Source organism: Schistocerca cancellata, chromosome 2, assembly GCF_023864275.1.
Source record: "Schistocerca cancellata isolate TAMUIC-IGC-003103 chromosome 2, iqSchCanc2.1, whole genome shotgun sequence".
NCBI lineage: Eukaryota > Metazoa > Arthropoda > Insecta > Orthoptera > Acrididae > Schistocerca > Schistocerca cancellata.
In genome coordinates, this window is record NC_064627.1 from 731,769,667 (window position 1) to 731,841,755 (window position 72,089).

Here is a 72,089-nt window from a genome sequence, read left to right on the forward strand (position 1 = left end):
TGTTTGGTGACGTGATAGATGAAGAAACAGCAGTTGACAAGAAAGAGATAGGGGATCCAGCATTAGAATCAGAATTTAAAAGACCTCTGGAAGCTTAAAATCGTAAAAGACAGAACGGATGGGTATCATTTGCCACGAGGAAGTGGTAACAAAATGACTACTCACGTTGGTGTGTAAAATGTATCAGGTTATCGATATACCATCAGACTTCTGGAATAAAACCATCCAAACAAAAAAATAAAGCACCAGAGAGGCAATTATGACGTTGCGGTTGATAGTGGAAGCAAGACTGAAGAAAAATTAAGGCCCTTAATAGATCATGCAGCCAAGTTGCTGATAAAAATAATATGCAGAAGAATGGAAAATGAAATCAAAGATCTAGAAGATGACGATCAGATTGGCATTAGGATAGGTAAAGGCAGCAGAGAGGCAGTTCTCACGTTGTGGTTGGTAATGGAAGCAAGACTGAAGAAAAATTAAGACGCTTTCATAGGATATATCGACCTGTAAAAAGCTCTCGACACTGCCAAATGACGCAAGACGTTCAGAATTCTGAGAAAAGTACGAATAAGCTGTAGGGAAAGACTGGTAATATATAATATGTACAAGAACCTAGAGGAAACCATTATTAAAAAGAGCGTAAGACTGGGGTGTAGTTTTTCGCTCCTAATGTTCAATCTGTATATCGAAGAAGCAATGACGGAAGTAAAAGATTCAAGTGCGAGATTCAGATTCAGGATGAGAAGATATCAGTGATAATATTCTTTGATGACACCGCTATCCCTGGTGAAAGTGAAGATGGCTTCCGTAGAATGGAATGAACAGTTTAATGGTACAGGATATGGACTGAGAGCAAGTCGAAGAAAAATGATAGTAATGACAAGCAGCAGATACGAGAACAGCGAGAAACTTAACATCGGAATTGCGGATCACGAAGTAGACAAAGGTAAGAAATTCTGCTCCACCTAGGCAGCAAAATAACACATGACGGACGGAACAAGGAGGACTTAAAAAGCAGACTAACATTGTCAAGAAGGATATCATATCGAAGAGGAGTAGGTCTTAAGTTGAAGAAGAAACTTCTGAGAATGTACATCTGGAGCACAGCATTGTCGGATAGTGAATCATGGACAGTCGTAAAACCGAAACAGAAATCATCGAATCATTTGAGATGTGGTGCTACAGAAGAATGTTGAAAATTAAGTGGAGTGATAAGGTAAGAAAAAATGAGGTTCTCCGCATAATCGGCGTGGAGAGGAATATATGGAGAACACTGTGAAGAAGAAGGGGCAGGATGATAGGACACATGTTAAGACATCAAGGAATAACGTCCACTGTACTAGATGGAGATCTGAACGGTAAAACCTGCAAGAGAAGGCAGACAGAAATATCTAGCAAACAATTGATGACGTAGGTTCAAGTTACACTCTGAGATGAAATGGTTGGCGCAGGAGAGGAATTCGTGGAGGAGTATATTAAACCAGCTAGAATGGCTCAAAAGACTGCAGTCCTAGAAGGAGCTTTCAGCACACTACAGTGGATGAAAGTTATCATAGTTTTGCTGGTTGTATTGCATGTTTTGCGTGAAATGCGAATTTAGTTGAACAGCGATTTAAAAAACTTAAACGAAGGATTGGGAAAGCAGATAAAATAAGATTAAGATGACAACTGGGACTTAGAAAGAAAACGCAACAGAGCAAATTTGAAAGTGGACCTGACATTCAGTTATAATAAGCCCAAGTTAATGTGTAAAAACAAGTTAGAAAGATGATGTTACATAATAAACAATGAGATCGTATGTCTCTTGGTCGATATTTCGACTAGACCAGACGAAAATAATGTGTTCATCGAGAGCAAAACTGACAAATTGGAGAGTATATGTTTCCTGTAGATGTTTCGGAACACAATATTTCTATACGGGGATTCAGGATGTTACCAACTTACGTCTGTGATACATGGCAATTAAAGTGGAAAACATGTCAACGTCTGGTTCGTTGATCACCACGATATGGAGAGATTCACGCTGTGAATGACTAGCAGAAGAAGGAAAACGAATTTCCAACGACCGGACTGAAGTGTAAATCGTAATTATCACAGAATGGAAAATGAAGTGGAGATTGGCGGCATGCGCAGGCGCAAAAGTGATTGTCAGATGGTCAAAGAAAGTTCTTTATTCGATTTTTTTTTATGTAAAAACAGACCGAAAGGCTTGTCTCATGGAATTAGCGCAAGTGACGTTTGTAGGTACATCAATGATGAGATGCATCTGAAGAGCTGAAGACAGTAATGCCCGAGGGAGTTAGGAGGAGGTTTTTATCCAGCAGTGGCTGTCAAAAGGGTTTTGGAGATGACAGTAAAGATGACCCATGCACAGCGAGAAGGACTATTTGCGTAGCACAACTTAATTAAAAGATAGTTTAGCGTATTAGGTTGCGTATTTCACGTCAAAATGCTGACAAAAGCGATCCTCACAAAAAATTATAATCTTGAAAGGCGTCCTGTGGTAAGAGGGGGTCGTGTTGCGTGAGGGACATGGGATGGGTTGGAATAATTTATGGTACCTTGACTTTCCGGTGTGTCAGGAGGAGATATGGAGGCTACATACGTATATTTTTATTGCAGAATCATAAATTAAACAGTGTCAGAAGATATATCAAATCTTTCGGCCGTATAAGAAAGAAACGCTAACATCAAGCAGATGAAATGCGCGTGAGGAAAGGTACACCAACATGGTTGGAACGGTGAAAATAGTTTCCCCTTTATAGAGTTTTATGAGAAAACTGTCGCAAGAAGTGTACCTTTCCGTTACTCAAACCCTGCAGAGTCAGTAATGCAAGTAATGAAGAAATATCTCCCGACTTTTCTCGCGGTACGAATAAAACGTCACAGCTTATTAGGACCGTCGCGCAATCTTGGTGCCTGCGGTTTCTGCACTGACAGACCACAGCACTAGCAGCCAATATTAACAAGCCGATTACCAGATGTTGACCGTTGGGTATCGATTACGTACTAATTGCGACACAGGGAATGTTTGCACTGTCTCAGATGGCATTAGCCCGTCGCGGCAGGAAATGGCACCGTTTGCATAGGCAGGACGTAACTGAAATTGACTTGAGCAGTCAGTGGCCAATTGCTAACTAATTTACTTTGGCCTCTTCAGAAACACTATTCAAATAATCTGAGACAGACGTTGAAAGGGACCTACAGTGAGATGCAATAGCGGAAGCTTCATTACTTTTTACTTTTGGTTTGTTATGACTAATGGTCGTGAAATTGTTTCAGATGTTTCAGAATAGCGAAAACTGAATGGACCTCCTTCTGCAATCATGTGAGTAACTAAACTAAATAAGAATCTGACAGAACTGGCCATGGAACTTTTCTGAGGACGGACGAAGCCGATTTCCAACTCCAAGGACATGTTAGCACACAGAATCGCAGAATATGGGCAACGGAAATTCCGCATATGCACATCAAGCGATACCACTTCATCCCTCAAAGGGAACTGTATGGTGTGGGCTGACGGCATCGTATTTTATCGAGGAGCTGAGTCCTGCGGGTTCTGTTTGATGTACCGTCAGAGGTAAACGCTATCAATATCTTTTGCGCACCTGCATCATTCCTACCCTTTAACAGCGTCGACTGGTGGGTAAGATAATTTTTATGCAGGCGGCCGCTCCTCCGCTCATTGCACGGGCAGTGAGGCGGCTGCTGCAGTGCCTTTTCAGATATGCCGGAATTATTAGCCGTCATTTACCTACAGAATGGCTGTCCAGACCACCTGACCTTAGTCCGGGTTACTTCTATCTGCGAAGCTACCTGAAAGATGTTGTGTTCAATGCTCCAGTTATGGGCGTAGCGGAACTGAAGACACGCTTTGCGCAACGTAATCTGAACGAGACCAGCGAGACACTCCAATCTGTTGCAAAATATGCTCTCTCTTGATTTCAGTTTATGGCTGCAAACTGTGAACAGCATATTGAAAATGTCTTGCGCCCGTCGCCCGACAATGAGAAACCGATGTCATTTTGCTTTTTGATCCGTTTTTGGCTCCAGGATAATTAAAAACCGATGTCACTTTGCCTTTTACGCAGTTTTTCCCCGGGCCATTAAAATCCGTTTTTCCCATCCGACGTGGTACTAAACTCTGCGTCAGCCATCATGTAGGAAGGCGGCGCTGTTTTAAGCCGTTCGGCGCATACCCTCCATTAACTACTGGCAGCCAATAAGATTCCGCGTGGCCAGCCGCGAGTTACAACTAGACGGCCATAGTCTCTCTCTCTCCTGCATGCTGCACTGTTGGCGTACTTCGCAACAGCCGTATTACTCATTCAACTGTCAGGGTATTTTTTTTTCCTTCTTGTAGCATATGGCTGTGAATATGAATCTGTAAATGTTTTAGTACGATTAGAAAAAGTCAGGTGACGTCTATAAACGTGAAGTGCTTCACAAGCTAGCGAGGGGATTATTTACCGCATTTATCACTTTTTCATAAGAGAATTTGGAGACAAGATTGCTACTGTTGACACCTGAAGACACAAGGACGGACTGCAGTATCATGTGATCTCTGCAAGGGAGTTGTAAACGAAAGTGTCAGAGTTGTAGGTATCTGTAATACAGAAAGATGGTTTTGACAACGTTTTAAACCACTCCGAGTCACAAAAGCTTGCTACAATTATGTATGAGAAAATCGGCTTGAAAAGTCTTCGTCAATGCAAAGAATTTTAAAAGACATTGGTTTCAAATATGTTAAGAAGAGAATTTTTTTATTGAAAAACGCGACATAGGTGCAGCACGAACCACATCCCTTACAAAAATGCACGATGAGAGAGAAGGAGGTGGATCAATAGAGTATTACCTTGATGAAATGTGAATGAATGAAAATCATTGCAGGAAGACCTGCTGGAAAACGAGTGATTGTACTGGCGGTTTTGAAGTTCCCATGGGAATAAGTTCTCAAATAATTATTCTGCATACTGGCTCTTCTGCTAGTTTTGTACCTGCGAGTAAACTTGTATTTAGCTGTAGCAGAAGCAGCAGTGACTGTAATTCGAAAATGAACCTTGTCAGTTTCATGAAGTGGTTCACTGAACAATTCTTGCAATACCTTGCTTTGAAGTCAGTAATTGTAATTACCAGTTATCATTCAGTTGTTACAGAGAAAACACCTTGTACAATCACCAGGAAAGCGTATATTTTGTCCTGTGTTAGAAATAAAAATACTTCGCACAGCATAAATCAAATCCGCCAAAACCGTGCCGAACTACTGCAGCTAGTTAATTTATACAATTCACTCGTCAGAACGTATCAACTTTTTTTGAGAAAGTGCCACACAGTTTTGCATTTACCCACGTATCACCGTCAGTACAATCCGATGGAATTAATTTGGGAAGTGGTCAAAGGCTATGTGGGCGAAAAAAAAAAGCAAATTATTCAAGGTAAAAGACACTGAATCGCTTGTGCATGAAGCAACAGACAACATCACCCTTCAGCGTGGACACAGTCTGTGCGACAGGCAGAGTAGCTTAAGAAAGAAGTTGATAGGGAGGTGAAGATGGATGTAAGCCTTGAAACTATCATCGTAAATTCACAGATAGTTCGGACACCAGCTGAGATAGCAGTGACGATGGTATTATGATGTAGACTTTGGAACTAAGTAAACTAATGATGTTACTTAGTTTTAAGGACTCATGATTTATAAAGTGCTTGTCAACATTTCAGTTGCATGTATACTATATGAGAAGTTCTTAGCCTTTTCTCATTAGGAATTTGTATCCTATGGAGCACACGTACTATGATGTTTCACATATTGCGCAAGGAGAAGCCAAGCATTCCCCATCGTGTTGTATGTTCTAATAACTCGCGAGAATGGGCTGGGATAAATTACACAAACCCTCCAATATTTCTCCAGATAAATCCCTGTCATTTTCAAGGCAGAAGTTGAAAAATGCATGAAAATGACAGAGACGATTACATGTCGAGATATAGGCGGTTTTCGATGTTACTGGTGAGCGAGGATACATGCATCCACTCTCCGTTGCACGGAATCACTGATGCGCTGATGCAGCCCTGGAGAATGGCGTATTGTATCACAGCCGTCCACAATACGAGTACGAAGAGTCTCTACATTTGGTATCGGGGTTGCGTAGACAAGAGCTTTCAAATGCCCCCATAAATTAAAGTCAAGAGGGTTGAGGTCAGGAGAGCGTGGGGGCCATGGAATTGGGCCGCCTCTACCAATCCATAGGTCACCGAATCTGTTGTTGAGAAGCGTACGAACAGTTCGACTGAAATGTGCAGGAGCTCCATCGTGCATGAACCACATTTTGTGTCGTACTTGAAAAGGCACATGTTCTAGCAGCACAGGTAGAGTATCCCGTATGAAATCATGATAACGTGCTCCATTGAGCGTAGGTGGAAGACACTAAAATGAGCTCTGACATGGAAATTAAGCGTTTCCGGACACTTGTCCACATAACATCTTTTCTTTATTTGTGTGTGAGGAATGTTTCCTGAAAGTTTTGCCGTACCTTTTTGTAACACCCTGCATATGTATATATTGACTTTTTATTATTATCAAGGTAAATACATTGTTTGTTCTCTATCAAAATCTTTCGTTTGCTATGCCTATCAGTAGTTAGTGTCTTCAGTAGTTATAATATTTCATTTAGCTGGCAGCATGGGCGCTCACTGTACTGCAGTACTTCGAGAAAAGAAGATTTTTGTGAGGTAAGTGATTCATGAAAGGTATAGGTTATTGTCAGTCAGGGCCATTCTTATGTAGGGATTATTGAAAGTCAGATTGCGTTACGCTAAAAATATTGTGTGTCAGTTTAGTGTTGATCAGAATAAGTAAAGAGCGAAATATCTGAGTACCTTCAGTTCTGCTCAGCTGTTTGAAAATCTAATAACGTAAGAGGTTTATCAGGACAGTAATTCATAAATTTTTGTAAGGGAATGTTTCATACTAGAAAGTCTAAAGAAAGAAAGGCAAAGGCTGAATCTAAATATGTCAGTGAAGTGAAGTGGAAAGAAGACAAGGATTTCTGGTCAGATCAGTATAGGGTATTATCAATAGCAGTAGAAGATCGTATAACGGGAGTAGTATTCGTTGTGAAGAGGACAGTAGTGGGGAGAGAGGTTTGTGTGATCATACGCCTTTCCGATGAATCAGCTGTTTGTATTGTAGTCGAGAGTCCAGCCTGGTGTAATCATTTGCTTAACACTATATTTCGACAGCGTACCCTGCCATTATCTTCAGGTGATACCTGTAGAATGAGTGTCTTCGTTATACCCTGCCTCCTTTATGCTCTTATCGCCCCCACCCCTTCTGTCACTACGGGTCGCACGCCGCAGCGGGTGCATCGGGTGGATTCCATGGAATATGAAGAAACAGAGGTGCTAAGAAAGATCTGGTCGTTTTTGTACTGTGTTGTGAAGGATTCTATTGAAATATGATTTTCTGACGGACTCATCAACAGAGACACTTGGTTTACTCTCAGCAAAGCTTGAGACCCAGCGCTCAGTCAAACAGAATCACAGCGTCGGCCGACAGCTACTTCGGCACCAGTTGGCGTCCAGCATTCAGCAGCACCGTGCCCTCGACTTAATGGTGGGAGGGATGGCGGGCCATAAGAGTATAAATGCGACATGAAGTAGCAGAGACTCTCATTCAACACTCTGCAGATGTCACTTGGCTATGACGGTGAAGTTCACTGTCGAAATATGGTGTTACGAGAACGGCGGCACACGGCTGGAAATCTGAGATGAGAAGAAGCCGAGAGTGAGTAACTGTGAATATATCAGTGATAGGATTTTCCTCATAAGAATCGATAACAAACCAGAAGCGACAACAGTTCAGTTTGCAATGTAACCTTCCAGTACTGGTGGTGGTATAAGTCCACCTAAGTAGGTAGACTACCGTCGCTTTGACATGTCCTACCGCTCCTGCAAGCTACCGTCTGTAGTAAATGGTTTCTTAAATTCGTGTGGTCCACGAAATTATTGGCCCCTGCGAGTTATTGCTGGGTACTGATAATTTCTAGCGGAAGGTTTTAATAAACCGGTAGAAATTTGAACGCAAATGATAACGCATTTTTTAACCACTACAGAAGGCACCTACACAGGGCTTAATAGGCATTATATAGCTTTTATTTGCTTTCATGACCCAGAGTTCGACTGTGGTACCGACTGCCACCTATTCTTTATGATGGAAGGAGTAAATAATCAGTCGAGGGTAGTGATTAATTGATATTTATTCACTACCTATGGTATTTCAACAACTAGTCGTGTTTCTCTTGCAATGTACGTCATCAAAACCGGTCTCTAGTTAAAATGGTTCAGTTTCGCCACGTAATTATGGAATGGGACAGAGGAGCGCAGACCTGGCTTCGATGTAATTCTATACAACCGCACAATTATACCTAAACACTCGGTTATTACATTCAGCTACTATAGATTACTCAGAACAAGTTCCGCAAAGACAATACAAGCAAAACTAGGTCAGGGTGGAAGAGTATTTCGCAAATCTTTATCAAAACAGTGGGCACAAAAATGCGATACTTTTCCTAGTGGCACGAGTATTTTACTTAACGAACAACATCGCCAACAAATCAACTCGTTATGGGGGTGCACAAGAAACATCACTTCAATGCTGTTCAACCCACATGGCCAAGTTTCAGCAGCCAACAGAAACCCAGAAAAATATGGACACACATGATTATTCTTTCCCTATTTTACACTCGCTCACTATCGTATGGTTATTCATCGTGTACAATATATTTTCAGACCGAAATTACAATTTATCAATACGGCGGTTGTTCCAACCGACCACATGGCGCAAAAGCAAGTTCACAAAGAAAACATATGGAAAATAAATAAAAAAAACCAAAATATTACTGTAAATGGAAGAGCAGATAAAATACATTGAATGAGTGAATTCCCGATAAGCACAGAGCAATAACGTGACCGTGAGCTTAAGGCACATGGTGCGTTGCCTGAACAAGGCACTAACGCAAGGTCTACTGAAATTCGAGTAAATTAAGAAAATCAATTCCCTTATAGGTTTCAGTGGTAATTTCGCGCCTGATTTCAACATCTGGACTTCATTACAGAGCAGATTTGAGACAATCATAAAAGAAGGTTGTATACCTGGAAGAATCCTGGAGATACTAAAAGGTATCAGATAGATTATATAATGGTAAGACAGAGATTTAGGAACCAGGTTTTAAATTGTAAGACATTTCCTGGGGCAGATGTGGATTCTGACCACAATCTATTGGTTATGAACTGCAGATTGAAACTGAAGAAACTGCAAAAAGGTGGGAATTTAAGGAGATGGGACCTGGATAAACTTAAAGAACCAGAGGTTGTAGAGAGTTTCAGGGAGAGCATAAGGGAACAATTGACAGGAATGGGGGAAAGAAATACAATAGAAGAAGAATGGGTAGCTCTGAGGGATGAAGTAGTGAAGGCAGCAGAGGATCAAGTAGGTAAAAAGACGAGGGCTAATAGAAATCCTTGGGTAACAGAAGAAATATTGAATTTAATTGATGAAAGGAGAAAATATAAAAATGCAGTAAATGAAGCAGGCAAAAAGGAATACAAACGTCTCAAAAATGATATCGACAGGAAGTGCAAAATGGCTAAGCAGGGATGGCTAGAAGACAAATGTAAGGATGTAGAGGCTTGTCTCACTAGGGGTAAGATAGATACTGCCTACAGGAAAATTAAAGAAACCTTTGGAGAGAAGAGAACCACTTGTATGAATATCAAGAGCTCAGACGGCAACCCAGTTCTAAGCAAAGAAGGGAAGGCAGAAAGGTGGAAGGAGTATATAGAGGATCTATACAAGGGCGATGCACTTGAGGACAATATTATGGAAATGGAAGAGGATGTAGATGAAGACAAAATGGGAGATAAGATACTGCGTGAAGAGTTTGACAGAGCACTGAAAGACCTGAGTCGAAACAAGGCCCCGGGAGTAGACAACATTCCATTTGAACTACTGATGGCCTCGGGAGTGCCAGTCATGACAAAACTCTACCATCTGGTGAGCACGATGTATGAGACAGGCGAAATACCCTCAGACTTCAGGAAGAATATAATAATTCCAATCCCAAAGAAAGCGGGTGTTGACAGATGTGAAAATTACCGAACTATCAGTTTAATAAGTCACAACTGCAAAATACTAATGCGAATTCTTTACAGACGAATGGAAAAATTGGTAGAAGCCGACCTCGGGGAAGATCAGTTTGGATTTCGTAGAAATGTTGGAACACGTGAGGCGATACTGACCTTACGACTTATCTTAGAAGAAAGATTAAGAAAAGGCAAACCTACGTTTCTAGCATTTGTAGACTTAGAGAAAGCTTTTGACAATGTTAACTGGAATACTCTCTTTCAAATTCTGAAGGTGGCAGGAGTAAAGTACAGGGAGCGAAAGGCTATTTACAGTTTGTACAGAAACCAGATGGCAGTTATAAGAGTCGAGGGGCATGAAAGGGAAGCAGTGGTTGGGAAAGGAGTAAGACAGGGTTGTAGCCTCTCCCCGATGTTATTCAATCTGTATATTGAGCAAGCAGTAAAGGAAACAAAAGAAAAATTCGGAGTAGGTATTAAAATTCATGGAGAAGAAGTAAAAACTTTGAGGTTCGCCGATGACATTGTAATTCTGTCAGAGACAGCAAAGGACTTGGAAGAGCAGTTGAACGGAATGGACAGTGTCTTGAAAGGAGGATATAAGATGAACATAAGCAAAACGAGGATAATGGAATGTAGTCAAATTAGGTCGGGTGATGCTGAGGGAATTAGATTAGGAAATGAGACACTTAAAGTAGTAAAGGAGTTTTGCTATTTAGGGAGTAAAATAACCGATGATGGTCGAAGTAGAGAGGATATAAAATGTAGACTGGCAATGGCAAGGAAAGCGTTTCTCAAGAAGAGGAATTTGTTAACATCGAGTATAGATTTAAGTGTCAGGAAGTTGTTTCTGAAAGTATTTGTGTGGAGTGTAGCCATGTATGGAAGTGAAACATGCACGATAACTAGTTTGGACAAGAAGAGAATAGATGCTTTCGAAATGTGGTGAATGCTGAAGATAAGTTGGGTAGATCACGTAACTAATGAGGTGGTATTGAATAGGATTGGGGAGAAGAGAAGTTTGTGGCACAACTTGACTAGAAGAAGGGATCGGTTGGTAGGACATGTTTTGAGGCATCAAGGGATCACAAATTTAGCATTGGAGGCCAGTGTGGAGGGTAAAAATCGTAGAGGGAGACCAAGAGATGAATACACTAAGCAGATTCAGAAGGATGTAGGTTGCAGTAGATACTGGGAGATGAAGAAGCTTGCACAGGATAGAGTAGCATGGAGAGCTGCATCAAACCAGTCTCAGAACTGAAGACCACAACAACAATACCTATGTTAACATTACCAAAACGAGAGCTGAGTCTCCTTGTCTGTCCAGCACCACGACCCAGGAACAAGTGCTCTTCCAAGGGAATTCGCCTAACCGTTCCGCTTACAAACGTGGTGGGGGTGGCGCGCCAACCTGACAGAGCCAGTACGCGCGCCTTCGTGTCATCTTTGCCCTGACCTGCAAACTTGGTCTCTGCTAAACTTGTTCACGCTTGGGGGGTTGGTACTACCCTACCCCAGAACGACCATTCATGCAGTGTTACAATCTGTGCCTAAAGCTTTCTGCTAGTTCACACACTCACTCATTTATACCGTCCAGGCAGCACAAAGGAAAGGAAAATGGGAAACGTGGTACACAACAGAAAAAAATACAATAAATAACACTGTTTAGTCCATTCTCTCCTTTTGGACACCATCTGAGGTATTACCTGCAGGGGAAGAAACTCTTGCTAATAATTTCTGCGTGCTAGCAACTTAATAAAATATTGGAAGGTACAAGTTCCGTTTCAAGGTATACATGCCGACGTCACAAGCAGAAGATGAAGAGATAGAAGAAGTATATGAGAATATTGATAGGGTAATTAAGTATGCAAAGGGAGTTGAAAATCTAATAGCCGTGGGTGGAGGTTTGGTTTGCGGCTGTAAGGGAAGGACTAGAAGAAAAGTTTTAAGATGAAATATCGGGCTTGTAATAAGAATCAGAGAGTTGAAAGAGTAACTGAATTCTGCAGTAAATATCAGCTAGTAATAACGGATAATCTTCTCAAAAATCAAAGTAGGAAGATTATCTTTGGAAAAGACTGGGATATGGGAAGAATATAGATTACATCATGGTCAGACAGAGATTCCGTAATCACACACTGGACTGTACGGCATATACAGAAGCAGATATAGTCTCAGATCACAATTTAATAACAAGGAAGATCAGGCTGATGTGTAAGAGACCAGTCACGAAGAATCAATGGGTAAAGACGTACGGTAGGGAAATACTAAGAAATGAACAAACAAGCTTAAAGGTCTCTAAGGCTGCAACAAGGAACAGCTCAAGAGGCACTACAGCTGAAGAATAATGAACATCTCTAAAAAGAGCCATCATGGAAATTAGAGAGACAAACATAGGTACAAAGAAGGTAGCTGCGAAGAAATTGTGGGTAACAGAAGAAATGCTTCAGTAGACGGATGACAGAAGGAAGTATAAATACGTTCAGGGAAATTCAGGATACAGAAATACAAGTCGCTGAGGAATGAAATAAATGGGAAGTACGGGGAAGCTAAGGCAAAATGGCTGCATGAAAAATGTGAATAATTGAAAAAGAAATCATTATCTGAAGAACTGACCCAATATACAGGAAAGTCCATGTGAAATTAAAAGCAAGGGTGATAACTTAAAGATAGCAATGGGAAATGCACAGTTAAATGCAGAAGAGAGAGCGGATGGGTGGAAAGAACGCATTGAATGCTTCTGTGAGGGGGAAGACTTGTTTGGTGACGTGATAGATGAAGAAACAGCAGTTGACAAGAAAGAGATAGGGGATCCAGCATTAGAATCAGAATTTAAAAGACCTCTGGAAGCTTAAAATCGTAAAAGACAGAACGGATGGGTATCATTTGCCACGAGGAAGTGGTAACAAAATGACTACTCACGTTGGTGTGTAAAATGTATCAGGTTATCGATATACCATCAGACTTCTGGAATAAAACCATCAAAACAAAAAAATATAGCACCAGAGAGGCAATTATGACGTTGCGGTTGATAGTGGAAGCAAGACTGAAGAAAAATTAAGGCCCTTAATAGATCATGCAGCCAAGTTGCTGATAAAAATAATATGCAGAAGAATGGAAAATGAAATCAAAGATCTAGAAGATGACGATCAGATTGGCATTAGGATAGGTAAAGGCAGCAGAGAGGCAGTTCTCACGTTGTGGTTGGTAATGGAAGCAAGACTGAAGAAAAATTAAGACGCTTTCATAGGATATATCGACCTGTAAAAAGCTCTCGACACTGCCAAATGACGCAAGATGTTCAGAATTCTGAGAAAAGTACGAATAAGCTGTAGGGAAAGACTGGTAATATATAATATGTACAAGAACCTAGAGGAAACCATTATTAAAAAGAGCGTAAGACTGGGGTGTAGTTTTTCGCTCCTAATGTTCAATCTGTATATCGAAGAAGCAATGACGGAAGTAAAAGATTCAAGTGCGAGATTCAGATTCAGGATGAGAAGATATCAGTGATAATATTCTTTGATGACACCGCTATCCCTGGTGAAAGTGAAGATGGCTTCCGTAGAATGGAATGAACAGTTTAATGGTACAGGATATGGACTGAGAGCAAGTCGAAGAAAAATGATAGTAATGACAAGCAGCAGATACGAGAACAGCGAGAAACTTAACATCGGAATTGCGGATCACGAAGTAGACAAAGGTAAGAAATTCTGCTCCACCTAGGCAGCAAAATAACACATGACGGACGGAACAAGGAGGACTTAAAAAGCAGACTAACATTGTCAAGAAGGATATCATATCGAAGAGGAGTAGGTCTTAAGTTGAAGAAGAAACTTCTGAGAATGTACATCTGGAGCACAGCATTGTCGGATAGTGAATCATGGACAGTCGTAAAATCGAAACAGAAATCATCGAATCATTTGAGATGTGGTGCTACAGAAGAATGTTGAAAATTAAGTGGAGTGATAAGGTAAGAAAAAATGAGGTTCTCCGCATAATCGGCGTGGAGAGGAATATATGGAGAACACTGTGAAGAAGAAGGGGCAGGATGATAGGACACATGTTAAGACATCAAGGAATAACGTCCACTGTACTAGATGGAGATCTGAACGGTAAAACCTGCAAGAGAAGGCAGACAGAAATATCTAGCAAACAATTGATGACGTAGGTTCAAGTTACACTCTGAGATGAAATGGTTGGCGCAGGAGAGGAATTCGTGGAGGAGTATATTAAACCAGCTAGAATGGCTCAAAAGACTGCAGTCCTAGAAGGAGCTTTCAGCACACTACAGTGGATGAAAGTTATCATAGTTTTGCTGGTTGTATTGCATGTTTTGCGTGAAATGCGAATTTAGTTGAACAGCGATTTAAAAAACTTAAACGAAGGATTGGGAAAGCAGATAAAATAAGATTAAGATGACAACTGGGACTTAGAAAGAAAACGCAACAGAGCAAATTTGAAAGTGGACCTGACATTCAGTTATAATAAGCCCAAGTTAATGTGTAAAAACAAGTTAGAAAGATGATGTTACATAATAAACAATGAGATCGTATGTCTCTTGGTCGATATTTCGACTAGACCAGACGAAAATAATGTGTTCATCGAGAGCAAAACTGACAAATTGGAGAGTATATGTTTCCTGTAGATGTTTCGGAACACAATATTTCTATACGGGGATTCAGGATGTTACCAACTTACGTCTGTGATACATGGCAATTAAAGTGGAAAACATGTCAACGTCTGGTTCGTTGATCACCACGATATGGAGAGATTCACGCTGTGAATGACTAGCAGAAGAAGGAAAACGAATTTCCAACGACCGGACTGAAGTGTAAATCGTAATTATCACAGAATGGAAAATGAAGTGGAGATTGGCGGCATGCGCAGGCGCAAAAGTGATTGTCAGATGGTCAAAGAAAGTTCTTTATTCGATTTTTTTTTATGTAAAAACAGACCGAAAGGCTTGTCTCATGGAATTAGCGCAAGTGACGTTTGTAGGTACATCAATGATGAGATGCATCTGAAGAGCTGAAGACAGTAATGCCCGAGGGAGTTAGGAGGAGGTTTTTATCCAGCAGTGGCTGTCAAAAGGGTTTTGGAGATGACAGTAAAGATGACCCATGCACAGCGAGAAGGACTATTTGCGTAGCACAACTTAATTAAAAGATAGTTTAGCGTATTAGGTTGCGTATTTCACGTCAAAATGCTGACAAAAGCGATCCTCACAAAAAATTATAATCTTGAAAGGCGTCCTGTGGTAAGAGGGGGTCGTGTTGCGTGAGGGACATGGGATGGGTTGGAATAATTTATGGTACCTTGACTTTCCGGTGTGTCAGGAGGAGATATGGAGGCTACATACGTATATTTTTATTGCAGAATCATAAATTAAACAGTGTCAGAAGATATATCAAATCTTTCGGCCGTATAAGAAAGAAACGCTAACATCAAGCAGATGAAATGCGCGTGAGGAAAGGTACACCAACATGGTTGGAACGGTGAAAATAGTTTCCCCTTTATAGAGTTTTATGAGAAAACTGTCGCAAGAAGTGTACCTTTCCGTTACTCAAACCCTGCAGAGTCAGTAATGCAAGTAATGAAGAAATATCTCCCGACTTTTCTCGCGGTACGAATAAAACGTCACAGCTTATTAGGACCGTCGCGCAATCTTGGTGCCTGCGGTTTCTGCACTGACAGACCACAGCACTAGCAGCCAATATTAACAAGCCGATTACCAGATGTTGACCGTTGGGTATCGATTACGTACTAATTGCGACACAGGGAATGTTTGCACTGTCTCAGATGGCATTAGCCCGTCGCGGCAGGAAATGGCACCGTTTGCATAGGCAGGACGTAACTGAAATTGACTTGAGCAGTCAGTGGCCAATTGCTAACTAATTTACTTTGGCCTCTTCAGAAACACTATTCAAATAATCTGAGACAGACGTTGAAAGGGACCTACAGTGAGATGCAATAGCGGAAGCTTCATTACTTTTTACTTTTGGTTTGTTATGACTAATGGTCGTGAAATTGTTTCAGATGTTTCAGAATAGCGAAAACTGAATGGACCTCCTTCTGCAATCATGTGAGTAACTAAACTAAATAAGAATCTGACAGAACTGGCCATGGAACTTTTCTGAGGACGGACGAAGCCGATTTCCAACTCCAAGGACATGTTAGCACACAGAATCGCAGAATATGGGCAACGGAAATTCCGCATATGCACATCAAGCGATACCACTTCATCCCTCAAAGGGAACTGTATGGTGTGGGCTGACGGCATCGTATTTTATCGAGGAGCTGAGTCCTGCGGGTTCTGTTTGATGTACCGTCAGAGGTAAACGCTATCAATATCTTTTGCGCACCTGCATCATTCCTACCCTTTAACAGCGTCGACTGGTGGGTAAGATAATTTTTATGCAGGCGGCCGCTCCTCCGCTCATTGCACGGGCAGTGAGGCGGCTGCTGCAGTGCCTTTTCAGATATGCCGGAATTATTAGCCGTCATTTACCTACAGAATGGCTGTCCAGACCACCTGACCTTAGTCCGGGTTACTTCTATCTGCGAAGCTACCTGAAAGATGTTGTGTTCAATGCTCCAGTTATGGGCGTAGCGGAACTGAAGACACGCTTTGCGCAACGTAATCTGAACGAGACCAGCGAGACACTCCAATCTGTTGCAAAATATGCTCTCTCTTGATTTCAGTTTATGGCTGCAAACTGTGAACAGCATATTGAAAATGTCTTGCGCCCGTCGCCCGACAATGAGAAACCGATGTCATTTTGCTTTTTGATCCGTTTTTGGCTCCAGGATAATTAAAAACCGATGTCACTTTGCCTTTTACGCAGTTTTTCCCCGGGCCATTAAAATCCGTTTTTCCCATCCGACGTGGTACTAAACTCTGCGTCAGCCATCATGTAGGAAGGCGGCGCTGTTTTAAGCCGTTCGGCGCATACCCTCCATTAACTACTGGCAGCCAATAAGATTCCGCGTGGCCAGCCGCGAGTTACAACTAGACGGCCATAGTCTCTCTCTCTCCTGCATGCTGCACTGTTGGCGTACTTCGCAACAGCCGTATTACTCATTCAACTGTCAGGGTATTTTTTTTTCCTTCTTGTAGCATATGGCTGTGAATATGAATCTGTAAATGTTTTAGTACGATTAGAAAAAGTCAGGTGACGTCTATAAACGTGAAGTGCTTCACAAGCTAGCGAGGGGATTATTTACCGCATTTATCACTTTTTCATAAGAGAATTTGGAGACAAGATTGCTACTGTTGACACCTGAAGACACAAGGACGGACTGCAGTATCATGTGATCTCTGCAAGGGAGTTGTAAACGAAAGTGTCAGAGTTGTAGGTATCTGTAATACAGAAAGATGGTTTTGACAACGTTTTAAACCACTCCGAGTCACAAAAGCTTGCTACAATTATGTATGAGAAAATCGGCTTGAAAAGTCTTCGTCAATGCAAAGAATTTTAAAAGACATTGGTTTCAAATATGTTAAGAAGAGAATTTTTTTATTGAAAAACGCGACATAGGTGCAGCACGAACCACATCCCTTACAAAAATGCACGATGAGAGAGAAGGAGGTGGATCAATAGAGTATTACCTTGATGAAATGTGAATGAATGAAAATCATTGCAGGAAGACCTGCTGGAAAACGAGTGATTGTACTGGCGGTTTTGAAGTTCCCATGGGAATAAGTTCTCAAATAATTATTCTGCATACTGGCTCTTCTGCTAGTTTTGTACCTGCGAGTAAACTTGTATTTAGCTGTAGCAGAAGCAGCAGTGACTGTAATTCGAAAATGAACCTTGTCAGTTTCATGAAGTGGTTCACTGAACAATTCTTGCAATACCTTGCTTTGAAGTCAGTAATTGTAATTACCAGTTATCATTCAGTTGTTACAGAGAAAACACCTTGTACAATCACCAGGAAAGCGTATATTTTGTCCTGTGTTAGAAATAAAAATACTTCGCACAGCATAAATCAAATCCGCCAAAACCGTGCCGAACTACTGCAGCTAGTTAATTTATACAATTCACTCGTCAGAACGTATCAACTTTTTTTGAGAAAGTGCCACACAGTTTTGCATTTACCCACGTATCACCGTCAGTACAATCCGATGGAATTAATTTGGGAAGTGGTCAAAGGCTATGTGGGCGAAAAAAAAAAGCAAATTATTCAAGGTAAAAGACACTGAATCGCTTGTGCATGAAGCAACAGACAACATCACCCTTCAGCGTGGACACAGTCTGTGCGACAGGCAGAGTAGCTTAAGAAAGAAGTTGATAGGGAGGTGAAGATGGATGTAAGCCTTGAAACTATCATCGTAAATTCACAGATAGTTCGGACACCAGCTGAGATAGCAGTGACGATGGTATTATGATGTAGACTTTGGAACTAAGTAAACTAATGATGTTACTTAGTTTTAAGGACTCATGATTTATAAAGTGCTTGTCAACATTTCAGTTGCATGTATACTATATGAGAAGTTCTTAGCCTTTTCTCATTAGGAATTTGTATCCTATGGAGCACACGTACTATGATGTTTCACATATTGCGCAAGGAGAAGCCAAGCATTCCCCATCGTGTTGTATGTTCTAATAACTCGCGAGAATGGGCTGGGATAAATTACACAAACCCTCCAATATTTCTCCAGATAAATCCCTGTCATTTTCAAGGCAGAAGTTGAAAAATGCATGAAAATGACAGAGACGATTACATGTCGAGATATAGGCGGTTTTCGATGTTACTGGTGAGCACTCCCTCGAGTTATTCACAGAATGTGTTTGTTTGCTTCTTCAATGAGATATAAGTGCAGTCTCTCACTGTAATGTCGAATGAATCTGTTACACTCACAAAGCTCGTTGACAGAGAAAAATATGACAACATGCTGACCGATTTCACAATAGTCTTTTCCATAAGTCTTTTCTGGTTCAAAAAAGTGGTTCAAATGGCTCTGAGCACTATGGGACTTAACTTCTATGGTCATCAGTCCCCTAGAACTTAGAACTACTTAAACCTAACTAACCTAAGGACATCACACAACACCCAGTCATCACGAGGCAGAGAAAATCCCTAACCCCGCCGGGAATCGAACCCGGAAACCCGGGCGCGGTAGGCGAGAAGGCTACCGCACGACCACGAGCTGCGGACTAAGTCTTTTCTAGAAGTGATTCTTTTTTCGACAGTCATTACACTTAACTACAGTCAAAGAAAACCATGTATACGCCGTATACACATTTCTATGAAGTAGAAGTAGTTGTCAAGCTAATATAATGATTCCGTTGTGCCTGAAGTTAACCTCGTTGTATATTAGATATTATTTACACGACGGTTGCCCAGAAACAAATGCACCGCAATTTTTTTCTTCAAAAGTTCTTTCTTGAACGTTATGAGAATCACAAACACGAAGGAATGGTGTTTTATCTACATACTCTATCTTTCCATGTAGTCTGCATCCCGTTCTATGACCTTCTTCCAGCGCGAAAGAAGGGCGTGTATGCCCAAACGACGTCAATCCTTGTCCTGGTGGCGGAGCCAGTGATTCGCTGTTTGTATCACCTCGGCATGGTCCTCAAAATATCTTCCACGAACGGTATCCTTTAATGGAGCCATTCCATCGACTGTCGTTTTGTTTCGGGCTCAAAATGGTGAACCCAGGTTTCATCATCTGTCACAATCCGGAACAAGAAGGCCTCCGCCTCAGCTTCAAAACGTTGCAACAAGTAAAGACAAATGTTTCTTTCTGCGTTATTTGTGATCCACCGTTAGAGACCGCGGGACCCATTTTGCACACACTTTTGAATATCCAAGAGCGCGGATGATTGCATTCACACTTCCTTTGACAAATACACCGCCAACCGCCGAGTCGTAACGCGTCTGTCCTCGCGAATGACATCAGCTCGCTACAACATGTCAGATGTGACAGCCGTGGATGGTCTCCCCGATCGCTGCAAATCGTGGAGCTCCGCCGAACCGCCTTCTGATGACCTCACCCTCCGTGCCCAGCGACTGACTATACTTCTGTCGACAGCTGACGCTCCGTAGACTTTGCACAAGCGTTTGTGAATATTCCCCACAGTTTCTTTCTCTGCAATGAGATATTCGACGTCGGCACGTTGCTTGTAACGTACATCACTTACTGACGTCAATTTCAAACCGTCCTGCAGCTGCGCTATCTGCTGGAAGTGATGGAAACCTGGCGCACTCACTCAGGACACTTCAAATAATACGTACGTAACATTTCGCTTTGGCTGCATTGTTTTCGGCTGAGAAAAAAATGTGGTGCATTACTTTCTGGGCAATACATTGTAGACAATAAATGAAATGATAATTATTGCGGGCAGTTTAAATGACCGATTCGTTTGACGGTTGTAATTTTGAGAGAAAGTGTATTTCACGTCTTCACAAAGCTGTATCATCTTTTCTCACCTTCGCTTCAAGCAGACTAAAACTGTGGAGCAGTGGACACAACGTCGTCAAGACGTGAAGTAAGATTTCTCTCATGAGAATTGATAGAAATCTGTTTTAAAATTTATTGTTCTCCTCATACATTTAGCGTATAATACGATGTACCATAGGCAAATGAATTTGATTGTTGTCTGCAGCAACACAGTTCGGCAATGTGGACTTTGCCTTCTACTGTCACGCATGCGCAGATCTCATCCCCCTTCACGTTTCCCTGATACCCCACCGCATTTGCATAGTTTCCTACCGTTATGTAGACAGGAATGACACCACCATCAGTCGGCCAATGGTGTAAACGCCCAGAAGATGACCCCTTCGTCGGGTTGAAACCGGTTGGCGGTATTATAACAATAATAAGTGCGATTAAGACTGTTCTTGAATTATATATTAATCATATTAATCGCTGCTTCTCTCCATAACCGTGTTGTCCAAAAGAGTCACAAATGTTGACTGGCAAACATATGCAGTCAAGCACATTAAGCAGTACAGATAATGTGATGTGCAACACAAGCCATGGCACTCCTATCGCGATTCATCTGTCATTTGTAGCCGACCCCATTTACGTTAAGACGTATGCCATCTACTGGTAAAATTTTCGTTAAACTAATTTTCCCCCTAGACGTTTCCATTGCGTCAATAACATGGTGTTCAAATTTGACGTAATTCTGGGCAGTGATGCTCTACAGCGTGTTCATACTGGAACTTTGATTATGTACATCTTGTATCAAAGAATTTCGTAGGGCAGCCTGGAATTCGCGAAATCGAAATGTCGGCCGGTAGGCCCTGTAGGACTGCAGCGGGATGTCGTTGGCCCTCTGAGTGGAATATGTATTTTAAAGTGGTTGTAATTTGTGGTTATGGAGCTACCGATGCTCCGTATCAACGCGATTACTTTTCCGGTTCGAAAATTATACACAGCATTCGAAAGTGCGTTCCCACGCGTGGACGTCTAATTCTCCTCGGATACTTTCCTGCTTTCCTCCACGACTCATTTACATTGCGAGCGTTGATTTATTCGGTCAAACAAGAACTGAACGTGAATTCGTTGTCTCCCTGTAGTTGGTTGTGGATAAAAGTGACAGACTTGTTTAGTGTTATTTGGTACAAATAAATTTGAGCGTGGTGTTCCGAGTGGTTTCCCATGTTATGTTCCTGTTTCGTTGCTATCGTAATTATAGTGGCCATTGATAATAGCCAGTTGATGTCGGTGTGCTGAACTGTTAGTGGCGAACGCATTCCAGTGCAGTGCTCAGACATGCGATCCTTTCCTGCAAGTAGATAGCTAGAGTACGCCAATAAATGTCTCCAGTTAAATTTACAGAGTAATACATAGCATAATGTCTGCAGAGCACCGCATTTCGCTCAACAATAGGGTAAAATGGAATATATTCCGGTGTGGGGATGAAACCTGTAAACCTCGTATTTCTATTTACGAGTAGGTAAAATTGGTTTTTGGCCGTTGGAAAATGAAGACACCGAACAGTTTAAATACCGCCATGAGGGTGAGACGCTTTATTGTTGAGCAAAATAATTTGTTAAATTTTTACGGTTGTGTATCTTACTTTGTGATAATTTTTGTTAAATAAGGCACTCATATCGTCATATTACAAGTTGAAACTAGTAAGACAGCGAATAATACTTTTAAAAGGCATCATGGGCATATGCCATTTTAAACGATTCTTCGCCATCTTTCGTATGCAGAAAGAATTTTACTGATAAGACACAGTTTGCGTGAATCCGGGTAGACCGAGCGAGTTGTCGCAGTGGTTAGACACTGGACTCGCATTCGGGAGGACGACGGTTCAATCCCGCGTCCGGCCATCCTGATTTAGGTTTTCCGTGATTTCCCCAAATCGCTCCAGGCAAATGCCGGGATGGTTCCTTTCAAAGGGCACGGCCGACTTCCTTCCCCGTCTTTCCCTAATCCGATGAGACCGATGACCTCGCTGTCTGGTCTCCATCCCCGAAACAACCAATCAACCAACCAATCCGGGTAGAAGGAATGGAATAAAACCGGAACTACCTGATATTACAACATCACTTCGTTACATAAAATTTAAATGTGTGAAATAAGAAGCATATGCTTTTGACCGTACATTGCTCATTTGTAACGTTTTAATAACAAAAATTACGTAATAACGTATAGATTTTACATTACTTTGCTCGCATTTCTACATTGTTTTGTCACTAATACTTTCATTAACTATCCATTATTCAAGAGCTGTATTTTTATTTGAGCTAAGAACATTAAGTGTTTTACACGGCCATGAAATTAAGACATGGCATAACATCCATCCGAGAAGAGTGGCAACCCAGAACCAAGTAGCTCAGTTTTTTGGACCTGCATGTAACTTACTAGAACAGCAACAATGCAAAATGATCCATTTGGGTTTAGGAAAACGGGTATTTTCTCGCTTAATGCAAATGCATTTGACGAAGAGGAATTTGCGCCATCAGATACAACAGAAAGAACAACGCCAAATTCCCAGAACGTAAGGCGTCAGTTACTGCATCTCCTCCACTTCTTGGTCCGTCGAATGATGTCCAATCACAGTCTTCTTTCATTGTATCTCCGGAGAGTGTAAACCCAGATCGCCGGCCGATGTGACCCAGCGGTTGTAGGCGCTTCAGTCTGGAACCGCGTGACCGCTACGGTCGCAGGTTCGAATACTGCCTCGGACATGGATGTGTGTGATGTCCTTAGGTTAGTTAGGTTTACGTAGTTCTGAGTTCTAGGAGACTAATGACCTCAGATCTTAAGACCCATAGTGCTCAGAGCCATTTTTTTGTAAACCCAGATCCTAATATCGAAGACCATCATCAACCAGGTAAAGAGGAAAATGCGGCGTGATCACTTGCACATAATTTACGAGAACAGCAACCATGCAAAATGACCTACTTTGTTTTGAGTATTTTCTCCCTATGAAAATGAATCCATTGCAACAAAAATATCTTTTCCTGGAAGGCTAAACGAAACTTCGGGACTACACTGTAAGAAAGAGAAGTGTCTAAAGACGTGTGAGGCAAACACCTCTTCTAAAGATGAGAATGAAACGCCTACTGTTTCGTTGCATACTCATCGACAAGACAATCAGATCATAGGGTAAAGTCTTTAAAGTGTGAGAAGTGGGCGTATGAGGACTGTACAGAGTGGAGTGAAGATGGCTTGTATGAGTATCTGTGTGACCATGTCTCGTATTTCTTTTCATGGCAACTATAGCAGATACGTGACTCACAACAGCACAGATAAATAGAGCAATATTTCAGCTACAGACTGGCACTTTTCCACATAGTCATCACCATTTGTTATGCACTTTCACCAACGATGAACCACAGCCTGCATGCCGCGCTTGTAAAAATTGGTGCCAGCTGAGGGTAACAACCATATCCTTACAGCTTTGACAACAGCATCCGAGTCTTGAAAATGTTCACCACGTAGTCCATCTTTCAGAGGCCGAAAGAAATGGAAGTGTGGCGGAGCTAAATAGAGACTGTACGGTGGATGTGGTAAAACTGCCCGGCCGAATTTCGCAGTGAGTTAACAGGGTCGCAAAACTGGTAGGGGCCTGGCGCTACCATGTTTTAGGTGAAAGCTGGTCTTTCTACCCTGAAAATTCGAGCTTTCAGCTTAATCAGTGTCGTCTGGTGGCTTGCTGGATAAACAGTTTCTCCAGGCTCCAATGCATCCAAAAGAACTATACCCTGGCTATCCCAGAAGACTGTGCACATCACTTTGCCTGCAGACGGCTGTGTCTTGAATTTCTTCTTTGACGTCGGCATCCCATGGACTGTCTTTTGGATTCCGGCTCGTAGTGGTAACACCACGTCTCATCTCCGATAACGATTCAGAAAATTGTCACGTTCAGTTTTATTTTATTCCAGCAGGTCCTCACAAATTTCCATTCTGTAGGCATTCACGGTACCCATCTCGCACATATTTTGTGATAAACAAGATGTCCCAACATTGTCTCTAAGGCAGTACAGCCGACATTTAGCTTTGCACACAATTCTCTGGTCATTACCCGCCGATCAGCAGAGATGAGTTGATCAAGACGCTCTTCATTCTGTGCAGAGTCGACCGGGTCGTGGCTTGTCATGCACACACTCTTCACCACCTTGAAAATGCCGTATCGATAGCCTCATATTGATCACGCCTATTTATCGTCTCCATACACCTTTAGCAAACGTCAATGGATTTCTTTCAGTGAAATTTCTTCAGTAGTGAGGAGTTCAATCACACGTCGCTGTTTTATACGCGCGTGCATATCAGACTCCATTTTTGAATATTTCTCTGCTGGGGGCCAACTACCGCAGAATAGCGGAACATCTGCAAATGCAAGAGAAAAGTTCAAGCATTAGCACTATGCCAAATACATCTGCCTCGGACATTCAAAGTCACCACGACAAAAGGATGCATTACTTTCGGAACGACCCTTCTGTTTTGCTTCAGATAGTATTTATGTTTCTGTGCATCTACAGGTACACTGCTTAACTTATCAAACTAGTCTTTTACTAATGGCGGAACTCTGTGGTGTGCACCTACTATTCCTCTCCAAGCTCCTCTTTCAAGCACCTGTTTTCACACGCGCAACATTTTCTGATGATAGATGTTAGAAAACAAAAACTGTAAGGGGAAACACTACCACAATTTTGAGAGTGATAGCAGCACGATTAAGGCACAATAAGGCAAGCGCTGAGCTCCGGTAACATCCTCGCCACCCACATTCAAATTGTCACTGATTAATATTAAGTCAGCCCGGCAGATTTGAGACCTCCTTGGATACTGGCAGAAACAATATTTGAAAGCCGTGACTCCACAGGTCGCAGCAAATACGAGGGCGGGCTGAGAAGCAATGTCTCCACAATTTTTACGCGAAATCTCTATACAATTTGCAGATAAAACAAACGTTATTTACATTCTACGTCTTTATTCTTCATGTTTACATATCTGAAGGCTTCTGCCGCTAGAGGGATCCGAATTATATTGTGTGATACGGTGGTGTGTAACTTAACTATGTCACTGCGTGACAAACAGAGGGCTGTAATGGAGTTTAGAATTCGAAGAGCTCGAGTGCACCTTCTCCTTCACCATGACAATGCCCAGACCATACAGGAGCGATTCGACGTGTGCAACAATATGACACTTTGAGTTCACTGTCATCGATCGTCCTGCATGAACTCCCAACTTGGCTCCATCCGAGTCTCACATTTTTCCAAAACCTAAAGAACACCTTCTAGGACTTCACTTTGATAGTGATAAAGCCGTGGTAGCATATGTAAGTTTGCAACTTCATCAACAAAGTCAAAAATTTTACAGTAGTGATATCTACAAACTGGTCTCGTTGGCAGAAAGGTGTTCGTCACCATTGTGACTATGTTAAGATATACACTTCATGTAGACGTGAAGACTTAATATGCAGAAAGGTAATACTCCGCCCGAACAGGCCTTGGAAGGCCCCACGAGACCGACCGACCGCCGTGTCATCCTCAGACCACAGGCGTCAGGGGATGCGGATATGGAGGGGCATGTGGTTTGCACCCCGCTCTCCCGGCCGTATGTCAGTTTACGAGACCGGGGCCGCTACTTCTCAATCAAGTAGCCCCTCAGTTTGCCTCACAAGGGCTGGGCGCACCCCGCTTGCCAACACCGCTCGGCAGACCGGATGGTCACCAATCCAAGTGCTAGCCCAGCCCGACAGCGCTTAACTTCGGTGATCTGACGGGAACCGGTGTTACCACTGTGGTAAGGCCATTGGCTGAAAGTTCATAAAGCTTGTCTTATTGAAAAAGTTTTGAGAGTTATCTCATTAAATATGCGGAGGCATCACTTTCCAGCGAATATTCGTACATCACACGAAGAAAGCCTTTAGGCTTCCAAGGAAAATACGAGCAAATTTCCGGTTCGGAGGGTGGTGGATCACCAGTTTGTATCTCGGTACTGGTGCACCAACTGACTGACTCTTACAAAGAAACACTAAGGCGCTCTTTGTACTTCGGTTTGAGTTGCCAGTTGCAGTATTCTCTTAGACGATCTTGGTTTTGTTGACTCATGCAGCTTTGATCCCAGGCTACCTGCGCTTGTATCGTTTTCTCTCTGCTGCGTTTCCAGTCATCAGCTTACGTCGATCTTTCATTCCACACTGTGAGTGGGTCGCTGGAGAGACTGCCTGGTTTGTGTCAGACTGCAAGGCCTAGCAGCGGTTTCAGACTTCAGACGAGCATGTCGCGGCCGATTTCCTTACTCTTTCTTGTCGGAATACAGCCGTTCTCCTTATGGTTAATTTTAATGTTTGTGACAAACCCCCAAAAAGTACTCTATGGCTTGTTAAACTGGACGGAAGGAATTGTACCGACAGTCTTTACGAAATTGGCATTGTCTGCTATCATGTCTCATTTAGAACCACCAATACGCAGAGTTCTTCTACAAGCAATAGTGTCAAAAAACATTGCAGCGTTACTCGTTTGGACGTGGAAGTTTCGTGCCATATCGGTGTCTCAGCTGTTGGCGAGTCTTTTTGTTACAGTGACGACTTGGGTTTCTGCCCCGCACGGCCTAGACTTCTTCATAGATGAAAGATCTGCTATGAAGTGCACTTAACGTCAAAGCGGTGCGATGTCCGGCGGGGTATTGTCATGGGGGGGAATGACCAAGAAAAAAAAAACTGAATGACAAACGAAAGTGAAACATTCTACGAGTCGAGCCATGGAATGACAGAAGTTCGAACGTGGCAGGAAAACTAGAAATATCTGAAAACAGAAATGCTCAGTGTATACATGGTGGTCCATTGATAGTGACCGGGCCAAATATCTCACGAAATAAGCATCAAACGAAAAATCTAAAATGCACGAAACTCGTCTAGCTTGAAGGGGGAAACCAGATGGTGCTATGGTTGTCCCGCTAGATGCACTGCCATAAGTTCAAAAAATTGGCTCTGAGCACTATGGGACTCAACGTCTGAGGTCATCAGTCCCCTAGAACTTAGATCTACTTAAACCTAACTGACCTAAGGACATCACAGACATCCATGCCCGAGGCAGGATTTGAACCTGCGACCGTAGCGGTCTCGCAGTTCCAGACTGTAGCGCCCATCCCAGCCGGCGCTGCCATAGGTCAAACGGATATTAACTGTGTTTTATTAAATAGGAACCCCCCTTTTTATTAAATATTCATGTAGTACGAAAGGAAATGTGAATGTTTTAGTTGGACCAATTTTTTCGCTTTGTGATAGATGGCTCTGTATTAGTCACAAACGTATAGGTACGTGGTATCACGCAGCATTCCGCAGTGCGGACTGCATTTGCTTCGTGATACGTTACCCGTGTTAAAGTGGAGCGTTTACCAATTGCGAGAAAGGTCTATATCGTGTTGATGTATGGCTATTGTGATCAATATGCCCAACGGGCTTGTGTTATGTAAACTGCTCGGTATCCTGGAGGACATCATCCAAATGTCCGGACCATTCACCGGATAGTTAGGTTATTTCAGGAAACAGGAAGTTTTAAGCCGCATGTGAAACGTCAACCACGATCAGCTACAAATGATGATGCCCAAGTAGGTGTTTTAGCTGCTGTCGCGGCTCCATCCGCACATCAGTAGCAGAAGAATTGCGCGAGAATCGGGAATCTCAAAAACGTCAGTGTTGAGAATGCTACATCAAAATCTGTTGCACCCGTACCATATATCTATGCCCCAGGAATTGCATGGCGACGACTTTGAACGTCGTGTACAGTTCTGCCACTGGGTACAAGACAAATTACGGGACGATGACAGATTTTTTGTACACTTTCTATTTAGCGGCGAAGCGTCATTCAGCAACAGCGGTAACGTAAACCGGCATAATATGCACTATTGGTCAAAGGAAAATCCACGAGGGCTGCGACAAGTGGAACATCAGCGACCTTGGCGGGTTAATGTATGGTGCGGCATTGTAGGAGGAAGGATAATTGGCCCCCATTTTATCGATGGAAATCAAAATGGTGCAGTGTATGCTGATTTCCTAAGTAATGTTCTACCGATGTTACTACAAGATGTTTCACTGCATGACAGAATGGCGATGTACTTCCAACATGTTGGATGTCCGGCACACAGCTCGCGTGCGGTTGAAGCGGTATTGAATAGCATATTTCCTGACAGGTGGATTGGTCGTCGAAGCACCATAGCATGGCCCGCACGTTCGCCATATCCTACGTCCCCGGATTTCTTTCTGTGGGGAAAGTTGAAGGATATTTGCTATCGTGATCCACCGACAACGCCTGACAACAAGCGTCAGCGCATTGCCAATGCATGTGCGAACATTAAGTAAGGCGGAGTACTCGCTGTTGTAGAGGAATGTCGTTACACGTATTGACAAATGCATTGAGGTTGACGGACACCATTTTGAGCATTTATTGCATTAATGTGTTATTTACAGGTACTCACGCTGTAACAGCATGCATTCTCAGAAATCATAAGTTCACAAAGGTAGATGTATCACATTGGAAAAACCGAAATAAAATGTTCAAACGTACCTACGTTCTGTATTTTAGTTTAAAGAACCTATCTGTTAACAGTGAGCCATATGTTTGTGACTATTACAGTGCCATCTATGACAAAGCGAAAAAAGTGGTCAAACTGAATCATTCATATTTATTTACGTACTATACGAATATGTAATAAAAATATGGGGACTCCTATTTTATAAACAGTAGTTGATATCCGTTTGACCTATGGCAGCGCCATCTGGCGGGCCAACCATAGCGCCATCTGGTTTTCCCCTTCAAGCTAGACAATTTTCGTTCTTTGTAGTTTTTTCGTGAGATATTTGGCCCGGTCAAGATCAATGGACCACCCTGTATACAGTGGGCGTCACTGAAATGAAACGGAAAGAAAGGTTTTCTGGTCAGACCGCAGCAGTAGCAGTAATCGGTTTAACTGGAGTAGGATTCGCTATTAATAGAAAGGTAGGGCAGAGTGTTACTGTGAACAGTTCAGCGATAGGCTTTTTCACATCAGAATCGAAAACCATCAATTACCGTTTACAATAGTGTACGTATACTTGCCGACTTCCCAAGCAGAAGACGAAGAGAAAGATAATTTATATCAGCAAACTGAACAAGTAATTCAGAAAGTAAAGGAAGATAAAAAACTAGTAGTAAAGGCGATTGGAACGCGGTTATAACCGAAGGACTAGAGAAAAGATTTGCGGAAGAATATGGGTTTGAGAGAAGGAAAGAGACAGGAGAAGGATTAACTGAGTTCTGCAGTAAATATCAGGTAATAAATGTGAATACTCTGTTCAAGGATCACAAGTGGAGGATGTATACTTGGCTTGCAGACACGGGAAGGTTCCATTTACATCACAGGTGGTCAGCCAAATATTCCGAAATCTGGAATGTAAGGCGTACCCAGGAGCTGATGTAGACTCAGATCACAATTTAGTAATTATTAATGGCAGAGTGAAGTTTAGAAGCCTAGACAGAAGGAATCAATGCTCAAAGAAATACTAAGGAAAGAAGAAAGACGCTTCAAGTTCTCTGAGGCTGTAGATAATGCGATAGTGAATAGCTGAGTAGGCAGTTAAGTCGAAGAGGAATGGACATCCCTAAATAGGGCAATCAAAGAAGTTGGAAAGAAAAACATAGCTGTAACGAAGGTAACTGTGAAGAAGCTATGGGTAACAGAAGAAATACTTCAGTTGATCGACGAAAAAAGTAGCAGAACAATACTGACAACAGAATCGTAGGGGAAAGAAATGTGTAGAAAATTGTGATAACAAGGTGGGACTGAGTGGTAGGACATCTGTTAAGACATCAGGGAATAACGCTCATGACACTAAACGGAGCTGTATAAGACAAGAACTGTAGAGGAAGGAAGAGACTGGGATAATGCAGCAAATAATTGAGGACGTAGGGTGCAAGTGTTACGATGAGATGAAAAGGCTTGCACGGTAGAGGTATTCGTGGAGGGTCGCATCAAACCAGTCAGGAGACTGCTGACCAAAAGATAAATAAAACCATGGTAGTGCTACCATAACCATGTCTGCGTGAGAAACAGACTGCTGTAATAGAATTTGGAAGTGTTCTGCCGCACATGCATTACCCTCTTCCACAGCACGACAATGCCAGACCACAGCACGAGCGTGACGACACGTGCAACAATCCGACTTTTTGGGTTCACTGCCGTCGATCATCCTCCATACAGTCCCGACTTGGTCACATGCGATTTTCATCTGTTTCCTAAGTTAAAGAACAGCTTTGAGGATTTCATTCTGATAGTGATGAAGTGATGCAACCACAGGGAAAGTTGTGGCCCCGTTATCAAACATTCTACAGTGGTGGTATTAAAAGAACTGGTCCCTCGTTGGGAGAAATGTTTGAGTTGCCACGGTAACTAAATTGAGAAATAAATCTGCAAACTTGAAGAATAAAGATGCAGAACGTGTTTAAAACGACTTGAAGACATCTATTACTACATGTGTTTGGCGTTTGTTAGCTGTGTAGGGGCGATTTGAAAACGGAAATATTTACGGAAGAAATGATTTAGATTTTATCTCGAAATGCTTAATTTCTTTCGTCAACCTCATTTCAGTTAAATTGTTTGAATTATCAACGGTTAGTTTTTTGAGGTTATTCTACCGTACAAATTCTTCAGGCCGGGATCGCAAAAACATTTATTTTTTTACAAAAACTGGTTTCTACAGAATTAGCTGTCTTTTTTCTTCGGATTTTTGTCTTTTGTTATAAAATTGTTCATAAAGTTGGTGCCTCAACCTGAAGCTCCAAACAAAGAAATATATATGCAATCTTGGCTTTAGAAAGCTATTACCTAGTAAAACAGGTCGCTCCTTCTGATACCTTAGCATGAGAAAACTACATCAAATTACTCCACGGTGATGTAAGAGAGAGGTGTCTAGTATCCTTGCCTCTTAGTCCTGATTTTAACTTGTTTGTGTGACACTCACCTTTTTACATAAGCAAGAGCTGATGTGTAGTTGTCTTAGGAGCAGTGTTAATGTACGCAGTGACTGTCTTGAAAGGGTTATGAAGCCTTCCAATAGTCTCCAAGATGAAATAAAATTGTCCACTAACTCATATTCAGGCAAAAGTACCGTAATACTTAAAGTAGCCGCCTGTTTTAATAATTACACTTCGATGATTCCCATATTAATGTTTTGATAGCCTAAAGATATCCTTTTTGTGTAATACCAAACAAATAAACTACGAGCAAAATGCGCCGTCTACGAGATACTGCACAGAAATTCCGTGCCACACCCGCCTAGGATAACTTTGGTTCCTCTCTGTCTTAATCTGTGTAAAAGTTGGAAAGCTCATTTATCAGAAGATTTCCGCTGTTACTGAGAAAGCATTACCCACAGCTATACTGTAACCACTGTGAGTAGACCCTACTATTCGTCTCCTCGATTTTTAAAAGAATGAATAACAGTTTTCCTAAGAATGATATTTTGACACATTACAATCGGCATGTTTTGTTCCTTGTTTCATATTCTCATCATAACTGCCTTTCCTTTCAGTTTATCGGAAGCTTCACTGGAACTAATACAGCAGTGGTTCATTTGTTAAATTATCTTCACAGCGTTTGAGTTCTGCTTTCTGGTCACTGCGAGAAATTCTTTCTCGTGGTTTGATTCGGCGGTTGGAAACTATATGTTTTTCGCACCATATGAAATACTTTGCCATTTGTGCGAATTCTGTGTTTTAGTCATCACTGGGAAAACAAAGTAGAGGTGTTACATGCAGCTGTGTGCTGGTTTAGCGGTAAAGTGTTTGCTCTTCGAGTGAAGGAGTGTAGTAGGTTTCTGGTCTAATCTCGATGCAAGCAAGGTTTTTAACTCCTTTGTGAAAGAACCACCAGCAGACAGATCTAAAATGAGTAAAGAAATCCTAGGACAATTTCTATCCCACAAGTTTTCGCTACCTTGATTCTGTACCTTGTAAATGTAAGGGCGGAAAACTTGCTGGATTGCACACTTGTAGTGTCTGCTTTTTCAGCCTGTGTCAATTGTATTGACTTAATTGTGCCACTGAATGATTTGCTAACTGGCAACCTCTGCATACGCTTGTGGTAGTCCTGTAACGCTACTTCAGTAAGGCTTTTGGTTGAAAGTAGCTACAAACCGTTTCGAAGGCGGAACTGAGTATTATCCTGCTAATTCGTGACAATTTAAGATACTTTGTTGCACTACTGAAAAGAGTTTTTCGTAACGCTACCGCGGAAAGCCGTAATTCGCTTGTGTTATTACAGTGCATACTAAGTAACAGTTTTTCGTTAGTTTATTGAATGTGGAAGATTCACATAATGTGTGTGTGTTGGGGCTTATGGCCGCTCAACATCGAGGTCATCAGCGCCCTGGGATTCACATAAGAGATAAACTAATCAGCAGCAGTGTAGTACAACACATTATCTAAAACAGTCTGGCAATGTTCGGAGTTTTTTTGATTTCACACCTACAGACTGTATGTTGGTAGCACCTCGTCTCCTTGCATATTGTTGTTATGACAGATAATAAAATTGTGCCGTTCAACATAACGACGAGTGGAGGGATCTCGCAAAATTCTCTCACCGACTTTACCTGATAACTCTCTTTTTTCACGTTCTCGTGTATTCCTTCTCTTCGTCTATTATGTGATGTCCAATTTTGATGTGAATTATATAGATAATCTTGTTTCCACTACTTCTTTACTTTTGTCTTTCCACTATTTACACACAATCCAAATGGCTCTGAGCACTATGTGACTTAATATCAGAGGTCATCAGTCGCCTAGAACTTAGAACTACTTAAACCTAACCAACTTAATAACATCACACACATCGATGCCCGAGGCAGGATTCGAACCTGTGACCGTAGCGGTCACGCGGTTCCAGACTGAAGCGCCTAAAACGGCTCGGCCACACCGGCCGGCTTGCACTCTATCCCTGATATGGTGTTCACCCCACTCTACCGAACTTTAAATCCTTCTCCAAAATAGTCGAGTACACCTACGCCAGCTGTGAGTCTAGTCGTTGGTACGGTTTTAACACATTCCGCCCACCTGTCGCTGTTGAACGTCTGACTCAGCAGTACTTCATTACTACGTAAGTGAAGTGTTCGAATTTGTTCTTTAGATTTTGGAAGCAGACGAACGTCGGATGTGGTCAAGTCGGGAGGATGGTCGATGACCCAAAGCGCTGTACTGTTGCAGGTGTCTCAACTCTCTTATGTAGTCTGGTATTATCATAACAGAGGACCTGGAGCCCCTTTTTCATGAGTTAGCAGTGCTAACGATAACACCATATACTGCCCACAATATTCTCATAGTGTGATATTATATAGATTCGACACATTAGGAGTGCTTGAGTACACATTATGAGAGAATTTTAACGTGAGTGATTTCAGCTGTCACCTATTAATCGTTCAGTTTTAAATGCGTACTATCTTTAATTTTTATTATGGAGGCAAAGTGTGTTTCTGGGTAAAAAAAAACCTAATTGCCGGTAGCTGTACAAGGCTAATATTATGTGATGATCTAATTGGATAGTATTTCTAATTTCATCAGAATTAAACCTGTCTTTTCTTAAATATATGAGATGGACTAAGTTATACGTAATCTCTCCCTGACACACAGAGTAATACATATTTGTATGTGCCTCTTTATTCATCCAGTATGAGTTAGTAAAAAAGAAAGGGAAAAAAATTACGTTGGATCCTAGGAGCTTTTACGTTAGTTAAGGACTCCAGTTTTAATTACATTTTAAAAACTGACAGCTTTAAGCTTTCAAATCCTCTGAAATAAGCGCTCTGATAAGACATTCAAATCAATCACAGTTCCTTTTCTCGCATTAAAAGAATACTGCACCAGTAGAGGACTTCCGTGACGTTCAGTTGTCTAACGTTGAGAGCCGGTAAATGTGAACCAGTTCCTCTGCTACACAAGGCCTTTATCCGGAGGGGTCGTTGCACGCAGCCCACGCAGAGGCTTGTGAGAGAGGCCATGCTGTTCCCTGGTTGGCTTCTGGGCGCGTGGAGGTCGGAAACAGGAGCCTGTTGTACGAGCAGACAACAGCGCCACAAGAACGCGCCGTGTGTTGGCGAGGCGTTCGCCAGTGGGATGGGGGGAGGGGGCGGCGCAGCGCGGGCGGCGCCGTACACACTGGTGGCCGGCAGCAACATTGGCAGCACTGGAGGGCTGTGGTGGCAGCCGTGCTCGGACATTCCCCGGGGCGGACGATAAATCCCGTGCCGAGACGGGCCGGGCCCCGCGGGAAGGAAGCCGCGCCCAGGCCAGCCACTACATAAATATCGCCCCGGCAGCTCGCACACGAATACCAACCACCTCGCTGGCTCAACGAGGCGAGGCAACCGGGAATGTGCCAGGACGGCCGCTGCATCTGCCTCTCATCAGTCTAGTTTCCAGTTCATAGTCCCTCACAAGCAGAAAATACATAAGAATATGGATTATTTGTAGTGTTGTATTGCTAAATAGGCTTCGACCTTGTTGTTTTTATCTTTAAAAGTTCGGAAGGAAATAATTCAAATACATGAATCAACATATTTTTTCCGTAATAGAAAAGTTCTGAAAAGGATAAAACGAAATACGATTTTCCTGTCATTGATTTCAGCACGTGATATTCTCCGGCAATTCATTCACATTACCGAGTATCTTTTATTCTTATAATACGGATTACTACTGCAGAAAAGTATATTTCACGAGTACTAAAAAATTTAACAAATCTCCTAATATCTTGAAATACTTCGATATAAAGATGTTAAAACGAGTTGTGCAGTCATATTTCATGTACCAAGCTTCCTAATCATAAAATATACGGAACTGTAAAGCACCGCATTTAAATTCAGTTCGTGATTCATATATGAAATGTTTTATGTTAGATGCTTAATTCTTGTTACCCTTTAAAGAAATACGAATTAATATTTGGCAACAAATTTCTTTGCAATGTAATTCCCTGTATTATAAGGAGCAGTCAGATTAAAACAGGACGGATGCAAAAAAAAAGTAAGTAAACTCTTTATTGTTCCAAAAGTAATGGTTATAATTGTTTATGCATGTATCCTACTGTGAGACAGGACGGTCTGTGTCTTCATGGATAAGCAATTGCTGTGCTGTGGAACCATGATTCCACCGACGCGTGCAACTCTTTGACTGCAGCAAAACGACAGTCACCAATGTCTTTCCTCAGGGCTCCATAAACGTTGCGTTGGGAGAGATCGGGACTGTGTGTAAGGGCTTCCCAGCGAAACTTCTGCGGCGTGGTCGACAGTGGGTCCGCCCACGAGTTGCCCAGGTTCTTTCGAGTAGGCTACACAAGTTTCGCTGGAATGCCCTTCCCTTATACGTTCTCCATACATTCTCGATCTCTCGCCATGCGATTTCACTTTTTTTGAAGAGAGACATTCGTGGCACCCGATTTGCTTCGGACGAAGAGGTGCATACCTGCATTCAATCATGGTTCCGTAAGCAAACAGGAGCGTTTCTCCATGAAGATATTAAACTTGTTGTATCAACACGGGATAAAGGTATTAACAATTGTGCCGATTACCTTTGAAATAATAGGACTGAAATCCATGAAGTCAAGATTTCACAGAAAATATTTTTTACTTGGATGGATTACTAGTTTCAGCTAACAATCTGGCCATCTTCAGATCGAAGACATGATCAAGACTTTGTCTTAAGTAAGAATATAATGTACGAGTAAGGTTGAAGCGTTTTTATTTTTTGCATCTTGGTATTCTAATTTCTGTTGGTTCATTTCCCGTCTGTCAGTGTTATTTGTAATTCACTGTCGCTATTTTAGTTTACATATTGTCAGCTTGTCATTTGGAGATAGTTAGTGGAGTTGTGGACGCTAGAAAATGGACTGCCACAGAGAAATCGAATCATTTCGGACATATTCATCCGAATTCAATACAGGAGTGACAGCAGAGAAGGCAACCAGAAACATCTGCGGCTTGTATGGGGATAATGCCATTGGACAGAGCACGGCAAGAAAATGTTTTAAAGAGGATCGTTTTACCATTAGTGGCTCTCCACGTTCAGGAAGACCTTCAGGGTTTGATAAGGATCGTTTAAATGCATTATCATACTATAATCCACGTCACTGTACTCGAGTACTGCACATGTGATGAACTGCGATCATTCCACCATTGTTATAGATTTGTAGGCAGAGGAAAAGATTCAGAAATCGGTTACATGTATACCGCATGATCAGAGCCATTCACAAAAACCAGCGGTGGCCATATGTATACCTCTGCTTGCTCTTCATCGTTTCACTCATTGACAACAACGACTGTTTTATCCCGTATAGTTACAGGTGACGATGTATGGTGTCTTTATGCTAATGTAAGGAAAAGAAAGGAGTGGCTGAGCCCAAACAAAGCAGCAGCTCCTCGTACAAAGATCTGTGCACTTTTAGAAAACAAAGTTATCTATACGGGGGAACCGCGATGGTGTAGTGTACTATGAACTGCTTTCCCGGGGGGTAAACATCACTGCTAACGTTTATTGTCAACAACTGAGACGATCAGCAGACGCAATGTCACACCAACGATTAGGAAGGTTGGCTGAAGTGAAGGAGAATGTGTTATTGATGACTGAAGTCTCTGTTATGTGTATCTGTTGTGGTTACTAAACGTACGGAAAAAGGCTGTCAAGTTAGGCACCAACCCAATAGTTTACTACCACTACGCCAGCGAAGTCTTCCGGCCGGCAGAGCGTGCGGGGTTGTTGACAACAAAGAGGGCCATCATATAATTACATTTCATTTGCAATACACGACGCACTTCTGAGACTAGTAGAATACAAAATTTGTAGACAAGAAACTCAGAAAAGTGTCAGATTGGGGAACATTTGTTCACTTCGTAGTAACGTCTAGTAGGGAGCATTTCCTTTAAACGCGACACTTTGATTTTATCAAGTCGCTTTTTCTTACTTACTGTTTACATTGGATCGGTCTCGTGAAATTAGCGGTAACTAGATTTGAGAATTTGTAACATCATTTTTGTTATTTATTGATTCAGTTTCAGGTGAGGGTTTCACATTTGGCTGCGGCGCCACGGTGTCTGAGTTTCGAGAACTATTCCGGCCAAAACTTGCAGTTCGTAATGGATGTTCGTGACACTACCATACGTTCACGTTACTATATTACAGTATCAAATACTTCGAAATCACGGACTAATATTTGTTCGCTTATAAAGTACTCCAGAATTCCGTGAAACATGTGAGAAGAGTGACGAGACAAAAATAAAACCTGTAAGTTAATATCAGGTATGTAGTGTCACACAGCATGATAAACATTTTCGTAGGCGTGATGTAGTTTTCAATTCGTAATGGTAAGAAACGTGAGAAGCAAGTGGTACTTTTCTAAAATTTGACCAGTTGAGTTGTATCCAATTAGTGTTAATCTCAAAGTAGTCTAGACTGTAAAACATGAAAGAAAAGCTATGCCATACTGATGGTAAGTCCAACTGTCAACTGTTAACTTGCACTGCAACTGTAGAAGGCAGGTATTTCCGTGCGTGCGTGCGTGAACTTTGTGTGTGTGTGTGTGTGTGTGTGTGTGTGTGTGTGTGTGCACGTTTGTGTGTTTTTGCGAGGAATGGCAGCGACATGTTTGCTGCAATGTTTGCGTCACATATTGCAGTTTAACGTCACAAACAGAGCGTGTAATGAAGGTGCAGTTGCATTTCACAAGAGCAGCTACTATATATATGTGCCTAGTTTTCTAGAGCAGTACAGCAAATCATATACTCCAGCTGGCATTGTAATTTGCTTCCTGACTTATTTAACAAAACATTTTTCCTATTGCAGCTCAGGTGAACGTAGTGTGTTACATCTCGCACTCCATGTAAGAACACACGCAGTAATGAGAAACTAGTTCCTAATTTAGACGGAATACTACGTCCCCCCCCCCCCCCCCCTATGACTTCGTACGTAGCACTACATGCCGGACGAGCAGTTCTGAGTCTCCATCCAGTTACAATTTTTTCTTTGTTTTCCGCGATTTATACGAACTGCTTAAGATGAATTCAGCTATGGTACCAATAAAATAAAACTACCGATATCGTTGGCCTTTATTTATAATGAGAAATTGTGTTGTATCTGTAATGAGATCGTCGTGGATGGGACAACAATCGCAGATCTAAGGAGAAATCATAATATACTTTCGGCGTTACTGAAATTTGCGTAGATTTAGGAATAAGTTTATTTGAGTCGGGACCCAAAACCTGTCAAGCAGCTAAAACGTAAATTTCTAGAACCGTAGTATCATTACTTTACCAAGACACACGAGAGGGAACATGCAGAAGCTATTAGTGAAGCAAATGCGCTTGTGAACTATTGATGTGAAAAATATACAGAAGAATACAAAGAAACTTTAATGATGTAGCCCTACTGAATGATGATCAGATTGGTTTAAAAAATCGAAACCGTTAAGGAATTCTGATATTTCACTTGGTAGCAAAAGACGGAATGAAGAAAACCCGTACTTTCTATAGTTCGTTGATCTGCAAAAAAGCTTCGTCAGTGAAATGTGCAATAAAATTTTCACAATCCTTAGAATATTGGGCCTAATTCACAGACACGAAAATCTAAAAATGTACAAAACACAAGCTGTAGTAATAAAACGGAAGACCCAGAAAGTGAGTTTCGTGTAAAGAAGTGTGTAATATGCTATAACGAGTTACTCATATTTATTACTACAATAATTCATATTGTGCTTAAAAACACCTACAAGAAATAAATAAAAATACTGTGTTTCAGTAATTAACGGTCAATGCGAGGAGAGTGATCTCTATATCAACGTAAAAAAACTTTCACTATAGAAGTTTTACTTCCCAAATCGCCATTGATGCGTACCCTGATCACAAGTTTCAACAAAGCTATATTATCATCTTCAGCTCTGTAAGTGTTACAAATAGGTTACTAGGTTTATAATTATCATACGTAATACCGAAGAATGACTGAGCTTTACATACCATCGGATACGCGAATTATAAAGCCTCTACTTTCAGCACACTGCACACACTCCACCGCCATAGCCTACGATAATGTTTACCTCACGGAAACGACCTCCACATGCACCACTAAATACACTAAAATAACAGCCAAAACTATATAAGTAAAGCACATAGGTGTCAAATACGTCAGATAGAGCCCATCCCTTGCTGTCAGACGTGTGTATGTTGATAACCGGCGCCTTAGTGCTGTGTAGTTTCCAAAAGAACATAATACTGCAGAGTACCACCGGGCGGCAGTAGTCTCGTACAAACTAACATAGTAACATATGATGTAGGAACAACTGTAAGCTATATATAAAATGAACCAGTTTTCTTACATCAGCAATAAGCTTACATATTATAGAGCATGCCATAGTTTTTCCAATCATACTGATCGAAAAATATTTAGTGACCGTCTCAGCAGCAATAGTTCTTAAAAAAACTTGTTCTTTAGCTGAACTCCCGATAATCGCGACATAACCCGAAATTTTGCGTGACATAAACAAAAAAAAAATTCTATAAAAGTTTTCCTGATAGCAAAAAAAAAAAAAACCTGTACTGAAGAAACCAACGTTTCGGCCACGGTTTGTCTTAGTCTACTTATCTGATGTTCGAAATCTGTGTGAGTTCTGGTGTAGAACTGTGCTGATACAGTCCTTGATGCTGCTATAAGATATAATGGATACTCATGGTAATGGCAAAGAAAGAACTACAGTACTTAGGGCTAACAACTAACATGAGGATGATTTCCGATAATTAATATAATAGTATAATAAAATTATAGGTGAGTTCAGACATGGGAAATTGATAGAGCCAGGTAGAGCATAGGTTACACAATCGGACAGCAAGCACAGTCATAGTAAATTCAGTGAAAAAATTCACTTACTCTTAACAACTAATGTCGGACCGAATTCAAACATTCATGTAGCCTTCATACCAGTAGGTCTACAGGATCCAGACATTGGGTGACACATCGCAATCTTCTATACAATACGTTAGGTAGCACCTGCTTTCGCCCTTACAACTATGCTTGTTGTGGTCATATTATTGTCCACATCAGTAACCTATACCTTACACTTATTTCATAGCTCTATGGCCTAGGCATTGAATTACTTGTCAAATAAGGTGCAATACCTTACACGTGACTTATCAGCATGAAAACCTATTTTGTAGATACTCGTAGGTTTTCTCTACAATTTTGTGCTCCATAAAATGTTTTACTATGGACTTGATTATGTACTTGCCATTTTATTTGCGTTTTAGTCAACTTTCTGTTTATTATGCATGCAACATTAAAAATTGTGAAACAATTTTATGAAGCGTAATGAATCATTTACATTCAGCACTTTATGTAAATTCGCCCAGTAGCAGTGCGTGGTGAAGACTCTTATGAGATTTAATTTATATCATGGTTTAACAGTTTACGTTGTAATTACGTTAACAGCTTTGAAACATGTTAAGAATATTTTCACATTGTCTAACGTTGGTTTGTTGTTATTATTACTGTCATGCTAAAACTGGTACAAAACGTTGACCACTGATAATCGTAGCTGTGGTCTCTGTGCTTATTGTCAATATTGCAATATCCACGATTATAGCCCTCTTTCTGTTCTGATATCATCTCGAATATTTGTAACTCTATTATGTCATGTACCATAGTATGCTTTCTTTTTGTGTAATTTAAAGATATTGTATACGTACATATTAATGAAATGAAACATGGACTATAAATAGTTTGGACAAGAAGGGAATACAAACTTTCGAAATGTGGGGCTACAGTAGAATGCTGAAGATTAGGTGGGTAGATCACATAACTAATGAGGAGGTACTGAATAGGACGGATGTTAGAGAATATTCACTATCACTAGCTGAAATTTATTGAACTTAACTCGTCTTTCTCCTTTCTCGTTCCTACTACCAGGCCTATTCTCCCACAACTCTTCCTTCTACTCCTTCCCTTACGACCGCATTCCAGTCCTCCATGACTATTAGATTTCGAACTCCCTATACGCATTGAATTAACCGTATAGTATACGCGCATACTTTGTCCATGTCTTCATCTTCTGCTTGTGACGTCGGCATGTGTACGTGAATTATTATTGTCGGTGATGAGTTGCTGTCGATTCTGATGAGAAGAAATCTATCAGTGAACTGTTCACAATAGTTCGCGCTTTTCCATACTTTCCTGTTCATAACGAACCCTACTCGCGTTAGACGACATTCTGCTGCTGTTAATATTAACTCATCTGACTATAAAACCTCGTCTTCTATGCATTTCATTTAGCGTATCCCCACTGTATCTACATTTAGACGCGTACAGCGTTATACATTGTTGGTTATTCAGTCTTTTCCTCACGGTCACCTTCCACCACGGCAGTCCTTTCCCGGAGATCCGAATGGGGAACTAATCCGTAATTTTTTTCCAATGGAGAGATCATGATACTTTTTCGGTTACATGCCTGATGTCGTGTAGGTACACAATTTTTTCCTGGTGGCCTTCATCAAACCAAACGCATGACTGATGAGTCATTTGACTGGCTTGATGAGCTGCGCCGCGAATTCCTCTCCTATGACAATCTGTTCATATCAGAGTAGCACATGCAAACTACGTCTTCAATTATTTTCTAGATCTATTCTTATCACCTTCCTTTACAGCTTTTACCCTGTGCTGCTCCCTTTAGTACCACCGAAGCCATTTCCTAATGTCTTGACTCACATGCTACGATCAGTTCCTTCTTTTGGTCAGTGTTTCCCATGTATTCTCCAGAGGACCTCCTGATCTCTTATCTTTGAGTCCACCTAATTTTCTTCACTCTTCTTTAGCAGCACGTCTCAAAGGCTTCGAATTCCTTCTTTTCCAGGTTTACAACAGTCCATGTTTCACAACCATACCATGGTCTCCTCCAAACGTACTTTCTCAGAAATGTCTTCCTCAAATTAAGACCTATGTTTGATACTAGTAGCTTTCTCTTGTACAGAAATGCACGTTTGACAGCGTTAGCCTTTTTTCGGTGTCCTCTCTGCTTACTAGATTGCACAATTTCTTAACTTCATCTACTTCGTGGCTATCAGTCCTGATATTAAGTTTCTCGTTGTTTTCATTTCTGATACTTCTAATTACGTTCCTGTTTCTCTCGTTAGACTGTTCATTCCATTCAGCTAGTCCTGTGATTCTTCTTCATTTCTACTGAGGGTAGCAGTGTCATCAGCGAGTCGTATCATTGATATCCTTTCAGCCAGAATATCAATTCGACTCTGGAACCTTCATTTTATTTCCATCAATGTTTCTTCGATGTACAGGTTGAACTGTAGACGAGAAAGACTACATATCTGTCTTGGACACTTATTACTCCGAGCACTTCGTTCTTGGTTTTCCATTCTTGTAATTCCCACTTCGCTCTTGCATATATTGCATATTATTCGTCTTTCCCTATAACGTATCCCTATGTTTATCAAATTTCCATTATTTTACGCTATTTACATGTCGAACGCTTTTTACATGTCGATAAATACGTCATTGTGTCTTGATTTTTCTTTAGTCTTCCTTTTATTATCAGATGCAATGAGAAAATTGCCTCTCTGATGTTTTTACCTTTCCTAAAGCCAGACTGATCGTCATCTAATACATCCTCAGTTTTCTTGTCCATTGCTCTGTATGTTATTCTTGTAAGCAACTTGGTTGCATGAGCTGTTAAGCCGATTGTGCGATAAGTCTTGTACTTGTCGACTCTTGCTATGTTCGGAATTGTGTGCATGATGTTCTTCCGAATGTCAGACGGTATATCGCCAGATTCATGCATTCTGCACACCTATGTGACCAGCCTTTTTGTTGCCACTTCACCCAATGATTTTAGAAATTCTGATGGGAATTTATCCAATCCTTCGCCTTATTCGATTTTAAGTCGTCCTAAGCTCTTTCAAATTCTTCTTCTAATACCGTATCTCTTATTTCTTCTGTATCGACTCCTGTTCCTTCTCCTGTCACGTCATCAGACAAGTGCTCCCCTCATATAGGTCTTCAATGTACTCTCTCAACCTATCCGCTCTCTCCTCTGCATTTGACAATGAAATTCTCGTGGCTGTCTTAATGTTACCATCCTTGCTTTTAATTTCGCCAATAATTGCTTTCAGTCTTCTGTATGCTGAGTCAGTGATTCCGACAACTACTTCTTTTTCGATTTCTTCACATTTTTCATGCAGTCATTTCGCCTTAGCTTCCCAGCACTTCCTGTTTATTTCATTCCTATGTAACTTGTGCTTCTGTATTCCAGAATTTCTCAGAGCATTCTTGTGCTTCCTTCCTTCACCGATCAGCTGAAGTATTTCTCCTGTTACCCATGGTTGCTTCGTAGTTACTTTTTACTTGTAATTTCTGTGAATTACATGTTTAGAGATATCCATTCCTCTTCAACTGAACTGCCTACTGAGTTGTTCCTTAGTAGTTCCGTATTCCACTTCTTTGTGCTTTGATTCTTCCTTTCCTGACTATCCCTATAAACTTCTGCCTACTCTTCATTAGTTCTAACTTGTGTCTGTATCTGCTTCTGGGTCCACCTCACAATCTAGTATCTGATTTCAGAATCTCTCTCCTCCGCTAGTTGTTCGTGAATTGAGTATTCGCTATTATTACTTGAATTTGTTTCAGAACTCAGTCATTCTCTTCTCTGATACCTAGTACCAAACCCATATTCTCTCATAACCCTTTCAGCTACTTCACATTATGTGTCGTTAATGAAATGGTTCCCATTGGCTTCTCCATCCTCATACTGTTGATCATTACTGATTTTCTCGCCTTTTAGGAGCGGTTCCCACCCCAAGGGCAACTCTGAAACTCTGTCCGCTCCTCGGCTTCCTTTGACTGAGCCGTTTCAGAACGAGGGCGAATTTCTATGACAGAAGGCTTCGGTCGTCACTGCTGATGATCTTTATTCATAATTCAGACAGCGGCGGGGTTCCAAGCCAGGACCAACTACATTTTGATTACTAATTTAAGAGTGGAGCCCTAAACTACGGTTGCTAGGGGACGATTGTAAATCTAAAGAAGAAGAATATGAAGGAAAGTTAAATTTAAGTGCTAAAATTAAATACTATTGAAGAAGTGATGAATGACGACTTTTTTTTTTTGAGTCATCAGTCTTCTGTCTGGTTTAATGCGATCCGCCACGAATTCCTCTCCCGTGTCAACCTCTTTATCTCAGTGTAGCACTTGCACCCGACGTCCTCAATTATTTGCTGGACGTATTCCAGTCTCTTCCTTCCTCTACAGCTTTTTCTGTCTGAAGATCCCTCTAGTATCATGGACGTTATTCCGCGATGTCCTAACAGATGCTCTACCATCTTGTCTCTTCTTCTTGTCAGTGTTTCCCATATATTTATTTCCTCGTCGATTCTTCGCAGAACGTCCTAATTCCTTACCTCAATAGTCCACCTCATTTTCTATATTTTTCTGTAACACCACATCTCAGATGCTTCGATTCTCTTTTTTATGTTTTCCATGTCCACTACTATACAATGCTCCGCTGCAAACACATGTTCTTGGAAACTTCTCTTTAAAAATAAGACCTTTGTTTGAGGATTTATCGAAAAGCTTACCAAAAAAAATAATGGTCTTGTGGAACATTTGTACGGATCCAGGAAACAGCTGTTCTTTAAGGCATTCAGTCAAACATAATTTCCACGTGATGTTTTGCGTAGCTTTTATTCAAGTCCATATTTCTGTCGTAAGAACATCCAAGCGTTTCGAGTGAGTTGCAAGTGATGAATGTTCATCATTATGAGTTGGAAAAAGATTTGCTTGATGAAGAGACCAAGGAAGAATTAAATTTCATGATGGAGACAGTAAAATGCCTTGCAACTTTTGAACATTGTGGTTTTCATCATCTGTTTTTGTGTGTGTACATATTTATACGAGTGTGCGTGTGTTTGTTGAAATGGTTCAAATGGGTCTGAGCACTATGGAACTTAACATGTGAGGTCAGAAGTCCCCTAGAACTTAGAACTACTTAAACCTAACTAAAAAAAGGAGAATACACACATCAAGAATACACACATCCATGTCCGAGGCAGGATTCGAACCTGCGACCGTAGCGGTCGCGCGGTTCCAGACTGAAGCGCCTAGAACCGCTGGGCCACACCTGCCGGCCGTGTGTTTGTGTGTGTGTATGTGTGTGTGTATGTGTGTGTGTGTGTGTGTGTGTTTTAGGGTGTTGCATTACAATAAACTGTATGGAAGGACATCTTAACTAGAGTCTTCATATCACAACCCTAAATTCAAAATTCGCAAACATGAGCTGTGTGGTGACACTTCACTGCAAAAATACGCTTACTAAAATAGTAAGAGACATTCAAGCCACTTTGATCGTGAACATTCATTACTAAAGTACAGGGTCGTTTTATGAGGAGATATATACCAGACAGAAATACTTTTCAGGAAGCAAAAGTCAATTATATGAATGCAAGGAGCAGAAATATCTGCTATCTTTTTTTGAAAGAAGTAAAAATATTATCCCTCATTAAAATATTTATGTATTGGGCGTAATTACGCATGTAAAAAAATATATGCTGAGGAAATAAAACCTTTTTACTCAAAACAAAACTCTTTTGACTGCACTACCACGTCAACTAAGGACATACTGTTAGACACTTCAGCACAACATTGTGCTGAAAAGATGTCAGCCATACATACAGGAATTATACCATACAACACATTACCCAGACGTACAAAATCTCAATGTGAACTATATATTTTTAACAAATCTGGGACATAATATGTGCCGCAAGACTACCAGTATCTCAGGTGAGGCAACGTGTTTCATTGTTTAATTGTAGATATAATTTATGAGTGTATAGCATATGCTGAAATTTGTAACTATTTCCTACACTGGTCCAGTTCGTTACAAAAATTTTAATAATATATATTCGCAAGATTCAAATCAACAGGCAAAACTATTTTCTAATCGGTGTCTTGTATACAACGTCCTGAAACGTTATTTAAATAGATAAATAAATATTATTCTCTTCCCTCTCTCACTCACAGTAACAGAATTTCCTCCTACTTTCTTCGCTATTACTAAATACGAAATAAATATTCTTCCTCTCACACTCTCACTCAATGTAACAGAATTTCTTCCTTCTTTGTTCACTATTACTAAAATATACGACTCTTATCCGCTACCTTCGACTTTTCTGTATTGCACACACCATCACCCAATTAAAAGTATTTAACACTTTCATGAGAATTATTTCTTTTTGATTACTTCCGTGTGTGTAACAATGCTGCAACACTCGTTACATTTGAAGCCAAGTTATTTCTTTTCGAGCTTATCTTTCCTGTGAAAACAAAAGCATCTGGTCCCCTCTACTAGTAGCATTGCCAAATTCAGATTAACATCCGAAGCACTTGAAGATAAGGGATAAAGCCAGGCGAGAGAACAAGAAAATTAAATACATTCGTCACAGTGAGTGACATTAAGAAAATAACGTTGGAAACGGCATGTCTACACAGTGTAATTTTTTTCAGACCTGAGGGAAGTATACGCCAGTAAAGCTAGACTTCTACATCTACATCTACGTGATTACTCTGCTATTCACAATAAAGTGCCTGGCAGAGTGTTCAATGAGCCATCTTCAAGCTGTCTCTCTAACATTCCACTCTCGAACGGCACGCGGGAAAAACCAGCACTTAAATTTTTATATGCGACCCCAGATTTCTCTTATTTTATTATGATTATTATTTCTCAATATCGGAGGAGAAAACTGGTGATTGAAATTTCATGAGAAGATCCCGTAGCAACGAAAAACGCCTTTGTTTTAATGACTGCCACTCCAATTCACGTATAATGCCTGTGACACTATCTCCCCTATTTCGCGATAATACAAAACGATCTGCCTTTCTTTGTACTTTTTCGATGTCATACGTCAGTCCCACCTGATGCGGATCCCACACCGCACAGCAATACTCCAGAATAGGGCGGAGAGGCGTGTTGTAAGCAGTGTCTTTAGCAGACTTGTTGCACCTTGTAAGTGTTCTGCCAATGAATCGCAGTGTTTGGTTTGCTATATCCACAATATTATCTATGTGATAGTTCCAATTTAGATTATTTGTAATTGTAATCCGTAACAATTTAGCTGAATTTACAGCCTTCAGATTTGTGTGACTTATCACGTAATCGAAATTTACTCATGTGAATAACTTCATACTTTTCTTTATTCAGGGTCAATTGCCACTTTTCGCACCATACAGATATCTTATCTAAATCATTTTGCAAGGCAGTTCGGTCAGCTGATGACTTTACAAGACTGTAAATGACAGCATCATCTGCAAACAATCTAAGACGGCTATTCAGCTTGTCTCCTAAGTCGTTAATATAGATCAGGAACAATAGAGGGCCTAAAACACTTCCTTGGGGAACGCCGGATATTACTTCTGTTTTACTCGATGACTTTCCGTCTATTACTACGAACTGTGACCTTTCTGACAGGAATTAACGAATCCAGTCGCACAATTGAGGCGATACTCCATAGGTACGCAGTTTGGTTAGGAGACGCTTGTGAAGAACGGTGTCTAAAGCCTTCTGAAAATCTAAAAATATAGAACCAATTTGACATCCCCTGTCGACAGCACTTATTACTTCATGAGTATAAAGAGCTAGTTGTGTTTCACAAGAATGATATTTTCTGAATCCGTGCTGACTATGTGTCAATAAATCGTTTTCTTTGAGATACTTCATAATGTTCGAATACAGTATATGTTCCAAAACACTACTGCAAATCGACGTTAGAGACATAGGCCTATAATTCAGCGGATTACTCCTACTTACATTTTTGGGTATTGGTGTGACTTGAGCAATTTTCCAGTCTTTAGGTATGAATCTTTCTGTGAGCGATTGGTTGTATATAGTTGCTAAATATGAAGCTATTTTATCAGCATACTCTGAGAGTAACCTGACTGGTATACAATCTGGACAGGAGACCTTGCTTTTATTGATTTAAGCTGCTTTGTTACACCGAGAATATCCACTTCTATGTTTCTCATCTTGGAAGTTGTTCTTGATTGGAATTCAGTAATATTTACTTCGTCTTCTTTGGTGAAGAAGTTTCGGAAAACCGTGTTAAATAACTCTGCTTTAGCGGCACTGTCAACAGCGACTTCACCATTCTTATCGGGCAGTGAAAGTATTGATTGCATCTTGCCACTGGTGTGCTTTATGTATAACCAGAATCTCTTTGTGTTTTCTGCCAGACTTAATAGTGAATTGTAGAGACCATGCGGAATAATGGGGCCAGTAGATGTGCAATCAGCAAGGCCTGCATGAGGGGATCAGTAGTGGTTGGGGTTCCAGGCAGGCACTGTAGGGGAAATACTAAGCGCTCAAGGGGCAGTGACATTCTAAACTGAAGCCTACACAAACAAAATTCTGAGGAGACCAACCACAGCTCATATGCAATATAAATAATAACAACACTCAACACTCAATAACTGTTCAAATTGTCAAAAAACTACTACAATTAGAAAGTCACGAACGATGAGCTGTTTCCAAAGACCACATTGTTGTATGAATGTGCTTGATTCAAAACTACTGGTTTTACATTAGTGTAGAAGCATCTTCAGGTTTATAATAGTTACATTTCCATTCCGTTATGGAGCCTCAGTTATCGGGAAGTTGTCCACATTAAGAGTCGTACCACGTTGGTCGACCGTATTGTGGAGTGTAATGCTAGCCTCCACAGGTAGCTTACACCATATCGGCCTGTTACCAAGACGATGGAATTACTGACGTTACATGGGATTTTAAGCTTTATTTATATTGGTTTTATACAGCTGGTATCTGCTGGATCTTATAACATATACTTCTGGGTGTCATACAGCCTCAGTCATTCAACAGTTATGCTTTGTACTTTTTAACAAGCATCTTTTGGGTCTACTTAATTTGATTATGACATCCCAACAATGTGGTATGACTCTTAACATAGACAACTTCCCGAAAGCTGGGTCTCCGTAATTGTCCATATACAGTATAGAAGTGTAACCTGAATATTTGTTTATACTGACGTGAAACCTGTAGTTCAGAATAAAGAATACAGCTTTTGGAAACACCGCATAATTCTCGGTTTTCTAATCGTTATAATTTTTGTGTTACTTTGAACGGTTATTACGTGTTGAGTGTTGTTATTGCTATTCGTAAGTACAACGCCTTCACACCCATACTTGTTTGGTGACCATTCAAAAGATCTTCAGTCAACTCTTTTATGGTTAGTATCTAGAAGGAATTAAGCTGAAAATGCAACAAAAGCAGAGATTTACTTCCGCCTGGCGTTTTGACCATTTTTAACTTTCAGAGAATCGTCGTGAGTGGCGAAATTTGAGTAAAATCTGGATTTTCCTTGCAGACATGTTAAAATTTGCCTTCTTTACCAAAACACAGTGCAGTTTACACTCACCTGAGTGCTGTGCAGACGAATTTACGAGAGAATTCTGAAACCGTGGTTTATTAAATCAGGAACTATGGAAAAATAAGGTCAATAGTTTATGAAAAAATATCCTTGGTACAAAATTAAACGCGTAATGTCTTCACTTATGCTGTTCCAAAACCCTCAGCATTTCTCTTTTAACCAGTTATCGTTGGCTCTTACAATTACATCCTTTCGCCGATAAAGCGTGTAGTTAGTGGAATAAAATGGTAGGCAAGGAAATTTTGCATAATGAACACACTGCAAAATATTATGCTCCTTACGTGATAACATTTGACAAAATTTCATTTCAGTATCCCAAACGTTTTATGAAATATGAGGAATGTTGTGATTAATTCATTGTGGCTTCGTTGATGCGCCCCATCGCAAATAATCGTCCATCATTAGATCAATTTTCCGGAGATTGGTGGCAGATAGAGACCTCCACCTATGACTAATGAAAAATTCAATATAAATTTCATATACAGCATCATATCATGTAATATGGGCAAAACAAAAAATCACAGTGACCCCTATTTTATATTGCAAAATTTTCGAATTTCGAGAAGTGTCTTACTTACAGAGAAATATCACAGTAACTATGGCTATTAACGACATGATGGCCACGTTTTCATGAAACCCTCATATAAAGTTGACAGCAGAGCAAAAATTATATTATTTTACTGTACAGTTTCTGTAAAATCGTTGAAGATAGATTGCACGACGTGCGTCTCGAGTCTGTCATCGCAGCGAAAGTGGGCAAACGAAGTTGGCCTTCCCTTCCTAAAAAAAAACGAAGGAATTCGCCCAACGCTTTGGACGAACTGGCCATTGCCAAAACTTATTCCACTAATTTCTTCTGAACATAGAAATAGTTGTCCAATGTTTGATATTACCGTGTTTCAATTTATTTATTGTATAGCTGCAGGCTCAATACCTGTGCCAGGAGAGAGTGACCAGCCATCAAAAGTGAATATTCAGATATTATTAGAAAGTTAAAGTGTTTTAAGTTGTTTAACATTTGGTGATTTATGCAAACAACTAATTAGTTTTGATTCATTTTATTTCTTGAGAAATATATATCATAGAAAATTGTTATAAACCATTTGTTATGCAACTGATATTGTAAAAATTTAACATTTCTTAAAATTAAACATAGTTGCACGAAATTTTCTGGTGTTTAAATCAGTGCCAAATATTTATGACACTTAAATATTTGCATAGCTGAAGTCTGCAACGCCTGGTGAAATGGACCTGGTGGAATAAAGGTTTTGATTCCACCAAACTGTAAAAACATGTAGGGAAATATCAAATCCGATTAACATTTAAGAAAAATCTGCAAACATAAATTTCGAGCATTTGTCGATCAGTTAAACGCTTTTTACATTGCTGGCTGGAATACACTCTTGCATTTGTCACGTTATCAGGGATAGGATACAGGGAGTGGAAGGTTATCTACAACATGTAAAACAACCATACTATAACCGGCGGAACTGTTACACTTTGAGTCCATGATTGGATTAGTCTTTAACATCTAGGCATTTTCGGACTTCAAAATGGCCTGGATATGAAGACTGAAACTGGTCGATGACTCAGATAAAGTATGTATCAGCAACTGGAGCGGCCTATCATTAATTTAAATAAAATTAAGAGTTTGCTATTTTTTTCGAAAACTATTGTTTACAGTGTAGGTAAAATATGAACGATAAACAGAAGTAAACTAGAATAGTTTTCCAGTGTGTTGCTATACAAGAACGCTGAAGATTCGATGGATCGATCACTATGTAATGCAACGGTACTGAACGGAAATGGAGAGAAGAGGATTTTGTGGCTCAGACTGACTAATAGAGGGTTAGATTGCTAAGACAAATATAAGGAGCTACGAGTAGTTAATCTGGTAGAATTGGTAGAAGAGGAGAAGGTATGAATAAATTAAATGCTTTTAGTAGATTAAGGTTGCTGCAAATAAGGAGAGATTGAGAGACTTGCATAGGATAGACTAACCAACCCCGGCAGGTTGATGAATACAGTATTCGGACCGAAGATCACCACAACAAGAACCTATGAGCATTAAATAAAAGTAGATACAGATGGTATCTGTAACACTTCGTTTTTCTTTAAATTTTTTAGTAGATTATCCTGTAATGGGTTATCTAATTGTTTGTGCCGAAGAAGCTGTAATACAGTGGAGGACTACACTTATCAAAATGCCAATCGTAAGATAATTACTGAAATTTACAAAATTTTTAAGAAACTGGCATATAGTAAATGTACCAACTGTTGACGCTCATTTTTAATCATTTCAGTTCAGTATATTGCCACGAGATTTAGACCTATTGTCTGGAAACTCTAAACAGGTCGGCAAAATACAAACTCCTACATACATATCTAAAAAGCTAAAATAAGACGTCACAGTGTCACATCACGACATAGATCTTTTCACACGTGTGGACAAGACGGTGACCAGCGTCATTCACCACTTGACGACAACCTTTTTGTCATAGGCTGAGGACTACTAAGTCACTTATAACGGGGTGAGAGGGATAAAGTCTCCCAGGTTGCTTAGCACAGGTTATTTGGGAACAGAGGAGATGAGCTCTGATTCATAAGAAGTGAATAAGGATGCATGCACTTAATGATTCAACATAAAAGCAGTTTGTTGCTCGATTGTTTAACCTTTTTCGTAGAAATGTCTTATACCTGTTGTATACCTGCAAATCAATCAGCACACCCAAGCACTCTATGTGTTGGACCTCGCCATCTAGTTGAGTTCCGTCTTTCGCTGTCAGAGAAGAGGGCTCTGCTTGCAATTCGTTCCTTCGTTACCCAATCGAATCCCTTAATTATAATTTGAGACAAGTACGATGCAGCACTTGTTTCTCCCTATATTCTGACAGATAGAAAAATCAACTATTACTCTTTGGGACTATACGTAATCAGATACCTCAATCGCAATTCTAGGAATGTACAAGACACCACTTGTTCGTGTTTTCTATTTTTACTGACTGAAAATAGCAACTCTTACTCGTCGCTACTAAGGACAAAATCCGTAGCGTTTGTCCCTCTCTAACAGGTAGCAAATTCAAGATAATAATTGTTGTTGGATGCTCACAGGAAACTCAGCTTATCTCCCAGACTGCGTAGAGCTTTCTTGGAGTCTTTACTACAGCAGCATCAAAGCATCACTCTAAAGTGACTTCATGTCTTGGTTGTGGTAATGCTCCTGTCGACTGCTAACTACAGCTGATTCCTGGTAATGACTGTTTCTCACTCAGTTGGCTCTCTGTGATTTAGATTCTGCACTTATTAATTCGAGCAAAAGGAGTAACAGTGCAAAAAGTATATCTCTGTATCACTGGAGCAGAGTGTATAATCACTGACTTCCTTCTGCGGGTTTACGAACAGTTAGTTGAGGTCGTTACAACAGGGACTGGCCACTCCTGCTACCGACAAACAGTGGCTGTACAGATGCCACTGTCCTGTGTTATCGTCTGCTTACGCTTTCACAGAATATATCTCTGCTACTCAAGACATCTTAGTGGTGTGATACAACAGCATATGATTCTGGGACTCGTTCACTGACAAACAGAGACCACCACTAAGTAACCTATTCTGAATAACTCCTTTAGCCTTGGCATATTTGTACATCATTTTAGACATTACTGAACTACTTAAAACCTAGTTCTGTTCATATCAACCAAAATCGGTTGCTTTGTTTATTTAAATACAGTTAGAGAAAATCGCAGCAGTCTTACGTGAAAGAGAAGAGTATTTTGCAGCCTTGCTGACTCGATTGGATGAAGTTAAGAAGCATAGCAAGAAAAATTCTGAACCAATGTAGCTCTTAAGCTGCTCTACCAAACTTACACTTTTACTCTTAGAAAATGCAGTGCTAATTAGAATCACAGTGGGAAACACTGGAATCATATTCAGAAGGAGGCCATCTCAGATCTCCGACTGCCAGTTAGGGATTAGGTTTTCTGTAATTTCCCGTAACTGATTGAGGATAGTTATTGACTGGTTCATTTAAATGATCACGACCAGTTTCATTCCCCATTCACTGTGGGCACGCGGAGCTAAACATTTCGTCGTCGACAAATCGTTTATCAATATTGTCCCTTCCGTTCTTCCTAAGATGTAATAATTCAAATTGCGGATGGGGTAACGAACAAATGAGATGTACACTACTGGCCATTAAAATTGCTACACCATGAAGATGACGTGCTACAGACGCGAAATTTAACACGACAGGAAGAAGAAGCTGTGATACGCAAATGATTAGCTTTTCAGAGCATTCACACAAGGTTGGCGCCTGTGGCGACACCTACAACTTGGCAGACATGAGGAAAGTTTTTAACCGATTTCTCATACACAAACAGCAGTTGACCGGCGATGCCTGATGAAACGTTGTTGTGATGCCACGTGTAAGGAGGAGAAGTGCGTATCATCACGTTTCCGACTTTGATAAAGGTCGGATTGTAGCCTGTCGCGATTTCGGTTTATCGTATCGCGTCAATGTTGTTCGCGTTGGTCGAGATCCAATGACTGTTAGGAGAATATGGAATCGGTAGGTTCAGGAGGGTAATATGGAACGCCGTGCTGGATCCCAACGGCCTCGTATCACTAGCAGTCGAGATGACAGGCATCTTATCCGCATGGCTGTAACGGATCGTGCAGCCACGTCTCGATCCCTGAGTCAACAGTTCGACGACGTTTGCAGCAGCATGGACTATCAGCTCGGAGACCTTGGTGCGGTTACCCTTGACGCTGCATCAGAGACAGGAGCGCCTGCGATGGTGTACTCAACGACGAACCTGGATGCACGAATGACAAAACGTCATTTTTTCGGATGAATCCAGATTCTGTTTACAGCATCATGATGGTCGCATCCGTGTTTGGCAACATCGCGGTGAACGCACATTGGAAGCGTGTATTCGTCATCGCGATACTGGCGTATCACCCGGCGTGACGGTATGGGGTGCCATTGGTTACACGTCTCGGCCACCTCTTGTTCGCATTGACGGCACTTTGAACAGTGGACGTTACATTTCAGATGTGTTACGACCCGTGGCTCTACCCTTCATTCGATCCCTGCGAAACCCTACATTTCACCAGGATAATGCACCACCGCATGTTGCAGGTTCTGTACGGGCCTTTCTGGATAGAGAAAATGTTCGACTGCTGTCCTGGCCAGCTCATTCTCCAGATCTCTCACCAACTGAAAACGTCTGGTGAAAGGGGCCGAGCAACTGGCTCGTCACAATACGCCAGTCACTACTCTTGATGAACGGTGGTATCGTGTTGAAGCATGGGCAGCTCTACCTGTACACACCATCCAAGCTCTGTTTGGCTCAATGATCAGGCGTATCAAGGCCGTTATTACGGCCAGAGGTGGTTGTTCTGGATACTGATTTCTCAGGATCAATGACCTAAATTGCGTGAAAACGTAATCACATGTCAGTTCTAGTATAATATATTTGTCCAGTGAATACCAGTTTATCATCTGCATTTCTTCTTGGTGTAGAAATTTTAATGGCCAGAAGGTAAATTTCTTCATACTAAATATGTATTGTGCCGTGTGAGGCATAATAGCCTAGGTTGCTATTAACAGCCCTAACACATAGGTTGTTTATGTTTTGTAGTCGTTCTGCTGTTCCCTCTCTGGTTACGGAAGTGTTTATCTGGCAGCAGGGGAACACAGATGAAGTCAGACGGTCGCTGATCGGAGCCCCCTGGATAAGCGATCGTTTGGGAAAAATTTCTCCGCAGGATGAAAATGCAGTATGTTAATGGACCAGCCTCAGACACTGAGGAATCGCTGGCTTGCAAAAGCCTTTCTTTTTGCAGGTAGGGCTTGTGGGTTCAACGAATCATGTTTAAACATGATGCCAGCGACTTAATTAGTTAACAAGCAAACCAGTTCATCAGTTTAACGTTACAATGATTTCACTAGAGATATAAAAATTATGCTTTGCAAATCAGAATAAAAAGGCTTAATCCATGAAATGTTTTTTAGTTTTTGTACTGAATAACCCATTTTTGAACTAGCTAAATGTATCTTCGTGTTGCCTTAGACCCAAACCAATGTTGACTTGGCTCTGTGTACTAAAAATGCCGATAAATACAAAAACAAATAAGATCATCACAGGCTACCTGTGGTGTGAACAGAATAACCAAGATTATTTTCCAATTTTTTTATGTTATGAAACCATGAGTTAGTTCCCTAACCTAATTATGTGTTTAAATTTAGGCGCATGATGTGTAATCAAACATTATTTGTTTCTTTTAAATTTATCAATTTTTTTTCAGCTGAAAACTTTTCCATCTTCCCAATTTTATGATACCGGATGTACTGTAAGAGAGTTCCTTATATAGCGCTAAGTCACGCATGGAGCTCGTTTCTAGTAGGTGAACTATACTGTCGATATGCCAGAATACTGCAAACCGTTGATGATGCAACCCATTCGTTTCCCTCTGACTTCTTGGTATCTCCGCTTCACTATGGCTCTCGGTAGCGCCACGAAGCGTGTGTGCCTTTCGGGGCACAATGTAGCAGTCTAATGGCTGACGCTCCTTTAGAAACCAGAGCGGTAGTGAGTGTTGACACCTGAAAAGCGCCCTCTTTTTCAAAGAGATCTCGCGCTCAGCTGCGGCCGAAAGAAAGATCGACGGCTGTTTGAAGAGGCTCTCAGCACGTTTCCAGAGGTGTTACCTGCGTCGCAGTTCTTTCATTGCTGCGAAATTCTACTTCTGACGCGGTGCTGCGGCTGGGGTCAGAGGTGGCGAGTCTCTGCCATGGCTGTGAAGCCGGGAGACACACTGGAACTCCAGTGGAAAAGCACTGCCTTTCACGAGAAACACTGACGAGTTAGTAATTCGATGCTTACGTTCACGTTCCTTGTGTACTAGACGCGTTGCTGCATTCTGTCCTCGATAAAACACGCGTACAGAGGTGAGACGATGTTTGAGGTAATTAGATTAATTTAAAGACTACTGTTTACTCGCCCGTCCTCCATTTTCTCTGTAAAGAGTGACTGATCTGCAAAGACGAAATTTGCTGCTGAAGACTTGGCTAAGCACGAAAAGGACACAAGTGGGATCATAAATAAGGTTCATCATGAAAATCTTCCCTAAAGTGTTACTAAACATTGTTGTTAGTGAAATCTCCCGAGAGAATTTGACTGTGTCGCACAAGGACTTGGATAACATTCTTTGGGAATGAAATATTGTCAGGAACGATTACCTCTATCAGACAGTCACTACAAATTGGCTCAGCTATTGCCCACCACGTTACTTCTCTCACATATCCACGTCTGTCAAGGAATAAAGTTCAGATAAATTCAGTTATTCGAAAGAGAGGATCTCGTTAGTAGTGTTAGTTTATTACACCGTGTTGTTAAACAGAAATATGTACAATTTGCCGCAGGATAACATTTCATTCAGATAGTTCATTACAATTAATTCCTTCCTTTACCAAATGCAAACGAGCTGCATACTATCAAATAACTGACAAAAAATCTGCGTTCATAATCCATTTCTGTAATAATACTTCTTCGTATGCTATCCTGGAATCTGAGGTTCCAGCATTTGTTTTTCCTCTTGTTTCTCATTGTTCAGGTGAACACCAATTGGGTAACAAGGCCGTTTCATCTATATTACTTACAAAGAGAGATTTTGTAGCTTTACAGGGATTGGTGTACTAAAATTAAAAACAACGTTCCGAAAAAAACAACGTATTTGTGCTACCAGTTGTACTATTGAATGTTTATTCTCTACCAGTTTCGAATATTACAATCATTTTCACAACAGAAAATGTGTACGTCAGTGGGTGAAAATTACATTTTCGTCAAACGTGACACATCCAAATGGAGAACATACTAACTGTTATAAAAATTTGTCTTAACACAGTCCATATACATGTGCTGTGTGATGGCGCAATGAGAGTAATGCACATTTGGTTACCACAAGGTTATCTCCAAATGTGCGTTACTGTAACTGCACCACGGCACAGCACTTTTACTAGGCTGTGTTGAGACAAATTATTGTGACAGTTAAGTCAGTTAAGTTCTACATTTGGATGGGTCATATTTCACGAAAATTTATTTTTCACTCATTGATGTACGCTGTTTTTCTCCTGTGAAGATAATTGTAGTAATCGAAACTGGAAGAGAATAGACATAAAATTATAAAGGTGACGGCACAACAACATTTCTTTCCAAATATTCAACAGCAGTAGACAGTCACCTATGAAAAGTTTCGTTACAAAGAGTGTATTAGCATCGTATTTCGCACATTCATTCCCATGTATTCATTCCCATTTATTATTTTCATATTTATGTTTTCGTTCAATTACATCCCATTTTGATAGCAAATATTAATTCCTCAATCATGTTAACGAATGTCCAAATCTGAAAGTTTTGTTGACATGGTTCCTTCATATACTGTATTGAATTGAAAAAACTTCAAACAAATTATATAAGAAAAACCTGATACACATAGGAAATTCTAATAGTAAAGTTCGGCATAACTCCTAATGAATTCCGTGACCAAAAATTAAAACAGGTATTACAATTTACCCTCGTTAGTACTCGGTTCACTTACAAACTTTGTTGCCTGAGGAAACCGTTTTGTGCGAGAGAACACCTTAACGGCCGAATGAAAATTTTAAATAATTATGAAAACGAAAATACACGTATAATTCTCCCCATATGAAGCTGTCTTTACAACAGGTTAGTAACACAAGCCAATAAATCCTATTGCATGAATTATACTTTCAAGCTGCGGTCCCTATTACACCGTTATGACACACAGAAAGTTATCATAGAAACAAACATTGCAGGGATTACACATTGAAGCAATGAAGAAATCAGTTTTATTATTGGGCTGTTCTTTCAGCATAAAGAGATTTCCAATATACTTCACTATTTACAGAAATTTGGAAAACTCTGTAAAAATGCAGAAGAGCTGGGAATTAGCGCAAGGCAAGTGGCAGTGGCATATGTTACATCTCCAAGTTCAGCGTGGAGGATAATTTGTGAGCAACTCACGTACATGTATAAACTTCAACACGTGTGAGCCCTTGCACTTGCTAATTACCCACTATGTGATAAATTTTGCGGACGAGTCAATGTTTGGAAGAGAGCGAGTAATATATTCTGACGACTACCGCTTTTGAGCCGGTCCCAGTCGTCAGTCTACAGTATAGAGTAGACATCAGCACCAGTTTGGGGTTAAAATGTGGGCTGCAATCGTAGGTGACTGTCTAATAGGGCTACACGTTCCCTGAGCCCATTTCACAAGTTCTGTGTGCATGGATATTATTCGGACCTCCCTCCGGGACCTACTAGAAGATGTGCCCTAGGAAATGAGAAGAAACGTGGTTTATGGGTGATGAAAGTCCAGCACATTTCAGTCACAGGATTCGGGATGTACTGTCTGGTATCCATCATGCGAGAGGAATACGCAGGAAGGAGCCAATTCCATGGCCTGTACGTTCCCGCGACCTGAGTCCTTAGGATTATCATCTCTGGGGCAAGGTAAACAATTTGTGTATGCAGCAGTTCAGCCGAATGTAGAAATTCTTCGTCAACGTGTGATGGACGCCTGCAAAACCATTCGAAACCATCAAGGAGTACTTGAAAGATTTTGACAGTCTACGATTCGACGAGTGCATACGTGTTTAGAACCAAGAGGAGGATATCTATAGCATTTATTTTACGTGGCTACGAAGTCTTTCGCGACGTATTTCCTGAGTAAAAATTTCTCGGTGTACATGCCGCGTCAAATCAGGATAAATCTCCGAGCTTTCGACCACTGCCTCCATGGTCTTCGTCAGGGCTAAAACTGACTGTCGTGAACTAGCGAGGTTCCCACTTTTATATGCCAATGACGGCTTCTTATTGGCTGGAATACGTCAGCGATATGGCGCGTAGCGAGGTGGTGCCCCCTACTTCCATAGATGTAGTTGCTATCCCGCGTTGCTTGCAGCGCCATCCCTTAAATCAGGAGGTAAAGTGCGAGAAGTTTTTCTCTGCGATTTTTCTTTATCCAGTGCACTCTTCCAAGTGTTGCTGAGTGCATAGCCGTTGTCTCTGTTAAAGTTATTATCGCTAAGTCTAATTTCGACTGCTTCTCGGATCACAGAGTCCCAGTAATTCGATGTGTGGGCTATTACTCTGGTTTCTTCAAATAAAATCTTATGCTTGTTAAGCAGGCTATGTTCAGCCACCGCTGAGACCGATTGTTAGCGCTATTGGCTCTCCTACGTACAAGCTTGCAAAGCACTTAACTAAATTGTTGGCGCCTATAGTTGGTCACTGCCCACATCATATTAAAAATTCAAAAATGTTTGTTGATATCATAAAACAGATGAAGATAGGCCCAAGTGATATCATGGTCAGCCTCGACGTGGTTTCTCTGTTCACCAAAGTACCTGTGGATGACACATTACAACTGTTGTCTGCTCATTTCTCCTCAGAAATTTTGAAGTTGTTCCGGCATACCTTGACGACCACTTATTTTTTATACAGTGGAAATTATTATGAAATGACGGATGGAACAGCCATGGGTTCGCCACTGTCACCAGCAATAGCGAATTTTTTCATGGAGGACTTTGAAGAACGAGCCCTGAGCAGTGCTCACCTCCGCCCATCATGCTTCTACAGATACGTCGACGATACTTTTTTAATCTGGCCACACGGCAGTGACACGCTGCAGCAGTTCGTCGAACATTTGAATGGTGTACATCCAAACATAAAATTCACATTGGAGTTAGAGAAGGAAGGGAAGTTACCTTTTTTAGATGTGTTGGTAGAGCGAAAGCCGGATGGACGACTGGGCCATTCTGTGTACAGGAAGCCAACCCATACAGACTTATATCTGCATAGCCATAGCTTCCATCATCCGTCTCAGAAGAGAGCTATGCTGAATACTTTAGTACACAGAGCCAGGACTATTTCCGACAAGGACCACCTCGGTCCCGAGATCAACCATTTGACGACTGTTTTCAAGAGGAATGGTTATTCTGCCGGTGAAATTAAATCAGTATTGTCCAAGAAAGTAAGACACGATGCCGGCCACATACAAGAAGAGGACCAACACATAGCGCGGCTTCCTTTTTGCGGTGCTACAACGAGCAAGATAGCCAGAGTCCTGAAGAGGCAAGGAATAAAACCAGTTTTCCGACCACCTATGAAAATTAAGGAAATGTTGAGACCAGTCAAAGACAGTCTCGGCTTAAGAGTGCCGGGAATTTATACTATTCCTTGCGAATGCGGCAAGAATTACGTGGGCCAGTCTGTAAGAACCGTTGCCGACCGCTGCATCGAGCACCAACGCCACCTGAAATACAGGTATTTGGAAAAATCAGCGGTGGCTGAACATAGCCTGCTTAACAAGCATAAGATTTTATTTGAAGAAACCAGAGTAATAGCCCACACATCGAATTACTGGGACTCTGTGATCCGAGAAGCAGTCGAAATTAGACTTAGCGATAATAACTTTAACAGAGACAACGGCTATGCACTCAGCAACACTTGGAAGAGTGCACTGGATAAAGAAAAATCGCAGAGAAAAACTTCTCGCACTTTACCTCCTGATTTAAGGGATGGCGCTGCAAGCAACGCGGGATAGCAACTACATCTATGGAAGTAGGGGGCACCACCTCGCTACGCGCCATATCGCTGACGTATTCCAGCCAATAAGAAGCCGTCATTGGCATATAAAAGTGGGAACCTCGCTAGTTCACGACAGTCAGTTTTAGCCCTGACGAAGACCATGGAGGCAGTGGTCGAAAGCTCGGAGATTTATCCTGATTTGACGCGGCATGTACACCGAGAAATTTTTACTCATTTATTTTACGTATTAGTTCGGACAAGAGAGTTAATTGAAGAAGGAATCAGACTCATAATAAAGAAGGACATAGGTAGCATATTGTTAGGAACCAAATTTGAAGTAGAAAAAAATCCTGAAGAAAAATGAGTAAAGATAGAAACAAATGGGCTCCAGTCACAAAAGAAGACAAAGGCGACATTGTTGTAATAATCGGAAAGGAGAAATACGAAAATAAAACTCACTAATTTCTAGGAGACAAGGACATAATAAAGCTAAGCAGTGACTTGACACAAAGAAGATGCACAGTTCCCTCTAAAGACCATCTCATACACATTCCAAATACAGAAAATTAAATGACTATAACAATAAACATAACACACCTACACTAAAGTGCCTACAAAAACTCTAAAGCAGGATAGGCTACTTCAGTAGTTCTTTAAATGCATGAATGCACCTAAACATCACTTAGCCAGAGAAATACTCATGTAGTTACATAAACATTATTTGTACACAAATACAGAAACATACACAATGATAAAATGCTAATAAAAAGATCAAATATATCAGCATACTCAAAGCAGCCACTCTCACATTGTACAGCATCACATCCATGTACACTAGTATCCAAACTATAGAAATTGTCAACATTGACAGATGGTAATTGGAAAAACTCAAATGAAAGATTCCCAAACCTTATAAAAAAATAACCAACATTCTAAAGTTAATGACACAGGAAATCTACTTCTCATTTAACAAGTAGTTCTATTCACATTAATACAGATTTCCCGTTGGCTCACCAGCCAGTGGACTCATAGCCAATATCTTCCTTAATCGATCTGAGACCTAAATATGGGATACCATTATAAGACTCAAGCAATACTGTATAGTATATAGACATTGCTATGTAGATTACATTGTGTGACTTCTAGATAATGCATATAGTCACATCCAACAACTCCACAATGACACAAGCACATTTCACTCAATAACAAAATTCACCCCAAAAACAGAAAATAACAAACGTTTAACTTTCTACAACTCACAAAACACGGACACAACACTCAAAATTAATTTCCCACATTTAGGAAACTTCCCACCATCTGCACACCCATACACAAGAATTCAAACCACCATATCACAGAAAGAAACGAGAAGGTTACCAATACATGGGGCACAGACTGAAGAAAATTCCAACCACTGAAAAAACTACAAAAATGAACTACAGTAACCTGCAGAGAGACGAGAGGGCAGAAACACTGTAGACAAGTAATTAATAAATTAAAATAGAAGACGAAAGAAAAAACTATCAGACAAAAACAAACAGGCCATGATCAACATACAAACAACAGCACACAGAGCAAAACATAACTGAACATAAAAACACACAGACAAAGCAGAAGCACCAACAATAACAGTAACGCTGCTCACAGGACAGGCATAGCTAAAAACAAGAACTGAAAAAATCCTATCCATATGAGAAAGTACAGAGAAAACTGAGGACAACCGAAAACAGAAACACAACACATTTTGGTTTATAAACTGACATGAGAAGACTCAAATTTAGTTAATGTTGGAAAGGCATGAATTTGTATTATCAGGTGTACAGAACATATAAGAGCACCAAAATGAGACAGCTGTCATCCTATGTTTACAGAACAGCTTATGGTTATAGATTAACACACATCAACACTGACTAAAATCTTCTTGCGGGAGAAACAGCCCACCCTCCACAAAAACTAATAACTGAGCAAAACTACCAATACAATTGAAGGACATGAAATAAAAAAAAAATTGTACACAACTTTTTGCAATGAAATTCTGTGCTCTGCCCTCAGAACATGTCAAAAAAGTAAACTCACAGGACACACATATACACTCCTGGAAATGGAAAAAAGAACACATTGACACCGGTGTGTCAGACCCACCATACTTGCTCCGGACACTGCGAGAGGGCTGTACAAGCAATGACCACACGCACGGCACAGCGGACACACCAGGAACCGCGGTGTTGGCCGTCGAATGGCGCTAGCTGCGCAGCATTTGTGCACCGCCACCGTCAGTGTCAGCCAGTTTGCCGTGGCATAGGCAGCTCCATCGCAGTCTTTAACACTGGTAGCATGCCGCGACAGCGTGGACGTGAACCGTATGTGCAGTTGACGGAATTTGAGCGAGGGCGTATAGTGGGCATGCGGGAGGCCGGGTGGACGTACCGCCGAATTGCTCAACACGTGGGGCGTGAGGTCTCCACAGTACATCGATGTTGTCGCCAGTGGTCGGCGGAAGGTGCACGTGACCGTCGACCTGGGACCGGACCGCAGCGACGCCCGGATGCACGCCAAGACCGTAGGATCCTACGCAGTGCCGTAGGGGACCGCACCGCCACTTCCCAGCAAATTAGGGACACTGTTGCTCCCGGGGTATCGGCGAGGACCATTCGCAACCGTCTCCATGAAGCTGGGCTACGGTCCCGCACACCGTTAGGCAGTCTTCCGCTCACGCCCCAACATCGTGCAGCCCGCCTCCAGTGGTGTCGCGACAGGCGTGAATGGAGGGACGAATGGAGACGTGTCGTCTTCAGCGATGAGAGTCGCTTCTGCCTTGGTGCCAATGATGGTCGTATGCGTGTTTGGCGCCGTGCAGGTGAGCGCCACAATCAGGACTGCATACGACCGAGGCACACAGGGCCAACACCCGGCTTCATGGTGTGGGGAGCGATCTCCTACACTGGCCGTACACCACTGCTGATCGTCGAGGGGACACTGAATAGTGCACGGTACATCCAAATCGTCATCGAACCCATCGTTCTACCATTCCTAGACCGGCAAGGGAACTTGCTGTTCCAACAGGACAATGCACGTCCGCATGTATCCCGTGCCACCCAACGTGCTCTAGAAGGTGTAAGTCAACTACCCTGGCCAGCAAGATCTCCGGATCTGTCCCCCATTGAGCATGTTTGGGACTGGATGAAGCGTCGTCTCACGCGGTCTGCACGTCCAGCACGAACGCTGGTCCAACTGAGGCGCCAGGTGGAAATGGCATGGCAAGCCGTTCCACAGGACTACATCCAGCATCTCTACGATCGTCTCCATGGGAGAATAGCAGCCTGCATTGCTGCGAAAGGTGGATATACACTGTACTAGCGCCGACATTGTGCATGCTCTTTTGCCTGTGTCTATGTGGCTGTGGTTCTGTCAGTGTGATCATGTGATGTATCTGACCCCAGGAATGTGTCAATAAAGTTTCCCCTTCCTGGGACAATGAATTCACGGTGTTCTTATTTCAATTTCCAGGAGTGTATATAAACATAATAAAAAAGACTTCGAACATTCATTTTCATGTTCAAAACCATCCGCACATCCAAAAACGCTCGAACACATACACACACACGCACACGCACACACAGACACACACAAACAAACACACACACACACACACACACACACAGAGAGAGAGAGAGAGAGAGAGAGAGAGACAGACAGAGAGAGAGAGAGAGAGAGAGAGAGAGAGAGAGCGGGAGAGAGAGAGACAAACGTCTCAATATTTAAGAGCAAAGTGAGATTCAGTTTAATGGTGAAGATAATGGGTAAGTCACAGAAAGTACGTGGGAACATAATGGACTCACAGACATAAACACAAACGTAATTTCACACAGAATGAAATAATATTGACAATAGTGTAACGTTACCATGTAATACGCCCGGGTGTACAAATGGTTGGGGTCCCTTAAACTGTTTCTCGTTCCTTGACCGTGCGCCCTGCCCACACCACGAACCTGATAAACCCGCGTCGGTCGTACTGTTCTGCTCCACACCGCTGCTGGCTTGCCTGAAATTATCTTTCGAAATATGCAAGCGGGTCTAAGGGAGCCACTCAACGTCAAGCACAACACTGTCCTATGTCTGGTATGAACATCTGTTCTCTGAGACGATAAGAAATCACAGGTTGCACTGCTTACAGTCATAAGTTTTGATGCCAACTTCTAGATGATTATCTGTCCACAAAATCACGTTGGACGAGCGTACGCGTAACCGAACACGGCGCGGATGATTGTTGACGATGCGAAGGCCGAGTAATCGAACGAAAGTTCTTGCGCTCGCCACGCATACACAGATTTCTTTTGGTACCAGTCCTCCTTGACACTAGTAATGATATAACACTGTCCGTAAAGTTAATTTTTGAGTTCTCAGTTCTCACTTGTACGAGCGTGCGTGTAACCGTCGCGGCGCGGCTGATTGTTGATAATGCGGAAACGCCATGATCGAACGCGCGTTCTCATGCTCGCTACAAGACACTGGCACTTAACTGCACTCTTTTACGGTAACTAATTACTGCTGATTCACATCATTTCATTCTGGGAGACCGAACACGGCGCGGATGATTGATGCTGTACGAAAAGCAACGAGAGGATACACAAATACGTTATTAGTGGCACTGCTCGTTTTTAAATTACTTCTTGACCTACTTTCCTCTGAATCATTTGCAGATTTTGCCACTTTACTGTAATAGCATTTGTAGCAACACTTCAATTTCCACTCACAATGCCTCTCAAGGGCAGAGCTACCCACAACACATCATAATAGTCCCGTGTCCCGTGCCCGACTCTGCGGCTGCCCGCAAAGATACTCCGCAACTAAGCCAACGATATGACAATACGCTTACAACTAGTCTTAATTTTCGATGTACATAACTTTCTAGATTCAGTTCTCCAGGCTGCAGATGAGAAAGGAAAACAGCAGTGATGAGCTGTTGGGCCATTAAGCCGCAATACCGCAGCCTGTATTAAAATGACATCAATAAAGAAACTGGCATCAGGTTTGTGAACACTCTACTTAAAACTTAAATTCTGTATCTACAGACAATAAAGAGAAATTTTCATGTTATTTAGAAGAAAGAAAATAAAAAACCTTGTGTGAGGCTGAAACTTCAGCGAAACGTATCTGGGTAAAAACAAGAAAAAACCTGTGTCTGACCGAGCCACAGCCAACCTGTAGTTGACGTCATAAGCAGATAATAAAGAGATGAAGTCTTTGTGGGAACTGAATACTACTGAAAGTGAGCTGAAAATGTATTAATCATGTTCATTATATTGGTTTAGCAGGAGAAGGAACAGAAGAGAGAGGTACTAGAGAACACTGCCTTCAGTAGTAGAAATGACACAGGTGAAAGACTTCTTGAATTCTGCATCACATTTCAGGCAATATAGCACATACACTGTTCAAGAATCACAAAATAGGCAGATGTCCAGGGCAATGACCTACAAACATGGGAGCATACCATATGAATTATACCCTGGTGACACAGATTCTGAAAAAAGATATTGGTTTGTAATGCACATTCAGGATCATATACAAGTTCACATCACAATTTGCTGACGAAGAAGAATAGGCTGAACTTGCAAGAAATGTTAAGGGATTACCGGTGTGCATGTTATTCGTCAGTGAAAATCGGTTAGAATAGCTCCTGAAAGGAAATGCTCTTAAGAAGAGATGAACTGGCAAATTCTGACGTACAATTTATTCTGTTTAATGTTAAATTCATATCTTTATCTGAAAACAGATTTCTGAATAAGCTGATCAGAAAGAATGTTAAACAGCTGCTAAAATTAGCGGTCACTAGAGGGATTAAAGTAAATTTCGAAAGGAAAAGGTAAATGAATATGCTGACAAGATCAAACAGAGACCCTTCAGTAGTTGTACATTGAAAAATATACTCATAATTACTGAGAAAAGTTATTAAAAATTCAAGTAACATCCACATTACATAAGAAATTTGTACTTCCAAGAAGAGATTTACGGCTATAGGGTGTCTTGTAGATTGAGAGACAGGACATCTAGCCACAGAACAGGATATCGTCCCTATGGAATTAAATGGGAGGCTAAAACTAATGGGTCACAGGTGGAAAATACGTCTAATAATCATTTCTTAAATGCAGTGGAACATATAGGAACAAAGAGTCCAACGGAAAAATCACAGCATTATGTTGAAAAAGCAACTCTAATAAAATTCAATCATAGTAATGTATCACCAAATTCTCCCACTTAGATAATCGTATATTCTCTCATCAATAAAAACTCATTATCATTTAATGGCTTTTCCAACACAGTACTAATGATTTGTTTCCATATAATAAGCCCTGTATTACATAAAATATGTAATACATCCTTAACTCAAGGCATTTTGCTAGAGTCATTGAAATATTGCATTGACAATCCCGTCTGCAACAAAGATGGTAACAGAGATGTTAATAACTACTGATAGGTTTGACCTCAGACAATATCTTCCAATATTTTTGGAAAGGTGTTATAGTCCTTTCAACACACTTGAATGAAATGTACAGAATTATACAAATTCTAAAGAAACAGAAGTTCACATGTTGTTGGCAGAATATCAAATGGAATTTTGAAAAGTTGTTTCAGCTTAATAAGTAATTTCCATAGTGATATATGTGACACAATACTGGCACAGGGATCTTTTGCAGACAGTTTAAAATAAGCAGATGTTAAACATGCCTATAAGAAATGTGAGAAGAAACATTTAAACAATTATTGTCTCATCTCCTTACTGACATCTTTTTCAAATTATTCAAAAATGTAAATTTGGCAAGAGCAGTCTCACATTTAAGTAAAAACAATTACTTAACATATCACAGTTTGGATCCCAAAGGACGTCTTGGGTGAGAACGCTGTTTATACATTCACTCACGAAATAGTACAATTCTTAAATAGTAACATACTCCCAGCTCGAATTTTTTGTTATTTTTCCAAGAGATTAATTGTGTAGATCTTGACAGTCGCCCATAAAAAATTAACTTTTATGTTTTGACTTTACAAACATAAAAAATCGTGTTGTAACTGCAGTTGTATTAGTAATACCAAAAAACTTACATGTCTTCTAATGATGCTTTAGTAGACAATGTGTATCCTGTAAACTGACATCATGTATCATGTCAATAGAAGAAACTTTCATATGATCTATGGAACAAGTAACTAACAAAATACTAACTACATCTAAAGTAGTATCCCACCTGAACAACAAGAATATCCCCACTAAGTAATAGAGAGCGTATCAAAAGAGTTGCTCTACTGAGAATGTCACTTACACTTTCACTCACCAGTTTTCACAAACATGACATAACGAAATAGCACTGATAGGTATTATTTTGTTACCTATTTAATGCAACTGCCTACCTGAATAACAATATTCTTCTAGATGAAATGAGGTTTCATGGGACTGATAGTACAGCGAACCTATGGGTAATGCGACATCCAATGAAAAGAATGTAAAAAGATGTACATAGTAATTCAACCAATGTAATTAGGGGAGTTTCTTTTGACTGGGGAGAAATTAAGTGTGGGATTCCCCCCAGGCTCAATCTTAGGTCCATTATTGTTCGTAATATATGTAAACTATCTTCTTCTTGCGGATAATACTAGTATGAAATGAATTCAGGCATACATACAGTGACGGAAGAAGTGGTAAGTAATGTTCTTAAAAGTATCATTGCCTAAGTATCTTTGAACTTTCTCACTATTTTAAATAGACACAACATATTCAGCTCTGCACGTCTAGAAGTACTACATCACTCATGAGTGTAACACATAGTGAGGAAATGGTAAATGAGGTGGAATTTTAATCTTAGTTGTTAACACTGATGAAAATTTATGCTGCAAAGAGTACATTTTGAAACTCCTACAACAATTCAGCCATATTTGCACTTAGAATGTCACAGATTTCGGAGACAGATGTATCAGTAATCTGACATATTTTGCATATCTTCTGTCAGTAATGACATATGAAATAATGTTCAGAGGGTCCTCAGCTTTAAGGAAGAAATTCTTCATTGTTTGAAAATATGCTGTAACAAAAATATTTTTGGCTCATCCAGGAATAACTTCAGTCATCCGTTCGAGTCAGGGCGTCTGACTATTGCGCCACAGCATATTTAATCTCTCATGAATTTCGTTGTAAATAATCAACTGCTCTTCAAAATGAACAATTGTGCACGTGTTAAAAAAACATTTCGGAATTCAGGCATATTACATCGTCGTCGACCGCCGATATTTCGACAGGAGCACATCCTGCTATTTTCAAGGCATAACTCCCGTCACAGTTATCCCTTGAAAATGAAAACACTTTCACTACATTGACAGATCTTACCGGAAAAACAAAACAGTCACCGACATTTGGTAGACAATTAGTGCCCCTTGCTGGGGACGGTGAAAGACGGATTCGACCTCAAGAAAGCGAGCGTATATAATATTCCATGTGGTTGCGGCAAATCCTATATCGATCAAACGATCCGAACTGTCGAAAACCGCTGCAAAGCACACCAGAGCCACACGCGCCTAGGCCAGCGCAACAAATCGGCACTATCAGAACAATGCTTGGAAACTGGACACAACGCGAAATACGAAGAGATCAAGATTCTGGCACGTACCACCTTCTGCTGGGACAGCATCCTCAAGGACGCCATTGACTTTAGCATAACGGACAATCTCATAAACCGAGATACAGGTTTTCAGCTGAGCAAGGCATGGAAACCCTTACTTAGCTCCATCAAGGAGTCACGCCTGAAGGGAACGAAAGACCTTTCCACGACGGCCGCCGGGGACACTCCACGGGATTTTGCATCTTCCACTACCCGAAGCGACGCCGGGGACGGTTCGGACCTGGGTCGGCGCCCGCAAAAGGATGTTCGGTGGCCCCAATCGGAGCGTCGGCGCTCTCATGCGGAATTTCGGTTGCCGCAATCGGACCGTCGGCGCAGGGAATCGAAGCCCGACTGACAGACATAAATACCTCTGACAATGAGCAGACCGAATGTCATAGGACAAAGACTCCCCTGTTTATAGGCAACCTCTGGGAGACTATCATTCACAGTGCGCAGGAGAGCAGACAGACTATTCCATCAGAACCACAAGATGATGGCGGGAAGGTTATTCACCGAAATATCGTGGGAATCCAACGATCGCATCCGGCTGGTCACCCGAGAGCCCTGGAATCATCGAAATTCGAGTCCAAATTGTAGACGAAGTGAAGGAAGTCTTACACCTTCAATTAAAGTAATGTTTAATATAGTGAGGAGACTGGCAAAATTACTGACAGGATTCCTTGCGGAAAGGGACCTAGTAGTATCAAACGCAGGCATAAATTTTAGGAGAAATTTTGAGAATGTATCTCTGGAAGACAACATTTCGTGGAGTGAATCAAGGATTGTGAGGAAACCTAAATAAAAAGGTATGTCTTACTAGAAACGTGCTGAAGAAAGTGGATTAATGGAATAACAGTATGTGGGACACAGTGTATGAAGAAGGATTTGGATGATAGAACACGTATGCAAATATTAGATTCTAACGTACGTTGAAAGGTGGCTACACTGTATGAAAGGTGGCTACACTGAGCCACAGCGCCAAAAATCGCGCCAGAGAGAGTATTGTTCCGCCGCCTCCACTGGCAGTGCTCATTGAGAGGTAGCGGCAGGCAGTCCTTGCCGAGCAGTTGTGGTGGACACTGCTTGTATCTGAAGTTGGAATGAGATGGGGTAGTAGTGAGTGTTTGTTCGATGTTTTATGCAGCTATGTGATGGGAGAGATAGTAGATGTTGTTCCAATGGAGATATTGTAATGACCTGAGTGCTTTTCGTCAATATAAATTAAGGTAACTAACTACTGTTCTTTATTTTCTTATTATTTGTGTGTCCTGAATAATGCTTCATTACAGGTTCAGTCAACAAAGCATCTGGCGTGTGTTCTTGTATTAGAGTGTAATTCTGGGTTTCTTGCACAATTATAGTATTTCGAATTTTCTTTTATCACGTCAGTATAAATGATATTTAAAAATTCTTGTCTTGTTGAAGAAGAACCGTGCCAGATGTGCGTTGAGTCACACTCCCACACACAGAACAGTTATACTTGTGCTTTGGTTTCGTAGGTTTTATAGTTGCTGGGGACTTAATTAATTAATTGTGTTAACGAAAATTTTCATTTCATTCTTTGTTGTCATTCTATGCAGTCAGATAGCGTAACAATTAGTTGTCAGGGCCAGCCGTTTACGAGACTTGCGTAATCGGACATACAGCGACAGGAAATTAAAAAAGTATTTGCATTGCATTTTATTAAGCCCCCATGCACGTGGCGACCGCTGCTTCGGATCGTCCCTTGGAATTCTTCTGATTGTAAAAATAGTAGACAGTAGTATTGTTGTAGTAAT

The 72,089-nt window shown here is 41.1% G+C and overlaps 1 pseudogene; it reads right to left on the reverse strand.

Moving 5' to 3' along the window:
• Positions 1-26,252: 26,252 nt before the first annotated feature.
• LOC126163516 (5S ribosomal RNA) lies at positions 26,253-26,370 on the reverse strand (annotated as a pseudogene).
• Between the last annotated feature and the right edge of the window lie 45,719 nt (positions 26,371-72,089).